The following is a 72,089-nucleotide window of genomic DNA, read 5'->3' as shown; positions in this document are numbered from 1 at the left end:
CTCTTAGGATTCAATATGAGACTCTCAAGATGTATAATGATGAAAGTGTGGCTAATTATTTTCTTCGGGTAGATGAGATTGTTAATTGCAAAAAAAATTTGGGTGAAGAAATAAAAGAGACTATAGTAGTTCAAAAGATTCTAAGATCATTATCCCCCAAGTTTGAATCTAAAGTATCTGCAATAGAAGAAAAAGAAAATCTCCGTGTTCTCACTATGTCTCAGCTACATGGAATTCTAACTGCTTATGAAATGAGAAAGGGAGGTCCATCTGACAGAAGGGAAGCTGCTTTTAAGGCATCAGGAAAAGAAGATTACTATGAAGCAAGCCATGTTCCAGAAGAAGAGGAAGAAGAATCAAATTTTGTCAGAAATCTTCAAAGGGGTTCTGGAAGGTTCAGAGGTAAGCTACCTTTCAAATGCTTTGCTTGTGGAAGAGTAGGTCATTATGCTGCAAAATGTCCTTATAAGGATAAAGGAAAAGAACCTGCTAGATGGAACAAGAAACAAAGTGCAAATAAGAAAAGCTACTACACCCATGAAGATAGTGATGGCTTATCAAACAGTGATGAAGATGAACAAGGTAATAAATATAAGCTGTTAATGGCATTTGAAGATGATGATTATGAGGATGCTGTAGATGTGGATAATCTCTATAATGAAATTACTAGACTCAAGAGATGCATAGAAGAAAAGAGTGTGATCATTGATACTTTGCAATTTCAAATTGATGAAAAGGAAAAACATCTTGAAAAACTAGAAGGTGAAATTGTTGGTCTCAGAAAAGAAATTGAGAAAACAAAAGCTATTAATCTTAAGTTTGTCAAAGGATCTGAAACTTTGGATGAGATTATCAATGTGCAGCGGTCTCCTCTAAACAAGACAGGTTTGGGCTATAATGGAGAAACCTCTAAAGCATCCACCTCAAAAAGTTATCTTGATGCAGCAAGAAGAAATGAGCAGAAGAACAATGAAGATAATCAGGTAAAGCAGGGACGAATTACAAACAGAAACTATCAGGGACAATCCTTCTTAAGGGTGAACAAAAGCTACAACCAACCACAGGTAAAATCTTCTCAGTTTGGCTCAAGAATAGATGAAAATAGAAATTACAATCAGTTGGCTGGTAGATTCAATAACCGCAGAAGCTTCTTCAATGGACAATGCTTTTCTTGCCATAACTTTGGTCACAAAGCAGCTCAGTGTGTTGCATATAAAACAATCATGACTAGGGAAGCTCAAAAACAAAGAAGTATGACAGGGATTACAAAGAGGACCTATAACAACTTTTCGGTTCTTGAAAATGAAGTTGAATGTTCTATTTGCAATAATTTTGGTCATAAAGACTCTGAATGCAGGAGCAGGTTTCAGGAGAAAAAGGAACAAGCCACGAGCACCAAAAAATGGAGAATAAAGGAACCTCAAACAGAAAGATGTGGGATAGCTTTTTATGCAGAAGGACAGGAAAATCTATGGTACATTGACAGTGGATGTTCGAAACATATGACAGGTGATAAAGAAAAACTTGAATCTTATTCTACTTTAGAAAAGGGAAAGAAAGTTTCTTTTGGAAATGATACTCCTGCAACTATAAAAGGAAAAGGTATTGCTCCTTTGAAAGAAAAGGTCAAGGCTGGAAATGTTTTGTATGTTGATGGATTGAAGCATAATCTACTAAGTGTCAGCCAGATGTGTGATCAAAAAACCGAGGTTATTTTCAGATCGAATGGATGTCTTGTTCGTGATCTTGATACAGGTAAAACAGTTCTCAAAGGCAAAAGAACTCCAAATAATCTGTACATATTTGAAGAAGGACAACAACAATGCTATCTTAGCAAGGATGAAGAGCACTGGTTATGGCATCGAAGGTTGGGACATCTAAGCTTCTCACAAATAAGGAAAGCATGCAAATATCAGGCAGTTCGCGATCTTCCAGATATCAAAATTCCAGACAACACCATATGCAAATCTTGTCAGTTTGGAAAGCAAACCAGAACTAACTTTCCAGAGAAGGAAGGATCAGCTAGCTTGCCTCTTGAGCTAGTCCATACAGATGTATGTGGTCCATTTAGGAAAAGGACACCTCGAGGAGAAGAATATCTGATATTATTCATTGATGATTTCTCAAGGTTTGTTTGGTTAGGGCTTATGAAGCACAAAGATGAAGCATTCGAAAAATTCAAATCCTTCAAAGCATTGGCTGAAAATGAATCAGGACACAAAATTAAGTGCCTCAGATCTGACAGAGGTGGGGAGTTCACATCAAATGAATTTTTCGATTTCTGCGATGAACATGGGATAAGAAGAGAATTCTCTACAGCTAGAACTCCTCAGCAAAATGGGGTTGTGGAAAGAATGAACAGAACTATCCAACAAATGGCTCGTGCTATGCTCGATGAATCAGGTACTCCTGCAACCTTCTGGGGTGAAGCTGCACATGCTGCTGTTATTATTCTTAACAAAACAAATGTCCGAGTAAACAGCACTCAAACACCTCATGAGCTTTGGAGTGGTAAAACTCCTTCCGTGAAGCATTTCAAAATCTTTGGGAGCAAATGTTATATTAAGAATACTGATGAGCAACTTGGCAAACTTGAACCTAGAGCAGATGAGGGCATTCTTCTTGGTTATTCTCCACATAGCAAAGCATACAAGTGCTACAATAAAAGACTTGGCAGAATTGTTGACAGTATTGATATAGTGGTTGATGAGAAGGGATATATTCCTAGGCAAGTTCATCATGAAGACATTGAAGAAGATGAAGGTTACTCTCAAAGGCGAAATGATGAAGAAGAAGAACCTCAAGAAGAAGAAGAATCTCAAGAAGAACCAGAGGAGCAGACAAGAATAGAAGAGAAGACTCCATCCAGATATGTTCAAAAGAATCATCCAGAAACTCAGATTGTGGGGCAGAAAGAAGCAGGAGTACAAACAAGAAGGACACTTGCAGAAGCTTCAAGCTACTTGGCACTACTCTCCTCCACTGAACCACAAAATGTGAAAGAGGCATGCAAAGATGAATGTTGGGTCAAAGCAATGGATGAAGAACTTGAGCAAATCGAAAAGAACAACACTTGGGAATTAGTTCCTAGACCAAAAGATAAGAATGTAATAGGAACAAAATGGGTCTTCAAGAATAAATTAAATGAAAATGGAGAAGTAATTAGAAACAAGGCCAGACTTGTTTGTAAAGGGTATGCACAGCAAGAAGGAATAGATTTTGAAGAGACCTTTGCTCCTGTGGCAAGACTTGAGGCCATCCGAATGTTCCTTGCTCTCTCAAGCTTTCAAAACTTCAAGGTATTTCAAATGGACGTGAAATCAGCCTTCCTGAATGGAGACTTAGAAGAAGAAGTATATATTGAGCAGCCAGATGGTTTCATTCTTGGAAATGATCCAAACCTTGTATGCAGATTGAAAAAGGCACTCTATGGACTCAAACAAGCTCCAAGGGCTTGGTACTATCGGTTGGACAAATATCTTCACCAACAAGGCTTTTCAAAAGGATCAGCAGATAGCAATCTCTATATAAAAGTTGAAAATAACAAATTGCTAATTCTTGTTGTTTATGTAGATGATATTATTTTTGGCAGCAATGAAGAGACTATGAGTCAAAACTTTGCCTTGGTTATGCAGAAAGAATTCGAAATGTCACTTCTTGGAGAATTGACATATTTTCTTGGATTGCAAATCCAACAAAATGAAGGAGGTATCTTCTTGTCTCAAACCAAATACCTCAAGCAGATCTTGAAGAAGTATGGCATGGAAGAGTCAAAGCCAGTATGTACACCCATGGTTACAGGATGCAGCCTCAGTGCAAATGATGAATCAGCAGCAGTTCACCAACCCACTTATAGATCCATGATTGGGAGTTTGCTTTATTTGACAGGTACTCGACCAGATATTACACATGCAGTAGGAATGGTTGGAAGATTTCAAGCCAACCCAAAGGAAACTCATCTTCAGGCAGTCAAAAGAATCTTCAAATATCTTCAAGGGACCCAAAACTATGGCTTATGGTATCCTAGAAATACAGATCTCACTCTTCATGCTTACACAGATGCAGATTGGGCTGGAAGTGTGGATGATAGGAAAAGCACAAGTGGTGGTGCTTTCTTCATGGGTTCCAGATTAGTATCTTGGTTCAGCAAAAAACAGAGTTCGATTGCCTTATCTACAGCTGAAGCAGAATATGTGGCTGCAGCATCTTGTTGCACACAACTTCTTTGGATGATGCAGACCTTGCAGGACTTTCAAATCACTTGCACTCCACCCGTCTCTATCTTATGTGATAATACAAGTGCAATCAGCATTTCAAAGAATCCAGTCATGCACTCAAAGACCAAGCACATACCAATCAAGTACCATTTTCTTCGGGAACAAGTGCTTGAGCAGAAGGTCAAGTTGGAGTATGTTCCTTCTAAGGAACAAGTTGCTGATATTCTCACAAAACCACTGCCCAGGGAAACTTTTGAATATCTCAGACAAAAGCTGGGAGTAGTTGATGCTTCATCCTGCTGTTGAAGCTTGTCTGTTCTACAGAAAAGTTGGTATACGCAAGTTACGAAAGGTATATACGCGTATACACGCGGATTTATGCTGGGAATGTCGCGTGTATGGTGTACGCATGTTGCAGAGATTATATCCGCGTCCATACGCCGCTTCATGCAGGAGGAATCGCGTATATGAAGTTCTGAACAGCAAGGGCAAACTCTGGAGTTCTGAACAGCAGTGGGTATGTCAGAATTCTTCAGGCACGGTTTCAGGAGGTGCAGCAGGCACAGGTTCAGGGGGAGCAGCTTAAAAGTCTCATAAAGCATTGTTGGCATTCAGATGTTTTGGTTGTTGATTTCAAGAAAAGGAGCTCAGAAAGAAATCCTGGTTGCTGATCTAAAAAGATGTTTATAATATGCTGCTGATGACTTTCATAAGTCTTGGTCTAGATCTGTTGTCTCTATGTCATATATCTCTCTTGTGATATCTCTTTTATGGTGTCAAGGTCATGTAACGGCCTATGTTGGTTTCCCCACTATGCCTGGGATGAATGCTGTAATGTAATTGGTTGTTTCTGATATGTCCCCTCTTGGTAGGGAGTATGGATGTAAGTATTGAGTCTTTTGGTGATAGGAAAGTCCCTTATGGTGTATAAGTCTTGGTTCTTGTTGAAGAACATCTTTTGCAGATCTGGCCTACTGTCAGGGGGAGCATGAGTCAGCACAGCCAAGCAGAGGTATCAGCATGTCCTCAGGGGGAGCACAGCCCTTTGCCCTTGATGTCAAAGGGGGAGAGTGACTTGGTGTGGTGGTTGCCATCAAGTCCAAAGGGGGAGATTGTTGGCATTATGATTCAAGTGTTGTCCTTGATGGCAACTCACTCAGAGGTTGGTACAGGTGATGGCAACTTAATCAGAAGACAGATCTTAGTACAGCATGCCAAGGAAGTTCATATACGCAGGTTCGTTAAGCCCAAGTCGCGTGTACACGCTAGTTGGATTCAGAAAAAGCGCGTGTATGTGGAAAAGTACCTTTGGTCCATGGTGGTTAGTCCTTGGAAGTTGTGCCTATGATTTCGGACCATTGTGTCTCGACGGGCGTATCGATCCCTAGTTTTGAAGTTGATGGTATTGTGTTACTATGGTTTTGGTTCTTGGTATTGAGCAAGGCCTAAGGCTATATAAGGAGAAGAAGATCATTAGGCAATATTATCTTTCGACAAGGCTTGAATATCTAAGAGAGAAAGAGATCTGATATGCAGGTTCTGGGTTGCTTGATCTAAGCCAAGGAGAGATCACATCGGTTGATGGAAGACTAGATCTAAGGATAGATCGGGATCTAATGGTTTGAAATGCACTATCATGATATGGTTGATTATGCGTATTTCTAGATCTGCATATTGTCGCAATGTTATGTTCTGGGTCTAACTGATGTCTGGTACAGCTGCAAATTGAGAAAGTTTATTTTTAGATCTGTACGCAGGTTGGCTTCGGTAAAAGCGCGTGTATACGCGGGTTTTGCTCATTGAAGTAGCGTATATCTTTTGAAGCTTGATTTTGGGTTTACAGTGGGGTCTGACTGTTATTTCAGAGTTCTGTAGTCTGCTCTGTGTTCTGGTAACTGGTGATTGACAGGGTTCAGTGGTTCAGTGATTCAAAGTTTGATAATACTAGTATTGGTTGTTTTATGCTTCAATGATCTGTTGTGAAAGTTGAATGAATTGGGGTCTACAGATTGTAATGTTATGCTTCAGGAATATCCAGTCTGAAAATGTATGAAAGGTGGTACCTGAAGGAAAGAAGATTGTAGGTCAGCACCTACGTACTAGTATCTTGGCTAGTACAAGAGCAAAGGGGGTTGGAGCTCCCTTCCAAGGAAGTTTGGAGAACGAGAGAAGGTTGTAGCCTTCTGCAGGTTGTAGCCTGCGTACTGGTATAAGGCTGCACCAGTACAAAAGATTGTAAACTGAAGTTTCATATTAAAGAAAGATAGAGACAACTTGCAGCAGGTGGTTTTCACCCACATTGGGTTTCCACCTTACATCTTGGTGTTCATGTGTGTGGCTTTTGATCTGTTCTGTTATACTGCACCTGTTTACTGTTAATGTGGTGAATAATGTCCTGATGAACTTAACTGAAGAATAAGCTAACTAAATTATGAGTTTTCTTCTTATACGCTATTTTATTTAGTCACAGTAGCGTGTACACGCTGGTTCACCTAACTGAAGTAGCGTATATGTTTCTGAGCATTGAAAAAGTTTGATTGATCTGATAATACTGATTCACCCCCCCTCTCAGTATTATTTCCAACAGAGCATGATTATTTAGCGGTATTTGTTTTTAGCAGGATGTATACCCCAGGAATATTGTACACCCCTCCATGCGGGGGGTGCGTGGGGATGTGAAATTTCCTTGTAAAAGTATAGTAATTTCTAGTCAATCTGGGCCGTTCATTAGGCGAATGATCTGACGATAGAATTTATGTTTAGTTTAGGGTTTTTTTTTTCCCTAGAAGGCAACCCCTCTCTTTGTATGAGGGCATTGTATTGAGGTTGTGTAATAGATGTGTATTCTCCGAGCGAGAAATAGAGAGGTGAGACTGTGAGAGAAAACAGAGGATATTACAGCGGATCTGTTGTAGGTTATGTCTCTTCATTTTGCTAGATAATAGAAAGGAAGGACTGGTTGTTCGAGGTGGACGTAGCCCGAACTAGGTGAACCACGTATATCTATGTCTCTCTGGTTTTATGTGTTTGTGTTTTTCCACATATTATATGTTTTTCATTTCTCTGTCATACATATAATTTTTTCTAATAGTGTTGAAAATTGAAACAATAAAATCATGATTTAATTTTCCCTTGAATTAAATTAGGAGAAAATTGTAATTCCACATCGTAAGACAATAATAATGAGTTAAGTAAGTTAATTTCACTTAGTTGACTTAGTTAAGTTGAGTTGAGGGCCTAACTTGAGTCTTGTAGAGTGGTTCGTAAATTTTAGGATGCTAGGTTGAGTTTAATTTGAGTTGTAATAGTTTAATTCAGTTAAACTAAGTTAATGTCAGTTAAGCTAGTTCTAACTATTGGAGGAACTAGTAGGAGGTCTAGTAGTGGGGTGAAACATCATTTGTTCAACTAGTTAAATAAAAAATCAGCCATAATTAACTCGTGCATGCATGAAATTTGAGTTACCCAGTCGAGAATGGAGTTCAAGGGAAGTGTACTATCAGTTGTATAATTTTCCGAGTTGTACAGGTGGTGCATGCAGTCAAAGAAGAGCCTATAGGAATTGCGCAATTCAAGATGGGGATTTCCCTAATTAATAGGGAGCTAATTCCATGAGAAACAACACAAGGAAATAGGAGCTTGGTAGGAATCAGAATTGGCTAAGTATTGGCCAAATTCAGCTTGTGAGGCAATGAGATAGATTACACTTGTGCAGATATTGTTCATGCTTAAACAAGCATTGTATTTCTTCTTTATTTTTCTGATATAATGAAATACATATAGGAAGGGGTTTTGAGCAACAAGATTTCCCCTTACATAAATCTTTGAGCATATGTGATTGAATATTGTCTCATGTTTATGTTATGATTTCTTGATCAATTAATTGTTTCCGATAATGAGTAGAGTAGATTCAATTCGTCTGTTTTATCATATCACATAAGCTATTTGAATCTACAAGGAATTTCTACAATATCACGAGGTAGGTGTCTTGATGCCTAATATGAAATGATTCCTATCGATTTTTACTAACCATTTAATTTATATGGATGTGATAGTGTAGATAGTACAAGGACCAACAAAAATTCAGGATACTAACAACATGGCCTATAATCATCTAATCAATATCTTCTATAGAGCCATAAAATTGGAAATTGCCTATAGTGTCCTAGATGATGAGATGACATTGATATTTACCACTTGGAAACAAACATATTGATACAAAATCAAAATTAAGATGGATTGATGGCACTAAAACTATTATTTAAGGTTAAAAATCAATGAGAAAAAACTATAGGTATATGGGAATTTGTCAATGGTAATTGGTTTCATGAAAGGGATTTTTAGAATGTAAAACATACCTCTCCTTCCTATACGAGAGTAGGCAAAAAGAATTGAAGCTAAGTTTGAATATGCTTCTTATCATAATTTTTTTCAAGAGCTTAACTATGTAGTAGATATCATATCAAAAGAGGGCTATTGATGAAGGCCAACACAAGTTTATGCAAGAGTTTTGGAATGGGCATTAGTTGATGGCATACCCAATGAAAACTTTGTGATGAAATTTGAATGAAATCCCTAAGTAAAGGCTTTAGATAATAACCTAAAGAACCATATTTTGCATATATGACATAATTGTAGCAAAATCAGTCAAAGAAAACCATTTCAACGAATACACTCTAGATATTAGATAACATGACAATTAATCAATGCTTCCACATTGCACAAAAAAATTCTACAACAATGAACCTCTCATAGTTCACTTTCTTATAGTTCACAGACAAATGCTACCAACTCAACCTCTTTAGCCACATAGTTCCTTCAATTTCTTCTGTGGTATTGTTCTATAGTTATTTTATCATTTAAATTCCAATGTTGAATTAATATATTACATAGCACTAACCTACATGTTATATGAAGTGATGCTAAGAAATATGCCTTTGTTTTAGCAAGCTTCTTTCCATTTACTTATGGGCTCATTATATAGAATGAATTCCATTCATTTACAATGAGTTTTCTTCACTTTCCAGATAATGCCAAACATTTCATGATGAAATTAATTTATGATTCTATATGACACACTCATACAATACCTCAAATGACTTAATTGTTGACCAGTTCTATTTATAACTAATCATCGATTATTTGTATTTCAAACTTAACAATGAGAAAAACAATTGTTCATAATTAAGAATTTATAAGTGATAATAGAGACAAAAATAATTCATGCAACAAAATAAACCATAGGCCTTTCTATTAAAAAACATCACTCAACCAATGTTGATTTAAGTTGATAAACTAGATGTAATTTAAGGTCCAAATATGGAATATTAGGAATTGAAAGCAAGGGTATAGGCTATAGATAAATCAACTATTAGTTAATTAAATTAAAGATAGGAATATAGTGACTTGAGGCACCCATTTCAAAATCCGCAACACCAAAGAAAAATCTAAATTGATGCCCAGTAGGTACTTAGACAAATAGAGTCAAAAGTGACACAAAAGGAGAGGAGGAAAAGAAAATTGGTTAGTTAGTCCTACCATATATTTTCAATGCATCTAAGTTACTATTTCATAGGATTTTATGCAACTTAATATGGAATTACATCTCGATATAGTATTTTTCAACATCGCCATAATTTTAGTGCATGTGTATGAAATTTCACTTCTAATGCTCCTAAATATTTGTGAGAGAACCATAGCTTGATCCAGAAGAATCTAAACCAACAATAGGAGAGGAGAACACAAAGGAATAATAAATGCCAACTTATCTTCCTATAGGCCCTTCATAAAGATCCAAGTCACATCATAGACTTAAAAGCCAGAAACTTTGAACTATAAATGCCCTATATCACTACAATGGTCCCAAAACAGGTCTAGTAGTATTTTCATAGACAAGCCAAGTTACATATCCCAACTTGACAGTCAATATATTATTTTTAGGTCACTAATCCCTTCTCAACAAAGTCATGGCTAGTTTTTGGTTCAATATTTGATGTATGATAGTACTTGAACAAATAGTTCATGCAAGGTCAAGGATGAGGAATTCAAGTGTATCAAATTTCCATTTCTTGAATCTATGTAAATGGAAATTCTTATGGAAAATTGAATTATGATGTTGTATAGGGACACATTTTAAGACATTATAAATAAAAAATAAATTTCCTACTCAAAAAGAAAGAAAACTACATCCCAATTTGTATAAATCAACTAGATCAATATTTAGGAATAAAAGTTCCTTGATAATAATCAAGGCTAGTTCAGTTTTCAAAAAATTATGACTGATTATAAACCCAAAATAGTTTAACACAAAATGTTCCCTACTTGTTGTAAGGCTATGGGGTTTGCAAAACTATGTAACAAATAATGGGAATGAATCAAAAATGTTGTTCTAGTGGGTGACATTTATCCTTTGACAAAGTAACATAATGCGAGCAAAATAGTAACTCAAGCAACCAAACAAGTAGCTCTATACTTCATTTTTCAAAATGTTATGCATAGGAGTGCAGTTATCCCAAAAGCATCCTTATTAAAATCTCAACTTGCCTTTGATTCTTTCAAGACCTAAAAATAATAAACTCATTTAGTAGAGAAAAAAGTTTCAAGGACTAGTAGAATAATAACAAATATGATACTCCAAAATACGTAAGAGATGCATTAACTATGCTCTAGGATTGGAAAGACTAGAGGAAATTATTTTGATTTCTAAGAATATACGGTAACTAATCTCTAATCACAATATTTAAATTTCACCATCATAGTTAGATAAGGAGATCCACTCCAAGATATAAGGCTTGGTAACGAAGTGACAAATAGAAATGAAATTCTCATTATCATATTTAATTAGGGAGATCTACTCCCATTCTTGTAATGACAAGTGGAAAATTTGAATAGTAAGGAATTTTTCTCCATAATGAATCTATGGGGGAAGTAGAAGGAAAAGAAACTATGAATATGTAAGGACCTAAGTTAAGGAACTCAAAATAGCAAAAGAAAAACATTCTAAGGAGATATAAAATTCCAAAAAGGTTAACTTCACTCAGAAAATGTTAAAATAATGATAGAGAACATGGTCAATAGATGATCCAGAAACTAAAATTCACATAATAGAGAAAATATATATATTGGATAATGAGGTCCCCAAGATTCCTACAGTGAAATACAAGGTTTACTTGTTGGAATGGTGAAGGAACTCCCAATCACTTGAGAGGAATTACCAATCAACATGCCATAAAAACAAAAATGATTAGTACCATTACATTGGATTAGATTTGTCACCATATTAACAAAGAATTTATTTTATCACCATTGTATTTGAGATTTTTATCTTGTTTAAGTTAATGTTTTTGGAATGAAGGCTCTAATTTCCCACTCAATTGTAACTACAATGATTTCGCACTATATCATGGCTACATATTAAAAAAAAAATCTTTGACCATGAGTATGAATAGGGCCCTTAGAGTAGAAGAAGAAAAATTCTTCAATATATGAACCATTTGAAGTCCCCCTCACCCTTTGACCCAACTTTTCCTTTTACTAAACCAACCTATTGAATTTATTGGGATGTCATCCCTCATATTTTTGCTCCAATCCTCTGATCATCTCTAGTTATCTACTTCCTTATGCTTGAATTTGGCATTGAATTTTGTAGCTATGGTCAGTCTTCATAATTAATTTTTTACTTTTGATGTATTTTTAATAAATATAAAGCGTGTTCTTCATGCTATTATCAAAAGAAGAAAATGTTCTTCATGTTGGTTTTGAAAAGAGAAAATTTGAACTTTGAAAAATAGAATTTTTGGCTCCAAACAAATCCAAGTCGACCCTCCACCTAGTCAAGTTGGCCCCAATGAAGAGTCACGCATTTGGATAGCATAATCATTATATATATATATATATATATATATATATATATATGTTCCATTTTATCTCCTCCAAGTGCAATCAATTCGGATCTCCTTTGAGGAAAAGATGAATATGAGGCAAGGACTAATTTGAGGTATATTTCTGTTGAAGAAGAAGCTTGAATATCTAACGAAGAAAGGTAAGTTTGATGAGGTAATATTGAGGCAAGGTGCAAGACTAAAATTCTTGAGGCAAGGTGTAGGACCGAAATTCCTGAGGCAAGGTGTAGGAATGAAATTCCTTAGGCAAGGTGCAAGCCCAAAATTCTTGAAGCAAGGTGTAGGACTGAAATTCTTGAGGCAAGTTACGGGACCAAATTTCTGAGGCTAGATTGTAGGACTAAATTCTTGAGATGGTACATAACTGAACCTCTAAGGAAAGGACGTATATAAGATCAAGATTTTTGGGCAGACTTATGACTTCACTATGAGGTAGTGTACTAGGTTTGACCAATAATTTTTAATGACTAGATGATCTAGGTGTGTCTCTAGTTGAACTGAAGAATTTCTCCAAGGAAATGGTTATCTGGTTTTTCCCCCATGTGGGTTTTCCGATTGTAAATATTTGTGTTCTTGTGTGGATGTCTCTTTAGGATCTTACTGACATTTATTTTATACTATTGATATCCTCTATGTAATTTCTTTATGATGAATAAGAATGCATGAAATAATTAACCTAATAAGAAATCATAAGAAGTAATTATCAGTTTATAGGATACTTCAAATAATCAACATGGTATCAGAGATATGGTGAAAGAGAAACCTGGAAAGGAAGTCATATTTGTTTCAAGCCATCCTTTAGGGCTTCATTTCTTAACCAAACCTAGAAACACAGTTCAAATGAAGTTGAGTTAGCATTGGATCCTTGTCTCTATGTTTAGGATGAGTTTAGGAAGAAATGCCACTGTATAATTCGTGCCCTAACTAGAGTTTGTCTAAGTTGGATGATGTGAAGGTCTCTATATTTGTAGACATCAAATGTTGCAGAAAGGACGAAATCCACCAGGACCGTATATCAACAGACAAAAATACTTTAGGATAAATCTCAGGAAGATAGAAGGCCTTGGGACTAATGATAGAAGGTCGAGTAAATGACTTTAGAAAACCCAAAATATCATAGTCAATACAATTTTTGGTGTATAATCCTTTTTGTAATTTGATTGATGTTTCAAAAGGAAGAATCACTGAAACATATATTTTTTGCAAGGAGAATTCTTGAGCATAAACTTATTTTGTTCTAAGCCTTTATGACAAAGGTCAAGGAGTCTTAGGAAGTAGCCTAAAAGAAGCTTGAAAATAATTATGTCTAAAAATATGCCAAAATGAGATCTACCTTTAATCTTTGAATTGTGGAAGGCACTAATATTGACTGATGACAAGAATAACAATTGATGCCTCAATGGCATGGTTGAAGTGTTGGAGATCTAGGCAAGCATTTGTTGCTATTCAAGCACTACAGTGATGAGTTAGACAAAGAGACGAGCAAAGCTAGAAACCGGTGGTTAATACTCAGAATAAAAGATTTGATCACAAAGCAGAGATGCATTGCTAGGTATGTATTATTGCTCACAGAAATCTTGAAGTCAAAAGTTTACTTTGGCAACATTCATATAGACCTTAGCTTGAGGAAATGACCATTTAAATGCTTGATCGAAAAATCTTGTATCAAAGTTGTGATCTGCTCCTTAGTCAGATTATAAGAATATATCTGAGGGCTGATTTGTGAGGAATCCTTGAAATCCATCAAGGACTAGTATGATGACTATTGAAGGAATCACACATGATCTGTCAAATTTGATATCTCAAATGACAACATTATAATTTAGGTTCTTACTCAAAGACCAATACTGGAAAATTAAGTGTGAGTTAACAAATATGTGTTTAAAGTTGATGTATCATCTGCTCAGAAGCAGGATGCTACAAAACCTGATGAAAATTATTGAACCTTGCATTGTTAATTCTAGGCCCTAGAAGATGTTGAGTTGTCTTTCAAGAATCATGACATACCATATCTTGCTAATTGGAGGCAGAGGAGATTTGCAGGGCTCTCTGAATCCTCATGTGGATACAGTACTAGCTATAATGTCATATATTAGAAAAAGGGACCATGAGAAATATAAGAATCTAGGAAGTACGCGTTTTTGGCATTGATCCCTTTTTGAGGCATTGATATTTGTAACTATACACAAAGTCTTACAAAACATAAAATATGAGATATACATTGCGAAAAATGAAATATGGATAGATGAATTGAATTTGTTGATGATAAGATATAACCTCTATCTTGCAATAAGTAAAAGATCATTGATTTTGAAGAAAACATACCTTGATGGAGGAAGTACATTGAATATGACAACTTACAATCAAGAAGAAGCCAAGTCCACTTTTTCAAGTTTGAGATCAAATTCATCTCAAGAAAGATGAGTGATCTGAAAAATTAGGTGTGTCCTTATTACTACTATGATGATAAGCGCTTGAGTTGGAAAAAGTTGAAACTAATGCTAGGTTAGAAATTCCATAGATCTATCATGAATTCATCTCATTAGAAGTTCATCGATCTTGACACATTTTCCTATTTACATAACTATTTGATGACAATGATGGATTTCATCTCGTGTGTAAAGAGAAAATTAATCCTATGGTTTTTTACATTTGGATATCTAGGGTTTGTAAACCGTAGCAGGAAAAAAGGTCTTAGATATGAAAAGCCCTAGGGTTTGTGGATAAAACCCTAGATATGGACATATATTAACATTTCCGCTAAAAGAAGGAACCCTAACACATGCAAAGAAGGAAATATATTGATGATGATGAGTCATTAAAGAAATTTTGAGGTCTAAAATGGGCCTCCTAAGGAATATTATAAAATAATAATGTAAATAATAAAATAAGATTAGATTACATCATCAAATTTTAGAGGGAAAAAAGAAAAAACAACATTTTCAACTCGTATTTTTAACTTATCTCCTTATGGTTTTACTCATTTTTTGAGTGGGAGCACTCGTTGGATGTAGAATTCAGTTACTCATCCAGGGAGAACTATGTTGCATACTTTCGATGGAATCTTCTACACAAAAAATGAGAAATACATGAAAAAATGTGACTGCAATCAAATTTTTCATGTATTTCTCATTTTTTGTGTAGCAAGATCCATCGAAAGCATGCAACATGGATACTCCTTGGATGAGGAATTGAATTTGCATCCAACGAGTTCTCCTAATCAAAATGTGAGTGAAATCGTAGGGAGATAAGTTGAAAATACAGGTTGAAAAAGTAGTTTGTTTAATTTATTTTTTCAAACTTATTACTTTTTACTCCAAAAATGGTGAATCATCCCCCATTGTTGAAATAATCATCTTGAATCCTATTGGTTCTTATAAAGTTATTTTTTTTGTACATTTATATTTTGAGGCCCAGTTTTTACCTCAAAATTTCTTTGGTTGCTAAATTTTTAAAATGGATGCAAGAAGCGTAATATCAAGAGGGAGCTAACATTCCTCAAAAAGACAAGTATTTTATATCTCTCTTCTTTGATTATTACTATTGTTGTTGTTAGTTATTCTCATGTTTTTATATCCTTTTCTTGGTTGTAATTGTTCTTCCATGGAATCCTAATGAGGATTGCATATACAAAGGAAAAGCTACCAAGGCTCTGGAAAGAAAATGGAAGAAGTGGAAGAGAGAAGGAAAGTAAGAGGACTTTCCCATAATCATGATTTGTGTTGAGATATATTGTACTAGATGAGATCTGAACTTAGAGGGAGTGAGAAGATCAACAATTTTGAAGTATACCTTGATTGTGCTAAAAATAATTCAATGGTCTAGCATGCAACAGTTGACCATATAGGCAAGTGCAAAGAGAGAGTTGAGAATAGAAGGTTCTCCTAGAAAGAGGGAGAGGATCATGACAAGATGTTTTCTCTAGTTATGAGGTACACTTCTGTTAGAACTATTATCATTGCTTTGAAATTGCACCAGGTGGATGCAGAGATCATTTTTCTCAATGAAATAATTGAAGAGGAAGAAGTGTACATAAAGCTACCTCAAGGCTTTGAGGTACATGAGAAGAAGTCTCATGATTAAAGAAGGCTTTATACAATCACAAGAAGACACATTGGGCTTGATATTCTTGGATTAATGAATATCTAATGAGTATTGGTTTATCTTATTATTATATTATTTGTCTCTAACAAAAGCAGAAAGGCTCGTGCTAGAGGGAGAATTGAGGTAGGAATATTTACTCACAAAGGGAACATACAATAACCATTTCCTTAGCTTCAAAGAGAGTTTACCTCTAAGTTCAATATGATGGAATGCCAAGGTATATAGTTAATATGTTGAAAGGTAGTAGTGGAAGAGGGAGAAGCCAAAATTACCACAGAAGGATATGTTTCAATGTTAGAGGGAGCACCCAATCACGGTGACAGGAAAGCAGTTGTGGACCCAGTAAAAGAAATTTGATCAATTTTATGAGCCAAGGAATGTTTCTCAATATGGGTTGAAGTATCAACATGGTACAGTTGGTAATGGAAAATTCAGTTATGATTTGAGATTATTCTCATACAGTGAAGTACAGTTGCATATTTAGATTAGGTAGAGAGTGTTGAAGACAGAAAGAGTTTATCAATATATTGCTTCAGTTTGGGCTTCGTTATGATTTCCTACATGAGCAGGAAGAAGATGTATATCATACTCAGTATTGATGAAGTCAATTATATTGCAGTTGGATTGGAAAGTTGAGAATTAGTATGGCTTCAAAGGATACTTGTAGGACTATCTCGATCAAGTGAAAGTGATGACCATGATGACAGGTCAAAGCACTGTGAGGTTCAGTACCAAGACATGGTACAAAATGAAGTAGAGTGGCTTCAGTATTATGCTACAGTCAAGAAAATTGTTGACAAAGCCCCTATCCTTGGGCAAAGTTTCTATACTTCAGGGAGAAGCTTGTACTTGTTGAGAATGCCTCTCTCAGAGAGAGGGAGTGTTAATGAGATAACATCATGGATTGACATTCTCTCAATGTCAAGTATATTGACCTGAATCGAGGATAATGGTCTGTTAAAGGATTTCCATTCTCTCAGTGTTAAGTATATTGAACTGAATTAGGGAGAATGGTCCAGAAGTGGATAGTTATTCTTCTTGTGTCTAGTATGATGACCTAAATGAGGAAGAATGGTCCTGGAGCATCAAGTATGTTTAGCATCAAGCCTTGAATTACTAAAATAGAGTGCGGCATTTGGAGATTCACCATGTGTCAAAGATATTGACCTAAATGATGGTGAACCAAGACTGGTCTGGATACCATGCGTTGGGTACTTACCTGAATTATGGTGACTAGTTTGTGCTAAATGATGTAGCATGTGTCTGAAGTATTGGCCCTAATTATGGTGGAGATATACCATAGGTCGGAGGTACTAGCATTAATTATGGTGATTAGTTGATGTTGTTGATTTACCATGTGTTAGATATGTTTGACCTTATTATGGTAGTTGGTTGATGCTAATGGTTTACCATGTGTCACATTTGTTGACTTCATTATGGTAATGATGATTATTTCTTATAACCTTTTTCTTAGAGAAAATTTTCAACATGAGAACATCTAGATAGTCATTACGAATACCTCCCTAGCTAAGAGGGAGTGTTGTAGCTTTGTTAGGTCTTCACATTTAATATATTTATCTTGATTTATTTGTAATAAATATAAATCATGTTCTTCATACTATTTTCAAAAGAAGAAAATGTAGACTATTCATCATGTCGGTTTTGAAAAGAGAAAGTTTGAAAAATAGAATTTTTGGCTACAAAAGAAGCCAAGTCAACCCTCCTAGTCAAGTTGGCCCCAATGAAGAGGCACCCATTCGAATAGCATAATCAATAGAATAATAACTATATATGTGTGTCATTTGATCTCCTCCAAGTGCTAGCAATTTGGATCTCCTTCGAGGAAAATACTAATTTGAGGCAAGGATGAATCTGAGGTATAATTTTGTTCAAGAAAAAGGTCTAATATCTGATGAAGAAAGGAAAGTTGGTACTCCTGAGGAAAGGTGCAAGACCGAAATTCTTAAGGAAAGGTGTAGGACCGAAATTCTTGAGGCAAGGTATGGGAGAAAAATTCTTGAGGTAAGGTGTAGGACCGAAAGGCAAGGTGCGGGACCAAAATTATTGAGGCAAGGTGCAAGAAAGAAATTCTTGAAGCAAGGTGCAGGACTGAAATTCTTAAGGCAAGGTACAAGACTAAAATTTTAAGGCTAGGTTGCATGACTAAATTTTTGAGATGGCTAGAAATGGACCTATGAGGAAAGACAACATACCATATCAAGATTTTTGGGTAGACTTATGACTTCAGTAGGAGGTAGTGGACTAGGCTTGACCAAGCATTCTTAATGACTAGAGAATTGTTCATTGTCTTAGTGAAATTAGGGTGAGAACAATATTTCTGAAATTATAATAATTAATTTTGATGTATATCTTCTTTTAACTTATGCCAATATATAATTAAGAAATTATACTTCGTAAATTCAACCATAAAAATTAGTATAATAGTAGATATCACAACACTCCAACCTGCCTTATGAGCCCATACTACCCATCTCAACATCCAGACCTTCTAGCCCAGACATCAAAATCATACTCATACCGCACCATGAGGTCTGCGAGCGTATGGGACATTGTCTTTCGTTTTGCAGACTCAAGCATCCACTTTATCCCCTTACTGTAAAACCTTATATGGATTCAGTTCAATTCGCCTACCAAACCTACCAAAAGTAGCTTTTCTCTGAGCAGTTGTTCGATTCAATCGTTATAAAAATGAATTTGACTAGCGGGCTTTCCTTCGCGGTCAATAGCAAGGTCAATAGCAAGGTGTGGTGGTAACGTCAGCAATGTATGTAGTACCAAGCACCTTCGTACGTGAGAAAAAACCAGGTAAGTGATCAAGGTGGGCTTGGGTTACTTAGACTAAGACTTACAGGGTCTAAAGTGTGGGCTTGCCTTGGTGTCGAACGCCAAACCCCAAGCACCAGTTGCTCTAATCTTCCTATGTGGTTTTTCTTTCAATACGTTACATGCCCTGGTGACTGGGTTCGACCCATAACTTCGGCCCTGCTACAATTGCCACTTTCCCTAGAAATTTTGTACCCACAATAGTTGCCCCAGAAAAAATTTATCCATAGAGAGGATAGCCAATCCACATGTGTGAGTTGTAAGAGAGAGAATATAGAAATAATTCATCCTTTTATTTATCTTATTCATTGTTATTTTTCTTCACTTGCTTGTGTAGAAATTGTCTTGTGTTAGAGATATCAAATGCCCAAGTGGAGGAGGAGGTGCTATCTTTATATAGTGATTTTTCTAGGTTGAATGGGTTATTTTGGAGCAAGGGATGACTTGGCTTGGAGGGAAGCTAGCTTGTCATGTTTGGAACCAAAAATTCAAATTTTCATCTTCAAAAAGTCTCAATGGGACTTTGACTCAAAAAAAAATTCCGTTGAATCAAGCACTTATAAATATGCTTTACAATGATAAATGCAATTACATCAAGTGACCAAATATACATTATGAATATCAACCATAGTTACAAATTAAAATAGCCCTCTTAACTAGGGAGGTATTCATAATCGTTGTCATAAGTGTTCTCAAATTGAACAAGTTACTCTAAAGAAAAATGTTATCCATCATCACCAACATCAGCATCCACTAGTAGCCACATCCTCGATGGTACCAAACCCATGGAAATGTCATCAGCATATTAAGACTCACTTCTCTAGAGTAATCGATCCTCAAATCCCATGGCCTCTTCCTAGGCCAACATGTTGAGACTCTCAACTAGTAAGCACTCACTCACCCTTCTTGGTGAGCACTCTAGACCAAGACCACACTAAACCCATACCCGGTTGGTGATTCGGTCTAGATGTTGAAAGGACCTCACTCTACGCTATCTGGTGTGTGATCAGGGTCCATATGTTGAAGGACCTCACTCCACCATGCCTGGTGTGTGATCAGGGTCCAAATGTTGAAGGACCTCACTCCACCATGCCTGGTGTGTGATCAGGGTCGAAGATCTCGCTCCACCATTCTTGGTGTGTGATCAAGGTCCTCCTCCAATATATACCCACTCAACCCTTCCTATTAAGCCCTCTGGGTCTCTTGGACCCATTATCCCTATCGAGAGGATGTTCATCCATGCTGTAGACATATCACCACTCCCTTTCAACGAGAGGGGTAATCTCTATGAGCCCCACCTTGTCTCTAAACTACACGAGCTTGTCTCTCAGTGATGGATTCATCAAAACATCAATTGTATGCTTATTGGTGGAGATGTACTCGAGACTTATTTCTCTCCTCTACACCATGTCACATATTTATTGGTACTTGATCTCAATATGCTTCAACCTTCCATGGAACATAGGATTCTATGAAAGCTTCACATAGCTTTGATTATCATATTGTATCATTGTTGCTTCCAACTCTTGGTCGAAAAATCTTGCAAAAAAAATTCAGAGCCATACTGATTTGATACAAGCCTCATTGGTTATGATGTACTCTGCTTCAGTAGTGGTGAGTGCAATTGACCTTTTCTTCCAACTTAACCATGATATCATAGCAGATCCCAAACTGAATCATACTTCTGAGGTGTTATTCCTATCTTCAGCACTTCATTCCAATTAACATTTGTATATCCTTGAAGTTGTACATCCTTGTTTGCAACAAATCTCAAGCCATAACTCATCGTACAATGCAAATATCTCAAAATGTGCTTTGTTGAATTTCAATACTCGTGTCTCGATTCAACCTAGAACTGGCTCAATGTGTTCACAAAAAATCATATGTCTTGCCTAGTGTTAACCAAATATATCAACGAATCAATCAGTCATTGGTACATAGATGGATCTACCAATCTTGATTCAGATCCTCTTAACTAATCAAGTTAGTCACCATGGGAGTCTCCATGGATTTTAAATCCATCATACCAAATCTATGAAGGATATCTAACACATACTTTCCTTGACCAAGGAAGACTTCGTCGGGTTTATGCCATACTTCGAATCCCAAGTAATAGTGCATCAATCTGAGATACTTCATATCAAACTCAGAAGCCAACTGCTTCTTGCACTAAATGATAAGAGGCCCAATACCTATGAGAAACAAGTCATCAATGTATAATAATAAGATCACAAGTGAATTCTTCACATCCTTAAAGTAAAGGTTTGGATCAACATCACTCATGGTAAGTTCTAGTCTCGTCAGATAGTTTTCAATATGAGCATGCCAAGCTCTTAGAGCTTGCTTGACTCCATACAAGGCCTTCTTCAGCCTGCATACATGAGATTCCTTTCTATATACCTCAAATCTTTGAGGTTTCTCTATGTACACCTCTTCCTCAGTCACATGATTGAGGAAAGTAGGCTTCACATCCATCTAGTTTCATTTCCATCTCAACGAAGCAGTAAGAGAAACAATGGATCTAATATAGGTGTAACTGAAAACTGGATCAAAAGTCTCATAATATTCTTCTCCCTCTCTGTGGGGGAACCCTCTAGCAACGAATCACACCATGTATTTGTCAATACTACCATCAATATCATACTTGATCTTGTATATCCACTTGGAAGTCACAACTTAATTCCCTTCAGGCCTTGGCACAATATCCCAGACATCAATTTTCATTATCGATTAGTACTCATCATTCATCACTTTCTTCCACACATGTTGGCTAGCTACTCCTTTGCATCAATGAGATTTTTCATGAGAGCTGCATAGCTAGAAAACCTCCTAGGTTTCTTAACTTCTCTAGTTGTACCATCAGGATCTACATGTCCTTCTTCCTCTTCTAATGTAGATCTAGGCCATGCTAGCCTCTTCTTGATCTCTAGAACTATTATTGTTCATGTTGGATCTTGAGGACCTTCTAGCTTTCTGGTACATTGTATAGAACTCGAATTATCCTCCCTTGAGGTCTCCTACTTCACTTCATCCGAGGAATCTTTGGAGACTTCCTTAGACTTCCAATATGCCACTTTCTCATCAAAAGTGACATCTCAGCTGACCTCAATTAGTCATTGTTCTAGAATGTATATTTTGTAGGTCTTCGATGATTCACTATAACCAAAAACTATGAATTTCTTTCTTGAAGGCTGAAGCATGTTCCTCTTATCCTAAGGAACATGAATATATACAGGACAACCAAATATTCTCATGTTTCCAACCTCTGGCTTCCTTTTAGAAAATTCTTCTTCAGAAGTCATACCTTCCATAACTTTATCAAGAATTTTATTTTGAATGTCAGTAGTTGTTTATGATGTCTCTCCCCATAAGAACAATGTTAATTCCAAATCATGCATCATGGCCTTGAAAAATTATTCAATGGATCTATTGTTTCATTCTGCTACACCTTTTTGTTGTGGATTATAGGGGACAATTAACTCCCTCTTAATTCCATCTTTCTTGTATAAATAAACAAGCTCCTTTGAGGTGTATTATCCTCCATTGTCAGATCTCAGTATTTTGATCTTCCTACCTGTCAAGTTTTTCACTTTAGCTTTAAATTCCTAGCACATGTCAAATACCTCATCCTTACTCTTTAAGAGATATATCCATGTATTATAGGATAATTCATCAATAAATGTCGCATAGTACAATGAAACACCAAGAAATTTCATAGGCATCAGAACACATACATCAAAATGGATCAAGTCCAAATCTTCCTTGTTTGGAAATGGTTTCTTGATGTTCTTCCCAAGAGTACAACCCTTGCATACACGATTCTTTACTTTTAGTGCAAGAACTCCTAACACAATTGTACTTAACTCAAGAAATGCTCTAAAATGAACATGTCCATACCTTATATGACATAGCTCACTTGGATTTATCTCATCATGTACTATTTCTTGATCTGGTTAACTCATAATTCTATACAGTCTTCCATCACAAATCCCAATAACCCTAGCATCATCTATAATATAGTCCTTGGACCAAATGAGTATGTTTCCCTCCACAAAAGAAATTTTATCTCGTTTATCTTCTAAAAAAGAAACAAAGACAATATTATTTTTCAAACCTGGTACATAAAGAACATTATTGAGATGTACATTGTTACCAAATTCTATCTCTATGGATGTCTTTCCAACTCCTTTGACTACATAGCTATTATTGTCTCCTAGCTCAACCCTTTGAGGCTTCTTTTCTATCATGCTTGAAATATTCCCATGCTCTTTATTTGTGTGTCTAGATGCTCCACTATCTATGAGACACATGTCATCATCATCTGCAAAGGAACCTATCAAAGCATAAAAGTGAAAGAAATCCTTATCACCTTTGGACTTCTTTGGTTTTTCATTTTCAACATATGTTATCAAAGCATGTTGTCTTCCTTTTCTCTTCTTATTATTGGCCATATTGGGACAATATTTATTGAAATTTCCATATCCTTGATAGCCATAACATTGGATCTTTGATAAGTATTTCTTCTTCTTAGAGGAAGAAGATCCCTTTTTGGACTTTTTTTGTTGAGGTCCAAACTTCTTCTTTCCCTTGTTCTTCAAGTGAGTTGCAAGGGCTTGAACTTCCTCATCTTGATGATCACTAGCCATCTGTATTGATTCTTCTTGAGCACAAGATGTCCATAGTTGTTCAAATGTAGAAGCCTCCTTCCAACTGCCTATACCTACTGCATAAACATCCTATGATCTAGGAAGACAATTGAGTGTTGTAATCACTAGCTCTTGATCAAGAATGGATTCAGCAATTTCTTGAATCTAATCTCTTATTTTTGAAATCCTTATGACGTAGGAAGCTATGATGTCATCATTAGTCATCTTTGTATTTCGAAGTTTATTCTTGAATCTCATTGATTGACCAACATTCTTGATAGTGTAGAGATTCATTAGGGCATCATACATATTCTTTGAAGTATCAAGTTTTGCAATGTAGGGAATAAAATGATCCCTAATGGAGTCTACTATAAGACTCGTACAAGTGATGTCATCCTCCGTGAACTTTTCTTTTCATACCTCATATTTTGGTTCAACATTCTTCCCTTTCACAATGTCCAAAGCCTTACTCTTGGCAAGAAGAATATCTATTCTAACTTTCCAAGCTTTGAAGTTTGATGCTCCCTCTAGCTTGTTTTCAGATTTCATAGAGGAAGCCATAGAAACCAATCTACAAGAAGGACTTGAATAAAATTTTCTTTAGGGATTTATCAAGATGATATCAATGTTCCTTGCTTCCTTCACCAAAGCTCTGATGCCATGTTGATTTTCTTAATGCAATTAGGGTTAGCACAATATTTCTGAAATTACGATAATTACTTTTTCTGTATATCTTCTTTTAACGTATTCCAATATATAATTCATCAATTATACTTCAGAAATTCAACCATAAAGAACAATAGAGATCACAATGCACAAAAAAAGATAAGATTTACCTTGGGAAAACCCACCAATGGGAGAAACCCAGTAACCTTTTTCAATAGAGAAATTCGTCTTGTTCAATGAGAGACACACCTAGACCTATGGTAAAACCTAGTCTTCTCCTCCAAGTCAAGTCACCTAATATGATCCTGCAATTCGCTCTGCCTGTCTGACCCAGAATTTGTTAGAAAAATATTATATATGGCAGAGAAATGCAAGACATATAATACACAGAAAAACACAAACACAAAAAACCAAAGAGACACAAATATACGTGGTTCACCCATTTTGGGCTATGTCCACCCCGAACAACCAGTCCTTCCTTTCTATTATCCAGCAAAATGAAGAGACACAACCTACAGCAGATCCACTGTAATATCCTTTGTTTTCTCTCACAGTCTCACCTCTTTGTTTCTTGCTCGGAGAATACACATCTATTACACAGCCTCAATACAATGCCCTCATACAAAGAGAGGGGTTGCCTTCTAGGGAAAAAAACCCTAAACTAAACATAAATTCTACCATCAGATCATCTGCCTAATGAATGGTCTAGATTGACTAGAAGTTACTATACTTTTACAAGGAAATTTTACATTTGTTTTTAGCTTTGGGGGCGCTGCCCCTGAAACCCCCGCCGGGGGACCGCTGGCCCCTAGACCCCCCAGATGGGGGGGATTATCCCCCCTAGACCCCTGCCGGGGGGGGGAAGTCCCCCCACGTGGAGGGGTGTACAATCTTCCTGGGGTATACATCCGACTGAAAACAAAGACCTCTAAATAATCATGCTCCACACCCAACAGAATTTTGGCCCTTCTACAATTGCCAGTTTCCCTAGAAATTTTGGCCCTGCAACAATTGCTCCCAAATAAATGTGAACCATAGAGAAAATAGTTAATCCACACATGCAAGTTGCAAGAGAGAAGAGAGAGAGCATATGTCCTTATATTCGTCCCATTCTTCCTTCTTGTCCTTCGCTTACTTGCTCGTAAATTGCCTTATGTGAGGGAGATCGAATTCCCAAGTGGAGGACGAGGTATTGCCTTTATATAGTCATCTTTTTAGGTCGAATTGATGTATTTTAGAACCAGAGCCAACTTTACTTGGAGGGAATCTGATTTGTAAGTTTTGGAGCCAAAAATTACTTTCAAAAATTCAAATTTTCATTTTAAAAAGTCTTAATGGGACTTTAACTCAATAAATTTTCCTTTGACTCAATCATTTATGAATACTATTTACAATGATAAATACAATTACATCAAATGAACAAATATACATTATGAAGACCGACCATAGTTACAAATTCAACAATGATCTCGGTGTGTCTCTTGTTGAACTAAAGAATTTCTATAAGGAAATGGTTGCTGGGTTTTTCCCCATATTGGTTTTCCCTAGGTAAATATTTGTGTTCTTATGTGGTTGCCTCTTTATAATCTTACTATAATATTTGTTATGCTATTGATATCCTCTGTGTAATTTCTTTATGATGAATAATGATGCATAAAAGAATTAACCTAAGAAGAAATCATAAGATATAATTATCAGTTTAGAGGATACTTTGAAAAATCAACATTTGGCTCACTGAGTTACTTGAACTTATTTAATATTGTTCCTCTTTCGAGGTCTACCCCCTTTAGCTTTTAAATTAAAAAAGAAATTAAAAGGATATAAATTTATAATTCTTCCCACAAAATAAACGTGAGTATATTTTACAATATTAGAAAGACAAGGTTTGGTAGAATAAACTAAATCAACTACATATTCAATCTCAAAATTGGAATGACAATCCATATTTAAACTTCTAGATAACTAGTAAATGAAAACACAATCCAATTATTAGACTTTTTTATCCTTTTCAGGGATATTTTCCAGTCAATTTTTCCCAAGATCTCATGGGATTTGTTGGAATGGTACGTTTGAGCTATAACTTCTATAATGCTTGATTTCCTTGGAGGTTTTTCAAGGAACTGAATCCATTTATACATTCAAAAACATATTTAAACTATGAAAAATCACAATCTCATGGAAAATTGTATCATCAAATTCCAATGAAAAAAATGCAAAACAATTAATAGTTAGATTGCACCGTAAATAAAGCCAACAAGTGAGAGGGTTGAACCCAATGATAAGTAAGATATCCTAAGTAATATGAGACCAACTAAATTTATTGAATGAAACTCTACAAAAATGACACTTAATAGAGAGAACCTATTAACTTATCATATCATAGTCATACTAAGCCTAATTCCATATCAATAACTTACCATCTCACATAGAATCGATGCCACAAGACATGGAAGAGGAAGAGTGATGTTGCACTTACAACTCGAGCAAGATATAGAGTAACAATATCATACTTATAACTGTATTTTTATGCCAATTATTGAACTGTGATACCAATGAATCCATATGCAATTGAACTGTGATGCTAATGAAAATTTTCCCTTTAATCTCTTTAAGGACATTTTTGCAGCTTTTGTTCAATTAATTTAATTTCCTTCTTGTTTTATTAAATGACTTAAGACAAAGAAAAATCAAAAGGGTACCCATTATTATTATGACTTAAAAAGGAAAATGGGGGTGGGGGGGTTGTTGTTTGCCACAACAGGACTCTCGCTTGTCCCGCATGTCCTTGGCATATTTCAAACCTAGTAGCCTCTTCAAATCATCATCATGAATATTCTTGTAGATTATGCATATAACTTGCACATCCTACTGCAAAAATTCATCTGTAATTGGATCCTTGCCACAACCTTCACATACTAATCTCCAAATGTTAGATTCAAAAGAAAAAACTGAGATTTAACATTTTTGCTCCATACCTTGAAATTCACAATAGTGAGGAAAACCACTACTTGAGAAGTCATTCTAAAAAAAAAAGAAAAAAAACTTTTTTTTCTCCAACAAACCCCATATCTACTCTCCAGCGATCAAGTTGAAACCAAGACCCCCGCTCTGATACAAATTTTTGGAAAATTTGAGCACTACTTGAGGGGGTGTGAATCAGTAGTGTAACTTCTTAACAATTTTTACCAATTTAAACTTTAACTAAAATTACACACAACAATTAGCAACAATTCAATAAAAATTCGCAGATATATGCATAAATCATAAGAAACAAGTAAACCATATGAGCAACATAACCATGAACAGAAACACAAGAAAGTATCAACACACCAAACACAAGTATTTCTGGTGAAAAACCCTTTATTGAGAAAAAAACCACCCTTTTTGTTGCTACGTTGCTCTGAACCTTATATTAAGAAAAATATGTCTTTTACATAGATTTGCAAACTCCCATATGCTAGGAGACACAACCTCATACACAATAGGCCAACACAAATCAGCCAGAAGACTAAATTCTAATGATCATCTCGGAATACTATGTTCTCACATGGATCTATGGAGTACCATCCGTTGAAATTCACCACGATCAATGATCCTCACCCACCTCTGGTTGGATGGAGAAATTGTTACTTTCATTGAAACTTCACAATCACTGCTCCACACCCATGAAGTCACTTCTCCTATACTCTATGTGAACCTCATTTCATCTATTTTCATTTTGGATCCCAATACTTTATGTTAACTCGATTCAACTCTGCAATATGATCTCCAACAACAAGACACCATTAATAAAAACAAATAAAATCACCACAATCATATGCTCTCCACTCAAGAAAAATAGTGGCCATAATCCATCCAAGAAAAACTAAATAATATCACCAATAAGAAAAAAAATATCGCACTCAGCCATAATATCAAACCCTCACTCCAAATTGTAATTTATGCATAATACAATTAGCAACATACAACACAATGGTTATGTGCCAAATGCACCACCAGCACCGGAAAAACAAATGTGAGAGTCTCAAACATGGAGATATACCAAGCTCTCCATCAATACCAGCAACTCTTCTACATCTATCTGCATCTTTGATCTGCAATCTAAAACTCTGCATCAATACTATGCTTTAGCAAATATATCTGCTCATTTTGTTTCCATTAGAACTCATACACTAAAGAAAACCTTCTCACAAATAGGTTTGAAACATACTCACATAGTGCAACCTTGTTTTACAGACATACATACACCATCAAACCAACACAAGGCAACACAAGGCAACACCATACTACCATCGAGCTACATCATCAAATACTGACATAAAGGGTTGACATCAATGCCAAATAAACTAGTTGCAACCATGCTACAAGGAAGGCATCCACACATCAGCTAGGCTACATAGGGTTGACATCAATGCCAACATGAGCTAGCTGCCATCATGAACCAATGCCAACATCAACTAGTTGCAACCATACACACCATAATGCCAACAATGGGAAGATCTCATCTACGGTGGAGGCTTCACTCTATATTTGTCTGAACAACATTTTTACAAAGTCAGCATGGGTCTAGGGAGGGGAACAAACAATCTAGCTGAATTGTTATCTTGTCATTCTTTATTAGATTTTTCTCATGAGAAGGGATGTGATCATTTACAAGTTTTTGGTGATTCTTTGTTGGTCATTAACTAGGTCAATGAAATTCAACAATGTCACAGTTTACACCTTTCACACATTCTGGAGGACTTGCAGAGGATCAAACTTACATATGTATATTTTTCTTGCACTCATATTTATGAGCGAAACTAGGAAGCAAACAGAATTTCTATGGAAGACCTTTAGCTTGATTGGGGGCTTTGAACTATTCGTGAGTTTCTAAATATTGAACATTTCCATTTATTCCATCGTCCATACATTGACGAACGTGCTTTTCAGACATATATCATGTTTATTTTTATTGTTTCTACTTCTTATATCATTAGATGATGATTGTTTTTTTTTGGCATTGTTATCATAAGCCTCTTAAGCAAACATTTCTAATAATTTTGATAGACTATATATGGACTTTATATCTCTCTAATTTTTTTAGTTATCTGGTGACCCCTTGTTGGAAATACTGAGAGGGTGGTGAATCAGTATTTCTTTTTTTGTTGTTCTTCTTATCACCAAAGCATATATATATGGAACACATAAATAGATAGATGAAATAAATGCTTTTATTAACGCAAATAGTGCAATGAAATAAATACAATATATAGCTGGTTGCAATCAGTTTCCAAGCACCAACTTGGACTTTTGTGAGGCTCCAACCTCCAGAGCACCAACTATGTTCTTCCTAGGCAATAGTTCTGCACTTAGGAGCACCAACTCCCAAGGATTCCAGTCCTTTCAGTTCTGAGGCTCCAACCCCGTGGGCTCCAACCCAAACCTGGTATAAACAGTTCTGTTGTAGTTCTCTACTCCCAAACCTGCTAAGCTTCTACTTCACTCATGTTCTCCTGCTTCTCCTACCTCTCCTGCCTCTGCCTGAACTCTGGCTTCCTCTCACTCTGATTATACACACCAACAACACATCTCTCCTTGTTTTTTCTGTTTTTATGTATTCCTGATGCCTCTGACTATTCGTTTTCACTTTCCACTGGCTCTTAGGCTTCTTTCACACTTGCTTCAGCTTCCTCTGCGTTGGCTTATCATTTGGCTTCCCTCTTCTCCATTGATTTTGCTTTTTTGTTTCCTCTGCGTTGGCTTCCCATTCAGCGTCCTGGCTTTTCGGTCGCTGCGTGTTAAAACTATAACAAAGCCCCATATTTTCAATGATAACAAGCATACATAGAGACAACATTGTTTAACGGACATTCCACGTCCCATTCAAAATCCCAATCAACTTTAGTTTAGCCTCCTGAACTATTGGGGGCATTCCTTAATGTATTTTTGCCTCCAAACCCCGCGCAAGGAAAATATTCAAATACACAGGAAATATGAGAAAAATAGGTGAAAACGTTATAGGGCGGACTTCAAGAATTATTATACCCGCATCTATACTGTATCGGGTCCACAGTGTAATCGCAATCGACGCTTGTATGAGGACATCCCTTTGTGTATCATTGTGATGGGCGGATGCGATACATTATTAACCCATAGCACAATATTGCAGCAGGTCCACGTATATATGTATCACAATCGAGGGTTTCCCTTGGCAGAGGTCCGATACGATATCACTAATCACTATCGGCGATTGCAATGGGTCGCCTAACACTTTATAACTCCCGCTCCCGAAGTGCCGATGCGATATACGTCGGCAATCACAAATCGCAAAGTTTCAGGTCTAGGCCTTAACCTTATAGTGATGTAATAATATGTGCCAGACCCAATAAGACTCAACACTCCCGTGCATAAAATTTCAAGTCCACTTTCCCGAATCCACTAAGTGTTTACCATTTCTCTGTGTAGAAGGCATTCGGCGATAAACAAGTAAATACACAGGGGTGATGCTATATGGGTTCTATGGGCCCGATAGCATTAAAACTTCCACCTCCGATAGTGTATTTACATATATGGATAGGTTTTAGCCACCGATAGTGTATATAGCCTATATATATATGGTTTTGGCCTCCGATAGCGTTAAACGCATCTATAGATATATATATATATATATATATATATATATATATATATATATATGGGTTTTGGCCTCCGATAGCTCTCACTGGTGTAAATGCATCCATGTATGCTCTTCGATGGCTCCAATAGCTCTGTTTTCTTCCTCCAATGGCTTTGTCTGCTCTTTGCTCTGTTTGCTCCTCTTGGCTCCTCAAATATTGTCATATTGACATCAATGACAATCTATGTCAATAATCTCCCCCTTTGTTATTGATGGCAATATTCTTCTTCTCTCCCCCTTTGACATTAATGGCAAAGGAATGCATACAGACTCCCCCTGTCGAATTGCTCCCCTTGTAGAACTGCTCCCCCTATCCTGCAACATCTTTATGAATGAACTTAAGTGATGCTAAAGAAATAACCCCCATCTTTTGACGAAGATGTTCAAATGCTTCTCGAGGAAGAGGTTTTGTGAAAATATCAGCTATCTGCTCCTTAGTATTGATATATTCCAAGATGATGTTTTGTTCAGCTACTTGTTCACGAAGGAAATGATACTTGATTGGTATGTGTTTGGTCTTTGAGTGCATCACTGGATTTTTGTTGAGACTGATAGCACTTGTGTTATCACAATAGATGGTAATTGGTTGATATGTACCTATGTTGACATCTTTTAGAGCTTCCTTCATCCATAGTATTTGAGTACAACAGTCTGTTGCAGCTATATACTCGGCTTTGGTTGTGGATAATGATATGGATGTCTGTTTTTTGCTGAGCCAAGATACTAAACAGTCTCCTAGGAAGAATGCATTTCCACTAGTACTTTTCCGATCATCTACACTTCCGGCCCAATCAGCATCAGTGTATGCAGTTATAGTCAGTGTTGAGCTCTTAGGGTACCAAAGACCGAAATCAGGAGTTCCTTTTAGATATCTGAGAATTCTTTTTACAGCTAACAAATGGGATTGTTTAGGAGCAGATTGAAATCTTCCCACCATTCCTACTGCCTGCATTATGTCGGGTCTTGTAGCAGTTAAGTACAGAAGGGCTCCAATTATTGACCTGTAATGAGTTGCATCTGCTGGAGGGGAGTCATCATCTTTTCTTAATTTGCAATTTGTGGTCATAGGTGTGCTCATGGGTGCACAGTCTTCCATTCCATATCTTTTAAGCATGTCTTTAAGATATTTGGCTTGAGATATAAACAATCCTACTCTAGTTTGAGATACTTGTAGTCCAAGGAAGTGAGATAACTCTCCTATCATTGACATCTCAAATTCTCTTGACATGTTTTGAGAAAATTCATGGATCATTTCATCATTATTGCTAGAAAAAATCAGATCGTCAACATAAACAAGTGTGACTAGTAGCTTACCTTCATTCGTTTTTATGTATAGATTAATTCCTGCTACTCCCTTCTTGAAGCCTTGTTGTTGTTGATAGTGATCCAATCTTGCATACCAAGCTCTCGGAGCTTGTTTCAACCCATATAATGCCTTTTTAAACTTACAGACCAAGTCTTTTCCTTCTGTTAGATCAAACCCTTCTATTTGCTCCATGTAGACTTCTTCCTTGAGTTCCCCATTTAGAAATGCTGATTTTACGTCCATTTGATAGATTTTGAATCCTTTTGAGCAAGCAAATGCCAAGAAGATCCTGATATCTTCAATATGAGCTACTTGTGCAAATGTATCTTCAAAGTCAATTCCTTCAATTTGTGAATAGCCTTTGCAGACAAGCCTTGCCTTATTTCTGATAACCTGTCCTTCTTCAATCATTTTATTTTTGAACACCAACTTGGTTCCTATTATGTTTTTTTTCCTTTGGACAAGGTACCAACTCCCATGCCTCATTCTTATCAATTTGGGACATTTCTTCTTCCATGGCTTTTACCCAATGAGGATCCTTGCTTGTGCAAATGTTTCAGGTTATATCATGGATAGAAGAGAAATAGCATTTCTCTTTGGTGTAATTGTCATCCTTCTTCGGATTTGCATCCCTTCATCTCTATTGCTAATAATCTACTCTTTTGGATGATATTTCTGGATAAACTTCATCCTTGAAGGGGTATGAGGTGGTTCTTTTTCCTCTTCTTCTTCTTCCTAATCTATTTCTTCTTCTTTAGGTTATTCTTCTTCAATGAGAAGATCATCTTCATGTTCCACAATTTCTTTGTCTGGAAGGTCTTCATCAATATTTACATCAATGCTTTCCACTATTTTCTTTAGTCGAAAATTGTAGCACTTGTAGGCTTTGCTCCATGTAGAGTATCCAAGGAATATCCCTTCATCAACCCGAGAATCAAACTTTCCTGGTGAGCCATCATTGATTTTTATGAAGCACTTGCTTCCAAAGATCTTGAAGTACTTTACTGAAGCAGGTCTTCCTTTCCATAATTCATAAGGAGTTTTTTCACAATTTGGTCTTAATTGAGTTCGATTCAAGGTATAGACAGTTGTCCCGACTACTTCTCTCCAAAATTTTGGCTGCAAGTCTGCTGCTAATAACATTGTTCTTGCCATTTCTTGAACTGTCTGATTTCTTCTTTCAACTACCCCATTTTGCTGGGGTGTTCTGGCAGCAGATAATTCTCTTTTAATTCCATGTATGTTACATAACTTGTTAAATTCTTTTGATGTGAATTCTCCCCTTCTATCTGTTCTGAGGCACTTAATTTTTGAGTCCTTTTCATTTTCTACAAGTGCTTTTAGATTCTTAAAACACTCAAATGTTTCAGATTTATATTTTATAAAATATATCCACATCATTCTAGCATAGTCATCAACAAATAAAACAAAGTACCTTTCTCCTTGGAGTTCCTGATTTCTAGTTGGTCCACATAAATCAGCATGGATGATCTCTAAGGGCTTTGATGTAGAGAGCTCCTTGATCTTATGGCTATTTCTAGTTTTCTTTCCATGTTGATAGGGACCACATATTCCTTGATTTGGTTTCAATAGCCTTGATATGTCTCGTATAGCTTTAATCGTGCTGATATTGATCAAATTTTCAAAGCTTTTATGTCCAAGTCGCTTGTGCCACAACCATATTTCATCTGTATGACTCAGCTAGCATTACTTTCTTGAATCTTGTTCAGAATTTCAATGTTGTCTAGTGTTCTAACCCCTTTCACCACAAGTTCCCTTGAGGAAGAGTTCCTTATTTGACAGCCTTTGGTGCTAAAGACAACATTATGTCCTTGATCAAAACTTTGGCTGACACTCAGAAGGTTGTGTTTGAGCCCGTCTACTAGCAAATCATCTTGAGCTTTTCCTTTTCCATTGATGAGGGTAACAGTTCCTTTTCCCACAATTCTTCTAGATCCACTTCTAAAGGACACATTTCCTTCTTGTTTTCTCAATGAGACAAACTTCCTTTTGTCCCCTGTCATGTGTCTAGGGCACCCACTATCCACAAACCAATGATTTTCATTATTTTAAGCATATAGAGCCAGGCCACATTTATCCATGTTGGGATTCTCACTACTTTCGTTTCTCCTTTTGAGTGGGTAGTTTTGTTCATAGTGTCCATTATTGTAGCATAATGAGCAAATCAGATCAAATTTGGTCAAGGGATCAAACGAATTGAAGGTTCTAATTTGTCCTTGCCTTTTGGGGCCATATGGTTTGATTATTTAATCCTTTAGCTTTGGTGTTTCACTCTTGCGAGCCATACAGTGTCTGGCTTGATGACCATAGTTTTTACAATGAAAATAATGTCCAAGAAAGATAGTTTTATACATGTTGTAGTAGCCATGGTTTGAGTCAATTTCCTTCGTTGGAATTTCTCCCACTTCATTCTTTGGATTTGAGATGGGCCTTTGATGGAATACTGGTTTGTATTTGTTGTAGTATCCATGATTCGAATCCACATTCTTCTTTGGTGTTATTCTCTCTTCATTCTTTGGATTTGGGATGCACCTTTGATGACATACTTTTTCTTCTTTTGGGTTGCTGGAAAGTGCATCAACATAGCTTTTCATATTGTTCTTAGTGCTTGATGATTCACCTTTAAAGCCTATTCCAGACTTGTCATGTTGAGGTTTTTGAATTTTTAGGATAGTCTCAAGTATTTGAGAGCTTTTCCAAACCTTTTTGACTTGCTCCAATTCCTTCCTCAGAGATACTATATCGACTTCACGTTATTCGCAAGTATCTTCTTTTTCTTTTAGCTTTGTTTCCGAGAGATCTTATTTTCTTCTTGTTTGCTCGTTTTCTACCTTGAGAGAAATGATTTTATTCTGTAATTTCTCGTTTTCTTCAATGGCACTTATTAACAGTTCATCTAGATTTCCTTCTAGCCCTGAGTCATATTCATTTGTTAATGCCATGAATAATGTCTTGGCTTTCATCATGGTCACTTTCCTCATCTAATTTTCTTTTGATGACTACAAATTTATCCTCATCTTGCTTAGAGAAGAAGTTCTTCTTATTGGTCCCTTTCTTTTTGTATACCCTTCTTTTAGAATTTCCTTCATCATCACTATCATGTTTATGAGGACATTTTGCAGCATAATGGCCTATTTTTCCACATTTGAAATAGATGAGAGGGTACTTACCTTTTAGCTTATATCCTCTCTTCATCTTTCTTACAAATTGAGCCAATTCGGATTCCACATTGGAGTCATCACTACAGTCCTTCCTTTCTTTCCCCTTCTTTGATTTTGAAGCCTTGAATGTTGCATCTTTAGAGCTTTGGCCACCTTTCCTCATCTCATAGGCAGTGAGGATTCCATGGATTTCATCCATATTGAGAGTATCTAGATCCTTTTCTTCTTCTATGGCACTTATTTTGGAGTTGAATCTGTCTGGAATAGATCTTAATACCTTTTGAACAAAGGTACTTTCTTCAATCTTTTTGTCCAATCCTTTAAGGGAGTTGACCACTTCAGCTACTCGGAGGAAGTATGATGAAATATCTTCTTCATATTCCATCTTCAGACTTTCAAATTTCCTTCTATGAGTTTGAAGCTTTTCCTTCTTTACTTTTGAGTCTCCATTGTATAATCCAACTAGCTTCTCCCACATTTCTTTGGCAGAGTTACAATTCATGACTTTTGTGAACTCGGAATCAGTGATTCCACTAGTGATGGAGTTCAAGGCTTTTGCATTTGCAATATGGGCTTTCCTCTCGTCTTGATTTGTTGGAAGATTGGGAGGAATTTGGTACTCATTTTGAATGAAATTCCAGACTTCAGGTCCAAGGGACATTAAGTAGTAGGTCATTCTCTTTTTCTAGAAACCAAAATTAGTGCCATCAAATAGAGGAGGTCTTCCTGTGCTTCATGATTTCTCATCATGGCTATGAATCCTTCTTCAAGATATTATGCTAATATGAAGAAGCCTGCTCTAATACCAATTGTTGGAAATACTGAGAGGGGAGTGAATCAGTATTTCTTTTTTTGTTGTTCTTTTTATCACCAAAGCATATATATATATGGAACACAGAAATAGATAGTTGAAATAAATTCTTTTATTAACATAAATAGTGCAATGAAATAAATACAATATATAGCTAGTTGCAATCAGTTGCCAACCACCAACTTGGACTTTTCTGAGGCTCCAACCTCCAGAGCACCAACTCTGTTCTTCCTAGGCAATAGTTCCGCACTTTGGAGCACCAGCTCCCAAGAATTCCAGTCCTTTCAGTTCTGAGGCTCCAACCCCGTGAGCTCCAACCCAAACTTGGTATAAATTGTTCTGTTGTAGTTTTCTACTCCCAAACCTGCTGAGATTCTGCTTCACTCCTGTTCTCCTGCTTCTCCTGCATCTCCTGCCTCTACTGCCTCTACCTAAACTCTGGCTTCCTCTCACTCTGATTATACATGCCAACAACACATCTCTCCTTGTTTTTTCTATTTTTATGTATTCCTGATGCCTCTGACTGTTCATTTTCGCTTTCCACTGGCTCTTCAGCTTCTTCCATGCTTGCTTCAGCTTCCTCTGTGCTGGATTGTCCTTTAGCTTCCCTCTTCTCCATTAATTTTGCTTTTTGGTTTCCTCTGTGCTGGCTTTCCATTCATCTTCCTGTCTTTTCGGTCGTTGTGTGTTAAAACTATAATAAAGCACCATTTTTCAATGATAACAAAAATACACAGAGGCAAAATTGTTTAACGGACATGCCACGTCCCAATCGCAATTGCAATAGGCTTTATTTCAACCTCCTAAACTATCAGGGAGCATTCCTTAATGTACTTTTGCCTCCAAACCCCGGGCAAGGAAAATATTCAAATACACAGGAAATATGAGAAAAACAGGCAAAAACGTTGCAGGGCAGACTTCAAGATTATTATACCCGCATCTATATTGTATCGGGTCTGCAGTGTAATCGCAATCGGTGCTTGTAAGAGGACATCCCTTTATGTATCATTGCGATGGGCGGATGCAATACAATATTAACCCATAGCACAATGTTACAGTGGGTCCGCGTATATATGTATTGCAATCAAGGGTTTCCCTTGGCGGAGGTCTGATGTGATATCGCTAATCGCTATCGGTGATTGCAATGGGCCGCTTAACACTTTATAAATCCTGCTCCCAAAGTTTCGATGCGATATACGTCGGCAATCGCAAATCGCAAAGGTTCAGGTCTAGACCTTAACCTTATAGCGATGCGATAATATGTGTCGGACCCAATAAGACTCAACACTCCCGTGCATAAAATTTCAAGTCCACTTTCCCGAATCTGCTAAGTGTTCAGTGTGATTTCTCTATGTAGAAGGCATTCGGCGATAAACAAGTAAATACATAGGGGTGATGTTATATGGGTTCTACAGGCCCGTTAGCGTTAAAACTTCTGCCTTCGATAGTGTATTTACATATATGGATAGGTTTTAGCCGTCGATAGTGTATATAGCCTATATATATGGTTTTGGCCTCCGATAGCATTAAAACACACACACACACACACACACACACATATATATATATATATGGGTTTTGGCCTTCGATAGCTCCCACTAGTGTAAATGCATCCATGTATGCTCTCCGATAGCTCTGCATCCATGTATGCTCCCCGATGGCTCCTGTTAGCGCTTGAAATTTCACCTCAGGCTGAGAAAGGTAAACCTCAAGGCTACATCAAACCATTTAGCCTCGTAGCTAGCCCTACGGGGCAGGAGAAGGCTCTCTCCGGTCAATCTCTGTAAATCTTCAATGGGATGAGATGACCAACAAGGTAACACTGATATTAGCCTAGTAAACTGATTAGAAAGGTTGATTTGGGGTTTTTTGGGGTTTTTGGTGGCAAATTGAGGAATTGCAATTTTGGGTGCGGGAATTTGACACAGTTTTTGCAGGGGGTTCCTTGGGGCGAGGTAGGAGACAGTATTGATGCCTTTAGTGGAGGTGGATGATCAAGAATGAAAGAGGAGGAGCTAAAGAGAGCAAACAATGACTTTGAATTCTCTTTAGACAGTAGAAAACATAGAAATTAAACAAATTTAAAAGCAGAGCATGGCTAGCATGAATTCATACTTTAACACTTCATTTGTTTAATGTGCAGCAATAAAGAAAGGAAATGAATCACATAACAAAGCTTACAAGAACATTGAGAAAACACACCATCAACACATGAGTCCACAAGAATCCCAAAGATGACTGCAAAACCCTGGTCTTCCTTAGCCAAAAATTGCAGAGATACAGTGAAATAATACAATGATAGCTTCTCCCTCAAGAGTCCAACCATGAAAATGAGCAAGAAAGTACATAATATAGATGATCTAACCTCTTTCCCTGCCTCCATGGGTCGAGCTCACTATCCTAGGAGCTGTTTCAACAACTTCCAAACTAGACACTAGAAAATAGGCAGTCAAAACAACTTGCCTCTATAAACTTGGAAACCAGTTCACACATTCAATTTTTACCTTTTACATAAATGAATCTTCTAGAAGTGTTAAACAAGAGTAAAAGTATCTAAAAAGTGTCACAATTACATCCAAGAGGACCATCATTAACCTCAAAAAGTCAAAAAGAGTCAAATCTGCGTTTTCTGGGCTGAACAAGTCAATTTTGGCAAAATCTGCTCAACGGGTCGCGCCCCTTTGGAGCTCTGTTTGAGGCACTTGTAGGTGTCATAATTGGGTGCAGGATAGCTCGTTGGAAAGGTCTGTGAGTCTACTTTCCAACCCAACTAGAATTTTTGGATTTGGAGGTCATTTTCCCTATCAAAACTTAATTCTCCCAAGACTGGTTTCTGCAACTCAAAAAAGGGGCAGAAAGTCAAATTTTGCATGTATTTTGACCTTTTGGAGGCCCAAAACTCCATAAAAACTCAAGTCCATCCATAGGCATATGTAACTTTGCATGAAAAATCTAGAAATGCTGAGTTTTTGCAAAAAGGAGCTGCCATGACAAAGGGTCTCACCTTGAGGAGCCAAAACCTGTAAATTTCCAAAAATTGCCAAAATTACCCAAAACTTTCAGAATTTTTTGGGATTTGAGCTGTGGCTAGGCTATTGAGTGCCATGATCCTTGAGTGAAGCCTCAGCGAAGATACGGAGGGGATTTGGCTTCTTTCTCCTTTTTTGTGCCTTGGCCAAACTCCTTGGATCTGGCGATTGTAATTTTGGCATTTCTCTAAAACCATGACACCTGTGCAAAAAGTGAATGAGGTTTTTCTTCTTTGGCATGTTATGGACAAAAACCTCTCTCAGTTTTCGAAAATTCATCTTTTATTGCTCTGAAACATCATTTGAGTGCAACTTGTCCCGATGTGTGAAACAAGGAATTTTGTCGAAATGGAGCGAAATGAAGGGGATAGGGGGCTTCTAAATTCTTGGGGAAATTTTTGGGAGTAGGGAGGGATGTTAGGGAGTAGAGGAAAGTGGAATATCAGAGATTGAGCAAGGGGAAGGGGTCCAAAAGGGCAAAACACAGGCCAAACCTAGAAAATTGCTAGGTTGTAGCGAGAAACTAGGGTTTGCGCAAAAATGAGGAATTTGGCGGATCTAAGGGATGGGAAGTGTTTGATAAGGTATTTTAAGGATAGAGGAAGGTGTATGAACATCAGGAAACAAGTTTTGATGGTTATTTAACCATCCAAGAGAAATTGCCTTCAAAACCCTAGGAGAGGGAAATGAGCTTGCCTAGGCACAACTGAAGCATGAATAAGGTGTAAAATGACTCATTAGACACTGACATGATAATGAAAACCCTCTGAATGATGATAGGCTCAGCTGAATGATGACATGGACTGACATTTGGGCAAACCCTAGACCTAATGCCTAGTGACCAAATTTTGCTTGAAGACTCACTGAAATGACAAAATTTGACCTTGACACTCTGAGACCACTTTGTAAGAGCATATTTGATCACTGTAGGAAGGCTGGAAAGACTGACACTAACATTGGCTCCAATGGGGATGGTAGCTCCTTGGAGGTGCCAAGAACCTTAGACCTCTGGGAGAGCAGACCAGTGCCTTACAATCATTGGGCAATGGAGTCATTATTTTGAACGGAGAACACAAAACCTTTGACACATTTATTGAATGAAAACTTGACTGAAAACTGACTGAAACTTAACTGAAACTTGACTCAAACCGACTCGATGGCAAACTGAAATAACTTGAAAAAACTCACTCAACAGACCAAACACAAATGACTCATGACCGACTTAAAACAAAACTTTACAAAGCTTTTGGAAAAACGGCAGCAATCCATCAAGATTTGGAATCATGATGACAACCACCTGCATACTAATGAAATATGTACAATCATGTATAATGAGCTTTCCAATGTAACCAATCCAACAGATGGCTACATACCAAATTTCTGCTCTTGCTTATCTCGAGCAGGTGAAACGATGAAGCTGCAGGCAACTCGAAATAACCACTGAAACCAAAGCTTATGATAATGAACCAGGCAACATTTATCTTTTCTAATGCTTGTAGAAGAATGCCAAAGGGATCTTGATAATCCTGAAGCACTACCTTGTTTGGAGATCCAGCTGCAAAAATATAAGTACTCGCTTCATTCTGATCTGAAAGAACAGTGGGTTGCTGATTGATAGGAAGGCAAAGAGAAGTATAAGCTTCTGCCATATGAGTGTTGGCTGTAAATTCCTTGACCGTGAGAAATTTTGACATATTCTCTCTCTCAAGCTTATATTCCTCAATTTCATGGTCTAGGTCATTCTTAAACAGAAAACAATCCTCAAGATCATCAAACATGACAGCCTCATCATCTTCATGAAAGAAAATATTATCTGTTTGCTGATCTATAAAACTAATTACAAGACTGTCATCATTTTCAAAAGAGGAAGAAGTTTCACCAACACTTTCGTGACCATGTGTACACTGCCGATTTGCTTTAGCTTGGGTTGTAGCATGACCTTTCAAAAGCTGATCTATCTCCTCTTCAGACGAAGGAGATAAGACTTTTTGTTTCCCTTTGCTCAAACAAGTCTTTTCTTCTTGAAATAACATTTCAAAACATGAAAAATATGAATGACAGTCCTGATCTTTTGAAACTTGGAAACATTGTTGATCATCTTCATATGACATGGCAATCAAACTATCCAAATTATGATTGAAAGAAGAGTTTTCACTTACTTGAACAAAGATCTCATCTTGATGTTCATGAGCTGGCTGAATTACCTCCTCATGCAGGCTTTGTTCTGATGGCATAAGGACATTTGGATCAAGAACTTTGTCCATGATCTCAACAACAAAACTCTCCTTTTCAGGATTCGGCACAAGGTATTCTTGGTCACCATGATCTGAATTTTGATCTGAAATAGCTGAGTTGACTGCATTACATTCTAAAATTGAATCTTGGCTATCTTGCACGCTGTCTTCTTCTGTAGGCAGATCTGAAACAAGCTCTTCTCTTTCATCAATTACAGCCATATGGCCATCTTCAACCTGTTGATCTTGACAAGTATCCTCTAAGATTTCTATGTGCTGCTGAAACGGCTTTTCATACAGGGCTTCCATGATCTCTTCATCCATGAAATTATCATCTTCATAAAACTTCTCAAGGCTTTCAATAAAACTATAGGCATGCTTGCAACAGTCTTGAACTAAATTCAATGATGGATAAGAGTCCTTATATCGTTCAATGAACATAGCATGAAAATCCTTTAAACAGTAAATACAAGCAGGCGGCAAACTTTCATACCATGATTGAGTTGTACCTTCCAGAGTGGCCAAGAATATCTTCATCAAGCAATCTTCAGGAAAATCGACCTTGAATTTGCGAATATGCATGTGAAATCTAACCAGATGTAGAGCAGCGTCCTTCCTACCATCATCGTTAAATATAGGCAGATTCCTTGACCAATCTACCTTCGGAATTTTATTTGGAAAACCGGGGATGTGATCTCGGCTCAAGGGAGCATATCTTCTTGCGATCCGATCCATCTTGAAAATCTCAAAGCTACTGATCTCTCTGCAGTGAAGTCACCATGAAGCATTGATCTCTGGATTTTTCAGTGAAGGAGTCGCCAGTGAATGATTTCAGCCTTGTCAGTGTCTGATCGTTGTCCACTATCAACAATCAGATCTGAACTTGATACATGTACTGGGGTAAAATGCAAATGAAGTGTTGTATTCACAAGCTCACGGAGATTGACTGAAGCAGCGTTTATCTACTAACGCTGATGTAAAACAAGAGCGTTTTCGAAGGCTACCTGGCGTAACTTCAGGCTCCGTCTAAGACTTATGAAATAACACGTCAATGAGCAAAGGATTAGATGTTCTCCCCAGTATGGTTGCCAGTATGTTAGCGCTTGAAATTTCACCTCAGGCTGAGAAAGGTAAACCTCAAGGCTACATCAAACCATTTAGCCTCGTAGCTAGCCCTACGGGGCAGGAGAAGGCTCTCTCTAGTCAATCTCGGTAGATCTTCAATGGGATGAGATGACCAACAAGGTAACACTGATATTAGGCTAGTAAACTAATTAGAAAGGTTGATTTGGGGTTTTTTGGGTTTTTGGTGGCAAATTGAGAAATTGCAATTTTGGGTGTGGGGATTTGACACAGTTTTTGCAGGGGGTTCCTTGGGGCGAGGTAGGAGACAGTATTGATGCCTTTAGTGGAGGTGGATGATCAAGAATGAAAGAGGAGGAGCTAAAGAGAGCAAACAATGACTTTTAATTCTCTTTAGACAGTAGAAAACATAGAAATTAAACAAATTTAAAAGCAGAGCATGGCTAGCATGAATTCATACTTTAACACTTCATTTGTTTAATGTGCAGTAGTAAAGAAAGGAAATGAATCACATAACAAAGCTTACAAGAACATTGAGAAAACACACCATCAACACATGAGTCCACAAGAATCCTAAAGATGACTGCAAAACCCTAGTCTTCCTTAGCCAAAAATTGCAGAGATACAGTGAAATAATACAATGATAGCTTCTCCCTCAAGAGTCCAACCATGAAAATGAGCAAGAAAGTACATAATATAGATGATCTAACCTCTTTCCCTGCCTCCATGGGTCGAGCTCACTATCTTAGGAGCTGTTTCAACAATTTCTAAACTAGACACTAGAAAATAGGCAGTCAAAACAACTTGCCTCTATAAACTTGGAAACCAGTTCACACATTCAATTTTTACCCTTTACATAAATGAATCTTATAGAAGTGTTAAACAAGAGTAAAAGTATCTAAAAAGTGTCACAATTACATCCAAGAGGACCATCATTAACCTCAAAAAGTCAAAAAGAGTCAAATCTGCGTTTTCTGGGCTGAACAAGTCAATTCTGGCAAAATCTGCTCAACGGGTCGCGCCCCCCTGCTCAACGGGTCGCGCCCCTTTGGAGCTCTGTTTGAGGCACTTGTAGGTGTCAGAATTGGGTGTAGGATAGCTCGTTGGAAAGGTCTGTGAGTCTACTTTCCAACCCAACTAGAATTTTTGGATTTGGAGGTCATTTGCCCTGTCAAAACTTAATTCTCCCAAGACTGGTTTCTGCAACTCAAAAAAGGGGCAGAAAGTCAAATTTTGCATGTATTTTGACCTTTTGGAGGCCCAAAACTCCATAAAAACTCAAGTCCATCCATAGGAATATGTAACTTTGCATGAAAAATCTAGAAATGCTGAGTTTTTGCAAAAAGGAGCTGCCATGACAAAGGGTCTCACCTTGAGGAGCCAAAACCTGTAAATTTCCAAAAATTGCCAAAATTACCCAAAACTTTCAGAATTTTTTGGGATTTGAGCTGTGGCTAGGCTATTGAGTGCCATGATCCTTGAGTGAAGCCTCAGCCAAGATACGGAGGGGATTTGGCTTCTTTCTCCTTTTTTGTGCCTTGGCCAAACTCCTTGGATCCGGCGATTGTAAGTTTGGCATTTCTCTAAAACCATGACACCTATGCAAAAAGTGAATGAGGTTTTTCTTCTCTAGCATGTTATGGACAAAAACCTCTCTCAGTTTTCGAAAATTCATCTTTTATTGCTCTGAAACATCATTTGAGTGCAACTTGTCCCGATGTGTGAAACAAGGAATTTTGTCGAAATGGAGCGAAATGAAGGGGATAGGGGGCTTCTAAATTCTTGGGGAAATTTTTGGGAGTAGGGAGGGATGTTAGGGAGTAGAGGAAAGTAAAATCTCAGAGATTGAGCAAGGGGAAGGGGTCCAAAAGGGCAAAACACAGGCCAAACCTAGAAAATTGCCAGGTTGTAGCGAGAAACTAGGGTTTGCGCAAAAATGAGGAATTTGGCGGATCTAAGGGATGGGAAGTGTTTGATAAGTTATTTAAGGATAGGGGAAGGTGTATGAACATCAGGAAACAAGTTTTGCCGGTGATTTAACCATCCAAGAGAAATTGCCTTCAAAACCCTAGGAGAGGGAAATGAGCTTGCCTAGGCACAACTGAAGCATGAATAAGGTGTAAAATGACTCATTAGACACTGACATGATAATGAAAACCCTCTGAATGATGATAGGCTCAGCTGAATGATGACATGGACTGACATTTGGGCAAACCCTAGACCTAATGCCTAGTGACCAAATTTTGCTTGAAGACTCACTGAAATGACAAAATTTTGACCTTGACACTCTGAGACCACTTTGTAAGAGCATATTTGATCACTGTAGGAAGGCTGGAAAGACTGACACTAACAGCTCCGATAGCTCTGTTTGCTCCTCTTGGCTCCTCGAATATTGCCATATTGACATCAATGGCAATCTATGTCAACACCCCTAGGTTTGAATGATGTATATATGAAGTATGTTTTTTTTATTTTTATTTTCCTATGAAAGGATCTTGGCAGATCTATCTTGAATAAACAATTGGTTGTGTATATACAAAAAGTAATTTTGTTTTATCTAAAAATGAAATTACGGTTCTTTTCCTAGGGAAAAAATAAAAATTTCATTATCATACAAATATTCATAATACCTAGAATATGAGAATATCCATAATAGGGTAAATAATATTTATGTATAGATGTTTGAGAACAAAAGTGATATGTTTGAATACAATGATGGACCCTATACAAATATTAGGTGGGAGTGCCCTTTTGTAAAGAGTTATATCTTTTGAGACATGTTATTTCATAATTATTTGTCATTATTAATTATTATGATTATTTTTTATTAGTATATGATTTATTGTTTATGTTATTTATTATTTGTATTATTCCATATTCATATTACTAGCATTTCCTTCCCCCTTTAGCCCCAAGGGTTAGCTCAATTGATCAAGTCCCCATCATTAAAGCACCTTTGATATTTGGAGGTCACAAGTTTAATTCTCTTGACACTCTCGAGGATGAGCTCTTTGGTTGAATCGGCAGGAGTGATCACTTCAAGTGGATCTGCCTGGTACAAATATTCATAGAGGGAAAAGCGCCTTTTACGTAGATTTGTTGAATCTTGTTAGCTAGGGGACTCAAATTCATATACAATAGGCCAACACAAATCGTCCAAGAGACTCGATTCTACTAATCATCTCAGAATACTATGTTCTCACATGGATCTACAGATTACCATCTGTTGAAAGCCATCATGATCAATGATCCTCACCCAACTCTGATTGGACTATCCTTTCTGATTGGATGGAGAAATTGTTTCTTTCACTGAATCTTCACAATCACTACCCCACACCCATGAAGTCACTACTCCTATATTATACGTGGACCTTGTTTCATCTATTTTCATTTTTGATCCCAATACTTACTTCTTAACTCGATTCATCTCTGCAATACGATCTCCAACAACAAGACACCATCAATAAAAACAAATAAAATCACCATAATCATATGCTCTCCACTCAAGAAAAATAGTGACCACAATCCATCCAACAAAAACTAAATAATATCACTAGCAAAAAAAACAAATATCACACTCAGCCATAATATCAAACCCTCACTCCAAATTGTAATTTATGCATAATACAATTAGCAACATACAACACAATGGTTATATGCCAAAGGCACCAATAGCACCATCCAAACAAATTTGAGAGTCTCAAATATGGAGCTATACCAAGATCTCCATCAATACCAACAACTCTGCTACATATCTCTGCATCTTTGATCTACAATATAAAACTCTGCATCAATACTACACTTCAGCAAATAGATCCTCTCATTCTGCTGTCATTAGAACTCATACACTGAAGAAAAACTTCTCACAAATAGGTTTGAAACATACTCACATAATGCAACCTTGTTTTACTCACATACACACACCATCAAACCAACACAAGGTAACACCATACTACCATCAAGCTACATCATTAAATACTAACATCAAGGGTTGACATCAATGCCAACATAACCAATTCAATGCCAACTAAACTAGCTGCAACCATGCTTCAAGGAAGGCATCCACACATCACCTAGGCTACATAGGATTGACATTAATGCCAACATGAGATAGATTCCATCATGAACCAATGCCAACATCAGATAGTTGGAACCATGCAAACCATAATGCCAACAAGGGGAAGATATCATCTACAGTGGAGGCTTCACTCTATATTTGTTTGAACAACATTTTTACAAAGTCGGCATGGGTCTAGGAAGGGGAACAAACAACCTAGATGAATTGTTATATTGCCATTCTTTATTGGATTTTTATCATGAGAAGGGATGCAATCATTTACAAGTGTTTTATGGTTCTTCGTTGGTCATTATCTGGGTCAATGAAATTCAACAATGTCGTAGTTTACAACTTTCACACAATCTGGAGGACTTGCAAAAGATCAAAATTACATATGTATATTTTTCTTGCACTCATATTTATAGGGTGAGAAACTAGGAAGCAAACAAACTTTCTACAGAAGGCCTTCAGCTTGATTGGGGGCTTTGGACTATTCATGAGTTTCGAAATGTTGAACATTTCCATTTCTTCCATCATCCATACATTGATGAACGTGCTTTTCAAACATATGTCATGTTTATATTTATTGTTTCTACTTCTAATATCATTAGATGGTGATTGTTTTTTTTGGCATTGTTATCATAAGCCTCTTAAGCTAAAATTTCTAATAATTTTGATAGACTATATATGGACTTTATATCTCTCTATATTTTTTTAGTTATGTGGTAGACCCCTAGGGTTGAATGATGTATATATGAACTATTATGCTAGTAAGTATGTTTTTTTATTTTCCTTTGAAAGGCTCTTGGAAAATCTATCATGAATACACAATTGGTTGTGTATATACAAAAAGTAATTTGTTTTATGTAAAAATGAAATTATGGTTCTTTTCCTAGGGAAAAAAGAAAAAGTGCATTATCATACAAATATTCATAATACCTGGAATATGAGAATATCCCTAATAGGGTAAATAAGATTTATATATAGATGTTTGAGTACAAAAGTGATATGTTTGAATACAATGATGGACCCTATACAAATATTAGGTGGGAGTGCCCTTTTGTAAAGAGTCATGTCTTTTGATACATGTTATCTCGTAATTATTCATCATTATTAATTATTACGATTAATTTTTATTATTATATCATTTATTGTTTATATTATTTATTATTTGTATTATTCCATATTCATATTCCTAGAATTTACTTCCCCTTTTAGCCCCAAGGGTTAGCCCAATTGATCAAGTCCCCATCATTAAAGGACCTTTGATATCTAGAGGTCATGGGTTTAATTTTCTCATCACTCTCGAGGTCGGGCTCTTTGGTTGAGTTGGCAGGAAGTGATCCCTTCAGGTCGATCTGCCTTGTACAAATATTTGTAGATGTATTGGTCATCGAAATCAGCGGTCTGTGAACCACATAGGAAAAAAAACATTGCCTTCCCCTTTATAAATTCTTTGTCCTCAAAGCATATCAATAAACATTGAAAAGGCTTGATATCTTTTTCTTTATTTTGTAATCATCAGAAATTTATGAATTCTTAGATTTGTCATCTTTGATGATTCAAGAAAATATGAATTTATGATTGTGGTAGAAAATCATTGCACTATGATATGATTTAACCATCCCAAATCAATCTTATGTGGAAACTTGTGTTTGTAAGATTCCAAAGATGACTTGTTATCATAAGACTTAATTGTAATGACATTGATATTCATAACAATGTAAATCAATTGTTTCTATCTATTGACGGTGCTGGACCCGCCAACATGTCAAGGGGATCTTCCCAGTAAGAAGTCCCAATTAGACCTCAGACCATTTGGTGTAGGAGTCCCAGCAGTGGGTTCTATGGTAATGCCTTGACCGTGATTTCGCACAGAGGCAAGTAATATAACTTTGTTGGTAGCAAGGGTGTGACCGCTGCAGTGAGTCAAGGAAGGTGCATGAGAGGTTCTAACACATGTGGGTTGAGATGAGTGCACCCCTTGGAAACCTGTAACAATACTCAAATGGGAAGGGAACACACGAGCGAAAATGCATCACAAGCTGGAAAGCAAGTTAGCCGACAATCCAAAGTGATGGTTAAACTAATAGCACATCTGCAACAAGATTCATACAATTTCATACAAAATAATTCATACACAACTACATAAGTTAAACAACATACATTTCTACAACAACCAGAATATTCCAAATACAATAACAACATATGCATGAAAACGTGTTGGGTCTTATTATATAAAGAAGTGTAAGTTCTAGTCATACAATACATCCATGTAAACCTACTAGCCCCACATCCATATGCTCCTCCGAAGAGATGTACTAGCTTCGTGCAGTGGAGAAGCCAAGGCACGTTACAATATTGTCCAAGCTCTCTCCAAGATAGTCTTATCGGAAGCTTGGCTAACAAAAAGCCTTTAGAATGAGTTATGAGGTTCTATTTATTGCAAAGGGTGGGGTGACCCTTGACATTCCCCTTTGTGATAGTTCATCTACCCTCATGACTCTTCATATACTCTATGACTGTTACATAGTTATTGACACTTAGAGACTTCCACTTGACATGACGTTACATTATAATGCACACGTGCTCATGTGAGACAAAATGGCTTGAGAAAGCCATGCAATACATCATTGACACTTGGTCCCTTGAGGTTAGACCAACTCTTTGACATGCTTGTGATGTTGAAGGTGGTGAGCTGATGCCAAGCTTGGTTGTCCATGATGGTGTGCATGCACGCCATGGTGACATCTTGCTAAAGTGAAATCTTGCCTCTCTTGCAACTGGTGCATTGGTTCAGATCCTTCACCCAACTCGTCTGCTAACATGCGCATGGTATTCTTGGGTGTGGCTGAACTGGTAACACACTGATGCATAGTGTCCGTGCTAATATTCAAGTGTGTGCTGGTGGTCATGAGCATCAACTTGTTGAAGTACATGTTTAGCTCCAGTTGGACTTGCTTCTTGTCTTTGCCTTGGTGAGTGTGCTGAATGGGTTGGATCGCATGTGTGCGCACAATGACATGCATGTTGCTGAATCCCTTGCATACGATCAACAACACTACTCACCATGTCTACTATGTGCCAGCTGCTAGGAAAGATATGTACCTTGTATGGGCACAATTTCGTCCGTGAGTGCATGTTGCGCCCATTGTTGTTCATGTTCCTGCTGCAACTGATTCGTTCGTCTATGCAGTTTCATGTTCTTCCTTGAGTTGCTGCTTTAGCACATGCAACTCCTTCTTTGTTCCTTTCTCTGTCTTCACGCGATCTTCATGTCGCGTCGTCCCTTCATATCTTGAGTCTCCAAAGTTTCTTTCATCATCAGTGGATCTTCTTGAGCTCACAACTTTGTTCTGCCTCTGGGTTGTCAACAACGTTCCTCTTGCATTCGTTGCATTCATTTCATTCATTATATTCATTGCATTTGTTGCATTCGGTATGCTACCTTCAGCTATTGTTCATGATGTCGCTCATTGTGATGTTGTTGTTGTCATATCTTTATGTCCTCATCTACGAACAACTTGATATCTTCGTGAGTAGGCAAGTTCATAGACATTTGATCGATTGCATCTCTAGGTGTGCTTTGAACAGTGTCTTTGACTCTGGTCTCTTGGAAACCATTGTACCTACACTTCTAAGAGGCAGATGAACACCTTTTATACTTGGAGACATGGAAACACTCATGGAAAGAAATCTGTAAGTCGAAAACCAAAATGAACTTGAGAACTGACTTGCAACATACCTGTGTGACTGATCATGAAGGTTGCACAATTTTGGCCGAGAGGTCGAGAGACTGACTGCCAAGACTACGCAAGGCACAATCTATGCTGCTGGGAGACTGACTAACTACTGGAACTGCGCAATGCATAGTCGAGTCTGGCTGTTGACTTCTGGAATTATGCAATGCACAATCTCAGTTGGTAATGGCTACAGGCTGAGTGACTGCATTGCGCAATTTTTTGGGCCAGCAGTCACTGTCCCTTAGAAATGAAAAAAACAGTCCTAGAGGACAATCACTGCGTAGAAATGCGCATTTTCTGGAGAAGAATACTAAGTCTTCCTTCCTCGGATTGCGCAACGTTGTCCCAGTGAAGGCAGATTCTGAGCCAAGGTTTCCCAGACTCGCCAAACAGGCAACTGAACATGAATGTGAGTGCGAAAGCATGGTGATACTGAGTGTAAGCATAAGTGAATGATCATGCATGCAAATGGTGAATGACAGATTCAGAAAATGGAAAAACATGCATGTAGGTGAGGTGAGTCGTTGAATTAGCGAACGTTCATGAAAAACAGTTTCATGCATGCAACAACTGTGAGATAGCAACGAAAACTAAAATAGTGCTAGGACAAGCTAGTATACATGTAAACGATAGCAAGTGTTCAAATAAATCAAGCAAACAACACTCACACAATCGAATACACAAAAAGCGAAAAAAAATGCAACGCAATGCATGGAAGGCGAGCTTACCCCACAATAGCTGAGCTGAATGCGCCAACAGCTCCTAGTTGTGATGTGGGATGTTAGAGCTGCAAGGTTGATGTTAGGAATGAGCTCTGCAATGTCCAATTGTTGAGTTTTTATAACATCGAAGTTCTGACACGCATGCCACAAGTCTAGGGAAAGCGACACTTGTTGGGAGGTTTCTGAAATTATCCTTGCACGTAACCTCCAACTCCTAAACATAGATCCTTGAAACAATGGATGCCTTTGCATGTTGCCTTGGGAGAAGTAGCCCATGCATGCAATTCAGTTTTGCTCAGTCTTGGAGGGAACTAGTCAACTCAGCTGCACATGCAAGATAATGCTCGACTGCTGGGAGAGAAATGTGTGTTTCACGCTGGGAGCTGGGTTGGCTGCCCAGGGGATTTACGCAAATTCTGGGCAGAATAGCTGACTGATGCCCAAATTTGCCCAAATTTTGGGCTGAGCAACCATGCTAGGGAAAATTGTGCAATTTTCACTGTGAGTGTTGACTACCAGAATTGCAAAATTTTGGAGCCCAGCAGGCTACCAGTCAAGATTATGCAATTTCTAGAGGAAAGGTTGGTTGCCCTCTAGAATTGCTCAATTTCTTGGGGGGATTTTCTCAACCTGCAGCTGGACCAAGTCTAGGTGATCAGCCTGTGAGGGGAATGCATCAAGTTGTGATTGATAGGCTGCCTTTGTGCAAGAAAAACACTGAAGCTTGTGAACTTGATGAAGCAAGACAAGCTATTGTGAAAAGTTGGTAGGGAGGCTCCAAAACGAAGTTAAGGCAAAATTTTGGAGGGTGGTTGTAGCTGCTACAACACTTGGCGACACACTAGTAGAACTCCAGCTCTTTGAATGGACCTTGTTCATGAAAAGCAAGTCTAACACCTCCGGAAGTATTGTTCAGTTCTCAGCTCATCTTGGTTTCACACTAGCTTGATTGTAAGATGTAGCATCTACAAAACTCTTCCTCAATTGACACACATTCCAAGCTAAGGAAACACAATTGTTTCGATTGGGTTGAGGGTTATATTGGTGCACAAGCAGTATAGTCATAAGAGTCTTAGTTTCATCTCTGATGTTGCTCCGCTGCCAGCAGGCCTGGACAGTACCCCAGTGGAGTCACATAGGAACACAAGCATGGCTCTGCTACCAGCGAGCCTACTTAGTACCTTGGCAGAGTTACTTGCATCACCTCTCTGTGAAGGAAGCCTTTCTCTTCTTTCAACTTATTCATTTTCATTTTTCAAACTTTTTTCACTTTTTCATTTTTTTCATTTTTCATCTTTGTAACTGCACATAACACTTATTCATTCCAGAGGCGGAAGAGGGATCCTGACATATTGAGAGTAGAAGAGGTTGTTCCTACATAGAAGTAGTTTATTATACCTATGACATGCTTGTTAAGGTTTTCCCCCTCACCTTACGCTACTTTACTAAGCTGACAAGGGTTAACCCAAAAACAACCAACTAGAGAAGGTGACACTAATTAGCGCACAAGCATTGTGTTTTCACCAAAGTTCACTTCGAACTATATGTATTTTCCTTCGACATATCACAGAATAAAAGTAATAGGTATTCATACAGAAGCAAGATGACAGATAACCAAGTAGTGATAGTTGTACAAGCCCTCTTATACTTCACCCGGTTCGTTTCAAGAGTCATACATGGTTTCATGCAAAATTAACCTACGAACAAAACAAGCAAACTAACAAACAACAAAGCAAAGCAAGAGTAGAAGCAAAAGTGAAAGGAAAGAAAGTAAGCAAACAAGCAAGCAATCAAACAAACAAACAAAGCGAGTAAGTAAACAAGCATGCAAGCAAACTGATTGAAAGCAAACACTGCTCCTACTCCGACACTAATGATGCATGGGCCTAATCACATGAAGAGATATTTCCAATGTAGCCACCGGCACATTGGTTGACCCATGTTGATGAAGGTTTCGTCCATGAGAAACCCAGTTGTGTGAAAAAGCAAGCAAGAAAGATGTAACAATGAAGACAACCACACTTTATGTTTCAAAGTGCCCAAAGGACATAAGTGAGTGCAAGTGCATGACAAGCAGTCCATGGACTTATCATGGTGTTGTGTGACACTGCGTGAAACTTTGGAGCATAAGCACACTCTTGGCTGTGACATGCAAGCAAACGAAAGAAACAAAGATAAATTGCATCACGAATGAGTGCTTGCAATGTAAGATTCCTCCAATGCATGAGCGATGGGATCGTGCAGTTCGAGTGGAGGAAGTATGATCTATGTGTGAGATGGATCATCAATGCATACAGACGAGTGATCAGGAGCCTTGGGTGATCGAATAGTTTCATGATCGAAAGTGAGACTAACCCCAAGAGAGCGAGGACCTGACATAACCATCAACTTGGGTTGAAGTGCCTCGATAGTCTTTGGTATTTCAACTTCATCATCAGATAGATCATCATAAACCGATGGCTTCGAAAGATTAACTGCAATAGAGTCATGATCGTGATCAAATATGTAAAAAAATGGATCACGATTGCCGTGATCAAAAAATCAATGATTTCATCGGTGTCCTCATGATCAGATGAATCAAATAGAGGGGTAGATGAAAAGAGAACAAACTCATCCTTTGTGTTTCTGGAAAAGACAGATGAAGGATCAAGTGGATTTTCAATGAATAACTTATCCTCTATGTTGTCGAATGATGGGCCAACATCCGGTGAGTGCTACAAATGATCAAAAATGGGTGCATCCGTGGATGAAGACACACATGTGAAATCATGGATGGTAGGTTCACCAAAGATGTCAGAAAAGAATAGAGGGGGTTGGACGGAAGGCAGTCATCCTTCGCTAAGTGTTGATGCTCAAGCTCCCACTCATACTCTTCATGAATGACAGCACATGTTGGTTGTGCAACATCAACTCCGTCAATGGCTTATTCCTCATTCACAACAAGTGAAGAGTCTAGAATAGACGAACACAAGACAGTATCATCTGGAGGAACACCCAAGTGCAAAGACGGAGGTCGTAGAACAGAATTCATATGAGAACTCGAAGGACTCATGACCAACATTGCGCAAAAATTAAGTGAAGTGATGTTGGGAGGATGTGAAAGTTGAACAAGTGTGTGAGCATGAGCCTCAAAATTACTTGGTAGTGGTGGAGTTGTTGAATGAGGGGAAGGTGGACAGTCAATCGAGACAGTGACCGCATCCACATGAGATTGTGTAGCTCCCTCACTGAAGAATGTTGAGTGAGGCTTAATCTCAAGCTTCTGCTTGGGATGGGCATATTTCTTAAGGAAATATTCAAACCAGTCCCAAAGATAGGTAAATTTCATCTGGCTCCTCGAAGCTTGAAACTACAAGTCATGGAAGCACTGGCAAAAATCCGTAACTGATTCATGTGGAGCCTTCTATCGCTATAACAATTTTCGGTCAAGATGGTCTGGATCAAAATGATAAAAAGTGTCTTCAATGAGATCACAGAAGTGCTCAAGTGAGTGCACGCTGTCAGCTGGTAGGCTGAGCAGCCATCTACTTGGAGATTCGCAAAGTGTGTGTGCAAACAACAAGCTGGCATGTTCGTCAAAACACCCATCTTCCTCATGAAGCATGGAAAGAAATTCATGTAAGTACTCAGGCCAGGCCACTTCGCCTTCACCATCATACGTGTAAGTGGACAAGAGATCGAAGAATTCCCCCATGATGGTGACATCTTCATGATTCGAAAAACATCGCGGAGGGAGAAGAGTGCAAGAATCCATGAAAGGTAAGCAAAGGTTCAAAACTAGATGAGAGGACACAACTTGTCATCTAGCCCTCCTTCTAGTGCCATAAATGTTGACAGTGCTGGACCCGCCAACATGTCAAGGGGATCTCCCGGTAAGAAGTCCCAATTAGACCTCAGACCATTTGGTGTAGGAGTCCCAGAAGTGGGTCATATGGTAATTCCTTGACCGCGATTTCGCACAGAGGAAAGTAAGATAACTCTTTTGGTGGCAAGGGTGTGACTATTACAATGAGTCAAGGAAGGTGCATGAGAGGTTCTAACACATGTGGGTTGAGATGAGTGCACCCCTTGGCAACCTGTAATAGTACTCGGATGGGAAGGGAACACACGAGAAAAAATGCATCACAAGCTAGAAAGAAAGTCAACTGGAAATCCAAAGTGATGGTTAAACCAACAGCACATCTACAATAAGATTCATACAATTGCATACAAAACAATTCATACACAACTATGTAAGTTAAAAAACATACATTTCTACAGCAAGCGGAATAGTCCAACTACAATAACAACATATGCATGAAAAGGTGATGGCTCTTATTATATAAAGAAGTGTAAGTTCCAGTCATACAATACATCCATGTAAACCTGTTAGCCCCAAGAGTGGAACATTACAACCACATCTGCCTGCTCCTCCAAAGAGATGTACTAGCTCCATGCAGTGAAGAAGCCAAGGTGCGTTACAATATTGTCCAAGCTCTCTCCAAGATAGTCTTGTCGGAAGCTTGGCTGACCAAAAGACTTTACAATGAGTTATGAGGTTCTATTTATAGCAAAGGGTGGGGTGACCCTTGACATTCTTCTATGTGACAATCCATCTACCCTCATGACTGTTCATCTACGCTATGACTATTACATCCAGCTATTGACACTTGGACTTCCACTTGACATGACATTACATTACAATGCACATGTGCTCATATGAGATGAAATGGCTTGAGAAAGGCATGCAAGACATCACTGACGCTCAGTCCATTGAGGTTAGACCAAATCTTTGACATGCTTGTGATGTTGAAGGTGGTGAGATGATGCCAAGCTTGGTCGTCCATGATGATGTGCATGCACGCCATGGTGACATCTTGCTGAAGCAAACTCTTGCCTCCGTTGCAACCAGTTCATTAGTTCGACTCCTTCATCCAACTCGTTTGCTATCATGCGCATGGTATTCTGTGGTGTGGTTGAACCAACAACACACTAATGCATAGTGTCTGTGCCAATCTTCAAGTGTGTGTTGGTGGTCATGCGCATCAACTTTTCGAAGTACATGTTCAACTCCAGTTGGACTTGCTTCTTGTCTTCACCTTGGTGAGTGTGCTAAATGGGTTGGATCGCATGTGTGCGCACAACGACATGCATGTTGTTGAATCCCTTGCATGTGATCAACAACATTACTCACCATGTCTGCTTTGTGCTAGCTGCTAGGATATATTTGTAGCTTGTACGAGTGCAATTGATTCATATGTATGTGAAGCTTCATTTTCTTTGCTGCTTTAGCACATGCAACTCCTTATTTGTTTCATTCATTGTCTTTGCATGATCTTCATGTCGCATCATCACCTCATAGCCTAAGTCTCCAAAGTTGCTTTCATCATTAGTGGATCTTCTTGAGCTCGCAACTTTGTTCTGCCTCTGTGTTGTCAACAACCTTCCTCTTGCATTCATTACATTCGTTGTATCTGTTGCATTCGTTGCATTCGTTTCATTCATTACATTCGGTATGCTGTCTTCAGTTGTTGTTCATGATGCTACTGGTTATGATGTTGTTGCTCTCATATCTTGATGTCCTCGTCTATGAACAACTTGATATCTTCATGAGTTGGCAAGCTCATAGACATTTGATCGACTGCGTCTCCAGGGGTGCTCTGAACAATGTCTTTGACTCTGCTCTCTTGGAAACCATTGTACCTGCACAGTTGAGAGGTAGATGAACACCTGCTATACCTGGAGACATGGCAAGCAATATGTCAATCGACAACCAAAATGAACTTGAGAACTAACTTGCAACATACCTGTGTGACTGATCATGAAGGTTGCGCAATTTCGGCCTGGAGGTCGGGGGACTGACTGCCAAGACTACACAAGGCATAGTCTGGGCTACTAGAGACTGACTGATTGTTGAAACTGCACAATGCACAGTCCAGTTTGGCTGTTGATTATTGGAATTGCGCAATGCACAATCTCAGTTGGCAATGGTTGCAGGCTCAATAAGTGCATTACACAATTTTCTGGGCCAGAAGTCACTGTCCCTTAGAAATGTGAAAAACAATCCTAGAGGATAGTCACTAGGCAGAAATGCGCATTTCTAGAGAGGAAGACTGAGTCTTCCTTCTCGAGATTACGTAATTTTGTCTCAGTGAAGGCAGCTTCCGGGCCAAGGTTGCTCAGACTCACGATAGGCAGTTGAACGCAAATGTGTGTGAATGCATGGTGATACTGAGTGTAAGCATAAGAGAATGATCATGCATGCAAATGGTGAATGACATATTCAGAAAATAGAACAACATGCATGTGGGTGAGGGAAGTCACTGAATTGGCGACTGTTCGTGAAAAATAGTTTCGTGAATGTGACAGCAGTGAGATAGCAACGAAAACTGAAACAGTGATAGGACAAGCTAGTATACATGTAAATTACAGCAAGCACTCAAAGAAATCAAGAAAACAACACTCACACAAGTGAATACACAAAAAGGGATAGAAATGAAACACAAGGCATTGAAGGCGGGCTTACCCCACAACAGCTGAGCTGAATGTGCTGAAAGCTCCTATATGTGATGTGGGATGTCAAATATGCAAGGTTGATGTGAGGAATGAGCTCTGCAGGATCTGGTTGATGAGTTTTGATAACATCGAAGTTCTGAATGCCACAAATCTAGGGAAAGCGACACTTGGTGGGATGTTTTTGAAATGATCCTTGCATGTAACCTCCAACTGCTAAACATAGATCCTTGAAACAAGGGATTCATTTGCATGCTACCTTGGGAGAAGCAGCACATGCATGCAAGTCAGTGTTGCTCGGTCCCGGAGGGAACCGGTCAACTCAGTTGCACATGCAAGAGACTGCTCAATTTCTAGGAGAAAATACGCATTTCTGGCTGGGAACCGGGCTGGTTGCCCAGGGTATTTCTGCAATTTCTAGGCAGAGCAGCTAACTGTTGCCCAGATTTGCACAAATTCTGGGCTGAGCAGCCCTGCTGGGGAAAATTGCACAGTTTTCACTGTGAGTGTTGACTGCCAGAATTATGCAATTCTGGAGCCCAGCGGGCTGCCAATCATGATTGCGCAATTTTTGGAGGGAAGGCTGGCCTCTAGAATTATGCAATTTCTTGGGGGAGCTACTCAGCCTACAGCTGGACCAAGTACGGGTGATCATCCTATGAGGGGAATGCATCGATTTGTGATCAACAGGTTGCCTTTGTGCAAGCAAAACACTGAAACTTGTGATCTTGATGAAGCAAGACAAGCTGCTGTGAAAGTTGGTAGGGAGGCTCCAAAACGAAGCTAAGGAAAAAATTTGGAGGGTGGTTTTAGCCACTACAACACTATCCTAGGTGATATGGATTCATTGATTGGTTGAGCTATATGTTCTTATGATTTGAGTATCAATAAGGAATTTTTGTATTTTATTTTCCCTTATCATGCTTGTGGTAGTTTCTAGGTTTCCTTTAAGCACTGATGTTGTTGACTTGATTTTGAAATCTTCAATTGGAATTTTCATCGTTTGAATAGCAGCATCAAACTATGTCTTTACTTCAATTGGATTCGGATTTTCTTAATATTTGGGGTTAACAGATCTATATTTGTTATCTTTTCTTCAACTTGAATTTCCACATCTAAAGATTTCGATACTTCCTTCTTGATTAATCGTTGTACTTTTTTTTCCAATGACTTCTTGTCCTTATTAAGCTTCTTAAGTTATAGAAGTAATTTTCACTTTGGTCATTGAGGCGAAAAATTTATTCATTTTTATCTATGATAGTTTTGTCAACATTTTTGCATTGATTTTTGGTTTTCTTGAAGAATTGATTTTGATATATCTTTCACGTCTTCTAGTGTTCTTGAATCTGGGTCCAATATAACATCTTATAGTGTTATTTTTTTCTTCTTGTAGGAAAATTTCAAAAACTTCTTCATAGTTAAGATAAAGTACCTAATGATAACATCCAGAATGAACCCAAAATAACATCACTATCATCACAAAATAAATATTTAACAGTGAATTGCGAGACAAAATTATAGTCCCCAATACTCAGTTGTAAATTGCTTATGTCATTGTTTTTCATCCATGTCTATCATTTCAATTATGTTCAACTTTGGGACCACTAATTGTTTAGTACATTTTGTACTAACATAATTTCCATTTTGAGTAGTAGCGGCAGAGATAATAACATCCTTTTTTGAAATTGTTCCTTTGAGTATAAATAGTGCAAAAACAAATTTTCTAAATTTTCTAACAAATCTTCGATTACTTGTCTCCATTTTACTTCTTCAAATTTCATAATGAGTGAATGTACAAAGTGTGAAATACCTACTTCTTCATTATTCCTTTAATTGAATTTATATTCTCCCTTCAAATCCTACTTGGTTTATTATGGTGAAATTTTTATTAATGATATGAGATAATGGAAGCTAATTAATCTATATTAACCAATTTGATGCACAATTATTGGTCACAACCTTTGAGTTGATGTTATTTGGGATTAATGTTTATCCATCGGTTTTATATTTCCAATTAACAAATACTCTTGAGCTCTATTCAAATTGAAAAGACTATTGTGAATAATTCCTTGAAGTGTCTCACCAATAGGTAGCAACGATGGTGGTGTATCCACTGAAAATAATCCTAATGAGACTGAGCTATGGGATGAACCAACAAAATTAAAAATAATTAGTGACCATGTGAATGAATATCACGATGTTAATTATTTACTGTCGATTAACCAAGCTCTCCACAGAATTTGGGAAACATGCTCTTGTTGTACTCAAATTTTTCAAATAGCTACATTTCACAGGTTCAACTTGATTTTCTCAGTGAGATCTACTAACAAGCTTGTCTACTTATATTTTGGTGTATTTATTATGTCAAATAGTGCTTCATTGTACTATACCATAGTACTATGGTCTGATATTTTCATGGAAGGGTGTTATGAAATTGGCATCCTATATTCAATGAAATATGATAGTGAGATGATGGCTACGATCTTTGATAAAAACACATCGTGTGTGTGTGTGTGTATAATTGTTCCTTTATATTTTAGTAATTTAGAAACATAAATAAAAATAATAAAAATAATCATTTATAAAAAGAAATTAGTTATGACCTATACATATATAATTTCCTTCACCTTTTAAATAAATATCCACTTACACACTTAAACTCCTTGGATAATTTCCTCCATGTGAAAAGATAGAACTTATCATTCTCTTAAAGAGATATTTCTATTTCTTTTGTTTTTGTTTACCATGCAAGTACCATGGGAAAATTACCATGTGTGGCCAAAAACACGAGCTTGTAAACCACCGATGGCGATTAATTCACAACCTTTTTATACATGTTTTTTTTTTCTTTTTTCTTTTTTTTCTTACCATAAACTAAAACTCTAAAAAATTTATTGAATGTCTAAAAATCCTATATGACCAATGGTCAGAATTAGAAAACAAAGCTCTGATACCAAATGATATGAACAAAGCTCATTATCATACAAAAATTCAGAATTTCTAGAGTTATGAATAAAATAATAAATAAATAAATATTAGTAATAAACAAATGAATAATTACTTAATATTCATTATGATGGGTCAAAGGCCAAATCACAAGATCATTCATCTTCATGGCCAATCAATGTCTATTTATGAAATATCCATGAAGTCATGTAAACACCATTCATTCAATTCAATATATATACATATATCTTACATTAAAAATACAATTAAATACAACAGATCTTTAGTTTAATCTTCTAACAGTGGTATTAGAGCCTCTCGGTCCTCGGGAAAACTATTGCACAGTCTGTGAAAGTGTGTTCATTAATCCACAATCTGTACATTTCGCTACTACTCATCTTATGTTTGTTGCTCCTTGCTTCATGCCTCATCCTACACATCGTATGTTGTCCCCTCGTCACCCTAATTAGTAGCATCATTCTTTTTGCTTTCCAACCATGCTTTGTCCATGTTTCTTGTCTCCTAAATTGACCATGTTTTTTGCTCATTGTTCATCTAGTCTCCTTTGTCGTTGTACAAATTTCCTGAAACCTTTGTTCCTAAACCATCGTCTTACAACATCCATTATGCCCATGTCTTTCACTTCTTACCATCTTGTCCGCACCTTTCGTTGCCCTGTCATTGTATCTCCTCAATTTCCCAACCGTCCGCCTAGTCAACAATATGTATCCCTGAACGTGCTCCTTCATATCCCTTGCTTATCAACCGTCACACCCCTCGATTCCACCTTTGTCCCCCTGTCATCCCTTTTAATCCAACATCACTTCTTGTCCTTTCATAATCATTAGTCATATCAATTATATAACTATTATATATTCATTATATAAATTACTATTACTACATAATAGTTATATAAATTTAAATATTATATAGTTATATATTTAAAATATATAATTAATAATTATATAATTTTAATTAAAATAATTATATAATATATTTTTTTAAAGAGAAGGTGGGTTCCGCCAAGGACAAACAAGAACAAAATGGTGAGAAATGAGGAGTTACAAGCAAATATTAACCGTTATAGAGATGAAGTCAATAGCGTAAGATATCACCATGGTAACTTGGCAAAATCGCAAACATAGTCTAATGAAGGACAAAACAAGTTGACGTCAATGATGGATCCAATGCTACATAGAGACATAAAAATCGATGAGACTATCAAAAAGCTCAATGAACGTGGTGAACATATTAATAAACTAATACAGAAGGTGGACATGTTGATGTTATAGTCTTCTCCCTATCAAGAGTTGATGAATAGCCCACACAAAGTAAGTGAACAAGAGCAACCAAAGCAACTTGGATTATAATTTTCAAGTAGTTAGTACCATACCAAGATTCCAGAAAGAAACCATCAGTGAATTGAAATGAGTTACCAAAATATGATGAGAAAGACCAAAGATGAGCAATTCTTTGGGTTAAAAAAATGGATGAAATTTTTGGGGAAAATCCAACATTAGGTGAAAGAGAGAAGATAAAAAATGCATCCAATACTTTAGAGGGAAAATCATATGATTGGTTCCTATGGTGGACGAAAAAGTGTGGCATTTGTTCCTTTCCATGGAAAGGATTCACTACAACACTACTAAAAATATTTCATGATGAGGACAATGATGACCTATATAAAAAATTTATACATCTCAAACAAAAGGGTTATGTAAGTGATTACACCCATGAATGGGAAGTCTTGGCAATATGACATAGTTGATTCACTGAGGATTGGATATTGAAGATGTATATTTGTGGACTAAAATACTATATTCGTGTTGAATTGAAACTATGCATGCCCAACACTATTGAAGAAGATAGGCATGCAACCATGCTTATTGAACAAAAAAACAAGTTCAACCGACCATTTTTCATCGAGGAAGATGAAAACCAATGTTTATAATCAGGTAAGAAAGTGACAAACAAATGTATATATTGTGGATACAAATGGTCATCAGGACATAGATGCCTGAATAAGACATCATATACTTATGAAGTTGAGGAATCGAACACTTCAAGTAATGAGTCAGAGAAAAGGATAAAGAATAAAAACAACAGTCACAAATGTGGTAAGACTGGACACTCGAACATAAATGTGAAGACGTATCCTTACATTATTATAAAGTAGATGGAAGGCAAGTATAAGTACAAAATCTTAATGAAGAAATCACTATAACGTACAATGCAGACTGAGACCCTAAGTAAACATCACAAAAAGCACCATTAGCTGTTTTGGGTGTAGGAATTACACTTAAGCAAACTCCTCAACACTTAAATTGTCAACCTGTGGGATTCGTAAACCTAGAGACGAAGCACAGGAAATGCTAGAGATGGTATGAATATTTCTAATGTCAATCCCTACTTTCTTTAAAGGAAAGATTGCAGAATCAAACTAAAGAGAGAAAAAGGCAACTTGAACCATCAAAATAATCTAAGACTGGAACAAGGAAGAATGCATTTGCAAAAGAGATTTAGAAATAAAGGGGCAATCACTCTAGCTAACTATTGATTAACTACTGAGTGTGTGTTTTCTTTAGCAGAGACACTTTAGCAGTCTCATCAAATGGGCCCTTCAAACCTGCTTATGTAAAGATTTCCTTCTTGCACTAATCTATCCTGCACTATCGCAATCTACTTGCACTAGTGCAGGAACAGAGATTTTATGCAGAGGGTATAAATGGTGTCTGTACTAAAAGCGTTTTGCTTCCTGCAAGGGCTTGAACTTTTTCAGGTTCAGAGCACTCAGATCCCGTGGCAAGAAACTAGTTCTTGCACTAGATTAGAGCTTCTTGCACTTGGCATTTAATTCTTGAAATAAGTGCTTAGTTACTGCAAGTGTTATTATACTGTGAAATCCAATTGCACACATAAAAATGAATGTTTCTAATTTTAACAGAGTGTAGAAATAAAGAAACAATCCATATAATTTATCCTGTCATGAAGTATTAATGAAAGCAAGAAAATTGCTGGAAGTAAACTAAAAAGGCTTGTTGCATCACACCAATGTGCACTGGTGCAGGTTCATTTCTCCTACTTGGACCAAGCGGGGAAAACCAAGCAAACAAAACTGTAGAAAATGAATAGCACACCAACGTGCACTGGTGCAGGTTTATTTCTCCTGCTTGGACCAGGCGGGGAAAACCAAATCAAACAGAACTGCAGAAAATGAATAGCACACCAATGTGCACTGGTGCAGGTTTATTTCTCCTGCTTGGACCAGGCAAGAAAACCAATCCGAAATCAGATGCAGGAAAATGAATTTTAACTACTTCACGTTGTGGATCCACTTTCACTCAATAGGAATACATGTGCTGTAAATTAAATCACACTTGACAGTATAAACATAAATTACAAGAAATGGAAAATAGGGTAAACATGTTGGGTTGGCTGGGCCCTAGCCAACCAGTGCGTTTCCCTTTCAAATAGAAATGTTGCTCAGTATTTTATCAATTCATCAGCTTTCAAACACAGAAATACGATTTATGAAACATGAGGTGGAGCTCCCTTCTTATTAATTCATAGAGGCAAATACATGCATGAATACATAGTCCAACCCAGATTTGGGTGATAACAAAATACAAGCTTGTTACTGCCTCCCTGGTTATATCTCTGTTCTATACAAACTCTTATCAAAAACTATCTCGTCCTATTTACATTCTTCATTATATAGATCTTTGGCCACAGGACAAAAATATCATTTAACCGATTACATAATTGATATGCAAAATTTAGCTTCTCGGCCTTCAAAATTAGGCAGTTCAACAAAACTGGCCATAGCCAATCTCCAGTTGTTCGTTCTTCATAAGTTCGATCTTGACTGCCTTTGGATTGCCTTGCTGTCGTGGTTGGAGCTCAACTGCCTTCAGATGTATCCTGCTGTCATGGCGAAGCGGCGCAAAACGAGGTGGTGATCAAGAAGTTCCAGATCTGCTACAAAGATTCGTTGTGTTGGCACCGGTGCGAGATCTAATCCTGCACTAGGATCAGTGGTCACGGTAAGCACTTGACTATCAAACAAACATTAGAGATATCGATAAGTTACAAAAGTGATTATAAGCAAGAAATCATGTAATAAATAATTAATTAATGCTAAGTTAAGTTAAAAATATGAAATATAAAGTTCATGTGAAATATGTCATCGTTCTTGGACTAGTGCAAGATGAGGGTGTATAAGAGAGGTAAAACAATGGTAAATGGTTATAATTTAGGAAGGGAAAAATGGTCAAAAGAGAGAAAATTAGGGGACTAACATCCTCCCATCCCTAAACTGTTGTGTGTCCTCACACAACTCTTTACCTCTGCAAAAACTTCAAAACTTTGAGAGTTCCAGGTCAATCCTGGTCTTGCATACTGTCATCAACCTGCAATGTTTCAGACTTCTTCTTTTTGATGGTCTTTAATTTATTTGTCACCTTTTTAAGTCACCTGAAACATTGCGCAGCTCAGTACTTCCAGACTTTAACTTCTCTTTTCCTTTTCTGGATCTCTACCATCAATTCTCCTCTGCTCTGTTCTTTATCCTCCTGCGCTTTGGCTACAAGCTACTCTAAATTCTGCACTTGAAGCTCTAACTCAACTACCCGAGCAGCAGGAGTTACCAAATCTTTTTCCTTTTCTGTTTCGGCAGGAGCTGTGTCTTCCTCGGGGACCTCCATATCCACCATGGTTACATTAGGAAACTCTTCTCCCTCTAGTCCCTCTTCTTCCAATTCTTCCTCCTCCAGCTCTTCTTCTTCTGGTTCTTCCTCCTCTAGTTCTTCTTCTTCTCCTTGTTCATTTTTTGCTTCTTTTTCTATGGGTTTTGCCTCTTCTTTTTCGGATTTTGCCTTTTCTTCTTCGAATTCTGCCTCTTCTTCTTCAGATTCTTCTCCTCTTGCTTCTTTTTCTTCTGGTTCTTCTCCTTCTGTCTCTTCTTCTCGCATTGGTGCTTCTTCTTGTACTGGTGTTGGAGGGGATTCCACACCCTGTGGGGACTGTGGTTCTTTGCCTGCATCAGAGACTTTACTCTTTTTTTGGGGTTTTTTGATTAAATTTTCCAACAGAGCATCGTCTTCAACCTCTGCAAACTTTGTTGCGTCCTCAAGGACTAACAGGTTGTCATTTTCGGGTGTAGAAGGGGTCTCTTCAACTAGTGTGCTAGATATCTTCTTATTTGAAGATGAGGTTTTCTGCTTTTTCATATCATTTCCTTTTTGCACTGGTGTAAGAAGGACTTCCCTTTCATTTTTTCTTGGGCCCCTGCTTGTGCTAGCGGGGTCCTCTATCTCCTTTCCAGCAGTTGTCTCTTTGTGTAGCTATTTTAACAATGCCTCCCATGTCATATCTTTCACTTCTAGTGGTTTCAGGACCAAAATTTTTATCAGGCCATGGTGATATAGCCTTGTGTCAGCCTGGTGTACCCTTCCGTCTTACACACTTTTAGCCATTTTCTCCAAGCTCTTAAGTAGAAAATAAGGGAAATTCATCCTCCACCGAACGTGCCAACCGACTTCAAAATGTTGCAACATTCTAAAATGATATACCAAGGTGCAGGTGTATCTTCTGTTGGGTCCCTATAATACTAGTGATTGCCCCATTACTATTGTAGTTATACCCCTTATTAATATTGTTGTGCCCCTATTGCCCCATATTGTTATTACTGTGCCCCATAGGATTCCTCTATTGTTATTTTTGTGGCTTTATATTATTATTGTTAGGTCGGTTGGATTATATTGTGACTCCTTAGACTCCTATATATAGAAAGGAGGTTTTGTCATTTGAATCATCCAAGAATTGTTCATTTATGTAATGTAAAGGAGGTTTCCCCCTCGAAGAGGCTGAATTCTAAGGCGTTGATCCATCTTTTCTATCTTTTCTTGAGTTGGTTTCATAACATTTGGTATCAGAGCTTTGGATTTTAGGGTTTCGCTGCTTCAAACAGGTCATCATGGCATTTTCACTATAAAAAAATTTCTGTGATGTTTCAGAAGTTGCAAAAAAAACCCATTTGAGAAGAAATCGCGCTGAACCTCAGGTCCAAATTTCAGATCTTTTCGCATTATATTTGCGGAGATATGATCTGAGGAAGTTGGTCTTTTAGCAGACTCCTGAATTACATTCCAAACAGGTGACCTAGGGAAAATCATCATAACTTTCTCTCTGGGGATCGGATTGAAATTTAGTAAGAAGGTACAGAAATAGGACGGACTCTAGTTTCTTGTATGCATTTTTCAGATCCAAAGGTCAAAACAGTGACTCGTGCCACGTCGTACAAGTTCGCTCTACTGAACTAGTCTATAATCAAGTCACTGTGGGAGATTTCACATAACTCTTTTGTGGAGAATCCAATTTGGGTCAGACTTGTGGCATTGGAAATAGGACACAGAGGGCTACTGCAAGTCACAAATTCAGAACTAGATGATCTAAAAGTACAGAGATACATCAAAGGTAATATAGAGCTCCTACAAAGTGAAAAAAGGTGTGTAGATTTTCTTAAATTTTTGCTTAAGATCGGTTTGAAAATTATTTTGAAGGAATTATTATCGGTAACTGATGCCCCGAGGAAAGAAAATGCAAACACCTAGTAAGGAACCTGAAAGCTCTAGCATGACTCATGAAGAAGAGGAGGAAATGCTACTTGATATATCAAAATTACAAGAACAAGTGCAACAAATGTCACGCTCACAAAAGCTAACAGAAGCTAAGATAAATGGCACGGAATCTAAGATAAAGGGCGTGGAAGCTAAGATGGATGATTGGAAGACAGATTTGAAGACAGACATGGAAGAATTGAAGATAGATTTGAACACAAACTTGAAGACAGGCATGACAGATATGAAGACAGATTTGACAAATTTTCTACAAGAAATACTTACTAATGGTGAAAAGGTAGTAAAGGAAACTCGTGATGCAAACAAAAGGAATGTTAATCATGATATCATAGAATCTAATGTTGGATCAAAGCCCCACCATATTCCAAAAATCGATATGAGGAAGTTTGATGGCAAGGATCTTGCAACATGGATATTACAGATGGAGCAATTTTTCGATCTCAATAATGTGCAAAACACACAAAAGGTACGTATGGCAACTTTATATTTGGAACCAAATCAGTTTGTATGGTATCAATGGCTTTGCTCTCGTAAAAAATTTATCACTTGGGCAATTTTTACGGAAGAGTTGATAGCACATTATGAGGATACAAAAAGCAACACTTTTTTTAGCCAATTGATAAGTCTCAAACAAAAGGGTTCAATAATGGAGCACATTGAGGAGTTCCAAAAATTGAACATAAGGGTAAAAGATATTTTAGAGGAGCATAGGATTGATGTGTTTATAGGGTCTTTAAAGGATAATATCCAACATGATGTTCACCTTTGGGAACTTGATTCATTAGAGAAGGCATTCAGGTTAGCAAGAAAAATGGAAAGCAAAATTATGGCAAACTGGAAGCATACCGCTCACAACTATAAAGACGGAAGTGTTGTTGCCCCTAGTATTCCACAATATAAGGTTGACACCACAACAATTGGAAGAAAAAAGAGAAAAAGGGCTTTGTTACAGTTGTGATAGCAAATACACTAAAGGTCATAAGTGTGCTGAGAACAAATTATTTTACATAGATTGTGAAGAGGAAGAAGAAAAGGAGCAAGAAAGGTCAAAGGAAGAGGATATACTCTAGGAACAAAGCCTAGATGAAGAACAAATAAATCCGACCATATCTTGTAATGCATTGGCAGGAATTACCACTCCTCAAACCATCAAGATAGAAGGACAAATCAAGAAGAAAAAGGTAATAGTGTTGATTGATTCAGGAAGCACCCACAATTTTATTCATTGTAGGGTAGCAAAAGAATTGAATTGCTTCCTATATCCAGCACCAGAGTGTCAAGTGATGATTGCAAATGGAGGAACAATAAATTTCTCTGGAAAGTGCCATAATATCAAGCTATCCATGGGAGAATATGTATTGACTAGCTCAATGCTTTCCATTCCAATGGGAGGTGTTGATGTTGTACTAGGAGTCCAATGGCTACAATCCTTGGGTACAATAGCTTTTAATTTTCAAGAACTTTTCATCAAATTTTCTGCGGAAGGAAAGGAAGTTGAATTAAGGGGTATTGCAGGGAAACCAGGAAAGATAATCAGCTCTAATGGTATGACAAAGCTTCTAAAAAAGGAGCAAAGAGGTGTAATTGCACAATTATGTTCGCTAGATGTTTCCACATCGGAATCATCTATTTCTCCAGATCTCCAAAAAGTCCTGGACAATAATTCCAAGGTATTTGAGAGTCCCAAAGGTCTCCCACCTATGCGTGATCATGATCATGCTATTCATCTGATTCCAGTAAGTGTTCCTCCAAACATCAGGCCGTACAGATATCCCCATGTCCAAAAGAGTGAAATTGAACGTATGGTTGCAGAAATGCTAGAGGCTGGTATAATTCAACCGAGTCAAAGTTCTTTCTCTGCTCCAGTAGTATTGGTGCACAAGAAGGATGGATCATGGCGCATGTGTCTGGATTATAGGGAGCTCAACAAGCTCACTATTAAAGATAAGTTCCCCATTCCTGTCATTGATGAATTACTGGATGAATTGCATGGATCAATTTACTTCACCAAGTTGGATCTTCGTTCAGGATATCATCAAATCAGAATGAAGATTGAAGACATTCTGAAAACAGCATTTAGAACTCATGAGGGTCATTATGAATTTTTGGTCATGCCTTTTGGCCTTACCAATGCACCTTCAACATTTCAAGGTTTGATGAATTCAATTTTCAAACCATTCCTTAGAAAATTTGTGTTAGTACTTTTTGATGATATACTAATCTACAGCAAGTCTTGGAAGGATCATGTTGAACATGTTGACAGGGTGCTACAACTATTGGAGGAGAAACAATTATATGCAAAAAGATCCAAATGTTTCTTTGGAGAACAGGAGGTGGAATATTTGGGTCATATTGTATCTCATGAAGGAGTTAAGGTAGACCCTAGCAAAATTAAAGCCATTAAGGAATGGAAAATCTCCACATCCATAAAGCATCTGCGAGGATTTCTTGGGTTGACAGGGTATTATTGCAAGTTTGTTAAGAATTATGGGAGAATAGCAGCACCTCTAACAACATTATTGAATAAAGATGCATTTTCATGGACTCCGGAAGCAACAAAGGCCTTTGAACATCTTAAAGAGGCAATGTGCCAAGCACCGGTCTTAGCTACACCGGACTTCACAAAAACCTTTATTGTGGAATGTGATGCTTCAGGAAATGGAATTGGTGCTTTTCTAATGCAAGATGAAAGACCCATTGCTTTTGAAAGTCGTCCAATCAAGGGAAAGTTTTTAAGCAAAGCTATTTATGAGAAGGAAATGTTGGCAATACTCCATGCACTTAAGAAATGGCGACCCTACCTAATGGGAAGAACTTCAAGGTAAAAACGGATCATGATAGCCTTAAATACTTTTTAGAACAAAGATTATCCTCTGAAGAGCAAAAAAAGTGGGTCACAAAGATGTTGGGTTATGTAGGAATTTATAGGGTAAGTTCCTCAGACAGAACACCAAAGGACATCGCTCACAACACAAATCACAGATCAATACACCAGTACTTTTGACGTGGTTAAAACCCTCAAAGAGGGAAACAGTCCACGGCCTGAGCCAACGCGGCCACTTTAGGCAATTTATTAATAAAAGAATGAAAATTTACATAAGCTTCTCTCATGGACGGTTAACCTACAAATGACCCTCCATGCTCTTTAAATAGAGATCACGGACCAATCGGGTGTTAAGCCACGAATCAAGTGTCGGTAATACCGAGGAGAGAATGAACCGTTGGATCACTACATATCGTGATCGTCGGATTGTAAGTTACAAAATGTACATAGTAAAGAAACAGACTTTACCTAACTCTATACTATACCAAGTTATACTTAACTATTTCCTATGTGTCGGAATATCCTAACATCCCCCCTTAAGAACAACTTGGGATAAGATTGAAGGATTTACAAATATGACACAATAGGAGAAGGAAGGAGGCACTAGAGCCTATCCCCCCTTAGTGACAACTTCCTAAACTCCAACCATAAATCGAAGTTTAGTGAACTTCGCCTCTGTGAGAGCCTTTGTAAAGATGTCTGCAACTTGGTCATCTGTTGAACAATATTGCACTTCAAGAACATGGTCATGGATGAGATTTCTGATGAAGTGCATGTGCAGTTCAATGTGTTTGTTGTGCTGATGTTGGACTGGATCTTTGCATAGTTGAATGGCACTTTGATTATCACACCAAAGTGTAGTCGGATGTTGCTGCTGAAAGCCAAACTATGACAGGATCTGACGAAGCCATAAGGCTTCCTTACTAGCTTCTACGGCACCACGATACTCTGCTTCTGCTGAAGAAGGAGAAATGGCACCTTGTTTCCTGCAAGCCCATGTAATAGATCTTGAACCAAGAGTGAACACATAACCTGCAATAGACTTTCGATCATCAGGGTCACCAGCCCAATTGGAATCAGTGAAACCAACCAATAGAGGAGATACTTCGGCACTGTAATGAATCCAAAACTGAACTGTACCTCGAACATAACGAAGTATTCTTTTAGCTGCTTTCAAATGACTTTCACGTGGGTTTTGCATAAACCGAGCAACAAGGCCAACAGCAAAGGAAAGGTCAGGACAAGTATGGGTTAGATACAAAAGTTTTCCTACAAGTTGACAGTATAAGGTAGCATCAACTTCAGGAGAAGTACAAGTGACTGAAAGTTTGACTCTAGACTGAAAGGGAGAAGGGCTGGCTTACAGTCTTCCATGTGAAAATGGCGTAGAATATCACAAGCATACTTGGACTAGGAAAGGGAAATACCTTCTTTGGATTGCAAGACTTGAAGACCAAGAAAATAATGTAAGTGTCCTAAGTCTGTCATTTCAAACTTCCTTTTAAGGCTAGACTTCACATGGTTTATAAGGTTGGGATCACTACCAGTCAGGATAAGATCATCAACATAAAGAACAAGAATGATAAGAGACTTGCCAACTTTCTTGGTGTAGACAGTATTGTCAGAGTGACACCTAGAAAAGCCATTTTCTAAAAGAAAGTTATACATTTTGGCATACCAAGCTCGAGGAGCTTGCTTGAGACCATAAAGGGATTTCTTAAGCCGACATACAAGGCTGGAGTCTGTTTGTATAAAGCCAATAGGTTGTTCCATATAGATTTCTTCATGCAAGTCCCCATGCAAGAAGGCAGATTTAACATCCATCTGATGGACTTCCCATTTGAAAGAGGCAGCAATGGAAAGAACAAGGCAGATAGAGTTCATTTTGGCAACAGGGGAGAAGGTTTTAGTGTAGTCAATGCCTTCAACTTGTGAAAAACCCTCAGCAACAAGACGAGCTTTATGTTTATCAACTTTCCCATCTGG

Source organism: Pinus tabuliformis, chromosome J, assembly GCF_031772625.1.
Source record: "Pinus tabuliformis cultivar Carrire ecotype Pingquan chromosome J, CPIR1, whole genome shotgun sequence".
Classification (NCBI taxonomy): Eukaryota; Viridiplantae; Streptophyta; class Pinopsida; order Pinales; family Pinaceae; genus Pinus; species Pinus tabuliformis.
The sequence above is the reverse complement of the archived record's forward strand: the minus strand, read 5'-3'. Positions refer to the sequence as shown.